The sequence below is a fragment of the Aulonocara stuartgranti genome, assembly GCF_965226115.1.
Source record: "Aulonocara stuartgranti genome assembly, chromosome: 7".
Taxonomy (NCBI): domain Eukaryota; kingdom Metazoa; phylum Chordata; class Actinopteri; order Cichliformes; family Cichlidae; genus Aulonocara; species Aulonocara stuartgranti.
The window spans coordinates 26,275,502-26,347,590 of record NC_138945.1 but is presented as its reverse complement, the minus strand read 5'-3'; the positions used below and the strand labels follow the sequence as shown (position 1 = coordinate 26,347,590).

Below are 72,089 nucleotides of genomic sequence, written 5' to 3'. Positions count from 1 at the left end.
TACGTACAGATTTGAACTGAGTACATCCGTCCCTTAGAGTCCAACGTTTTGAAATATGTAACATTAGAACTTTATTGAGTGTGTAGAAGAGAATGAGTTCTTCTTTTTCAGCCACTGCTGTTAGTATCTTCCCAATGAGCCCAAAAGAATGATTTGTTATTTTCATTCATGAAAATAATTTTCAGATGTGTTGTTTATTTACACTGCATTGTGTCATTCTTGGAAATCCTGGGAATTAGCCTGAACCTACTGCATAACCAGGCTAGACTGTGATGTAATACACCGCATGTGGTTAAGAAAGGAGTTTGAAGCTGGCTTTTCATGGTTTTATTCCACCAAATGTAAAGTGAACAGATCATTTCATTTCATTTCATTTTTATTTATTTCACACTTGGTACTACAAATCAAACAAAACAACCACATCTTCTGTCAACAAAACACAACAACCATGTGTGAAAAGGAGCAGGAAGAAGAAAATATTCTTATTAAACCCTGCCCCCTATCTACCATCGAACTTATATCACCGGTGGGCACCAAAAATCAGGAACAAACTAATATTGACATTTCTCTCCGGTCGAATCCCAAACCAACATCACATTCATTCGCATTCTTCATACTGAGTTATCGTTTTAAACATATAACACTTTTTAAAACATTGTAAATTTATACAATTCTTTAAATTATAATGAAGTGAATTCCACAGTCTTATACCCCTAACCGTTGTGCTCATTAATCTTTGTGTAGTCCTGGCTAACTGATGTTTAAAATAAAATTTCCTTCTATTCTCTTCTCCCCTTGAACACATCAAAAATACTCTTTGTAACTTAAAAGGCAAAATATTATTTTTAGCCTTAAACATAATTAATAATGTCCGTAATTTCACTAAATCTCCTAATTTTAATAATTTTGATTCTATAAATAATTTGTTTGTATGTTCTCTATATTTAACATTATGAATTATTCGTATAACTTTCTTCTGTAATAGGTTTAAAGGTTTTATGGTATTCTCATATGTATTCCCCCAAACTTCAACACAATAGTTGATATATGAAAAAAACAAAGAAAAATATAAAATACGCATTGTTTTATAATTTAATAAATCTCTTATACTACCCAAAATATAAATACTTTTGACCATTTTCTTTCTAATATGTTCAATATGAGATTTCCATGTCAAATTCTCATCCACTATTACACCCAAAAAACGAAATTCAGTAACTCTTTCAATCAATTCTTCCTCTATAAACATAATGACTTTATCCTCCTTTACACGATTGCCAAATATCATATATTTCGTTTTTGTCAGATTCAAAGATAATTTATTTACATCAAACCATTTTTTTATTCTTAACATCTCAGAAGTCATAATTTCAACCAAGTCTTTCAAATTCTCTCCAGAGCAATAAAAATTTGTGTCATCTGCAAATAAAATCGAATTTAACCTTTTAGATACGTCACAAATATCATTAATATATAAATTAAAGAGTTTAGGTCCCAAAATAGAACCTTGAGGAACACCACATACAATCTTCAGTCTTTCAGAAGTATTGCCAAAATAATAAACATATTGCAACCTATTCTCTAAATAACTCATTAACCAATTCAATGCTACTCCTCTCACTCCATAGTTATACAATTTAGAAATCAAAATAGAATGTTGTATCGTATCAAAAGCTTTTTTTAAATCAACAAATACTCCCACTGTGTATTTATTATTATGTGTTGCAGATGAAATATCTTCAATAAAAGTCAACAACGCTAATGCCGTTGACCTATTTTTACGAAATCCAAATTGGTTTTCATGTATTAGTTGATATTTTTCAATAAAACTATCAAGTCTTTGTGCAAAGAGTTTTTCTAGCAATTTTGAAAACTGTGATAAAAGAGACACTGGCCTATAATTGTTAAAACTATGCTTATCTCCTGATTTATATAATGGTATTACTTTTGCCACTTTCATTCTGTCAGGGAATACTCCTGACTGTAGCGAAAGATTAAAAATATAACAAAGAGGAGTACTTATACAATCTATTGTCTTTTTAATTATGACCATGTCTATACCATCACAATCAGTAGATTTTTTATTTTTACAATTTTTTACGATTGCTACTATTTCTTTTATGGTAGTATCGGCTAAGAATATGGAATTAACCATTCTATTATCACCTATCCAGGCTTCCTCATCTCCTGGATCATCATTTTTCCTGATTAGATTTGCTAAAGTAGGTCCAACATTTACAAAAAAAGAATTGAATTCGTTTGCTACTTCGGTCTTATCTTTAACAACTTGATTATTATTAATAAAATAATTAGGCCGAACTATGGGTGTGTTCTTATTACCCAATACCTCTTTAAAAATATTCCAAATGCCCTTAATATTATTTTTGTTTTCCTGAAAAACTTTATTATAGTAATCTTTCTTAGCTTTCCTCAATATTAATACCAACTTATTTTTATATAGTTTATATTTCATTTCCGCATTTTTCATTGCGCACTTTCTCGCCTGAAAATATGTTAAAAGTTTATTTTGTGACCCAGAAAGATTAGTATGAGTAATTTTAAAACTTAGTAGCGGCCGCCATTGTTGGAAACTGGAGTTTGGCTGGGCCGCGCTATGAATTCTGGGATATGGTAGTAATTTGGACAGCCTTCGGCGCGTCGCTGTGACGTAATCGGTCTACAAATGCGGCCTCAGGAGGATGCAGCCCATGAATTTGGACATGTCCAGAGTATAATCGCAGCCTTTGCGGTTAGAAAATTGCACTTGATCATGTCGCGATATTATCGCAAATGCGACATCAGGAGTAGTTCTTTAATTAGATACTTAAAACAATGCATTGTAGCAAGGCAATAAAAGTATGGAAAGATTCTGTAGCCTGAAGCCACACTTAAAAAATGAACATATCATCCTTAGTCAGCTTTTGCCTTTTTCTTCTCTCCCCGAGGTGCCTCATCTTCTACTTTTGAAGTCTTTCCTCAGTTCCTGACTCATATAGAGGGCCAGATTTTTAAAGCCAAGGTAAGATAAACTCTGAATATAGAGTACATCTGGCTGGAAGAGCATGCTAGTAAAACAACAGGAGACAGAAAGGAGGAGAGAGCCAGTAAGATGTCAGGGCAAGGGTAACTGCCAGCAGAGCAGGATGAGCAGCACAGGAAGCTGATTAGAAAAGTATAGAGTATACAAAAGATGACTAGAACATCGGCCTACGTAGAAACGGGGAAATGGAAAGGTACGTTTTTAAAACTTCCATCACATTTCTTTGAGATTGGATGCCTATTACAGTGGGGCAAAAAAGTATTTAGTCAGCCACCGATTGTGCAAGTTCCCCCACTTAAAATGATGACAGAGGTCAGTAATTTGCACCAGAGGTACACTTCAACTGTGAGAGACAGAATGTGAAAAAAAAACCATGAATCCACATGGTAGGATTTGTAAAGAATTTATTCGTAAATTAGGGTGGAAAATAAGTATTTGGTCACCTCAAACAAGGAAAATCTCTGGCTCTCACAGACCTGTAACGTCTTCTGTAAGAAGCTTTTCTGTCCCCCACTCGTTACCTGTATGAATGGCACCTGTTTGAACTCATCATCTGTATAAAAGACACCTGTCCACAGCCTCAAACAGTCAGAGCTTTCGAAGGACACCAGGAAAAGTATTGTAGACCTGCACCAGACTGGGAAGAGTGAATCTACAATAGGCAAGCAGCTTGGTGTGAAAAAATCAACTGTGGGAGCAATCATCAGAAAATGGAAGACGTACAAGACCACTGATAATCTCCCTCGATCTGGGGCTCCACGCAAGATCTCATCCCGTGGGGTCAAAATGATCACGAGAACGGTGAGCAAAGATCCCAGAACCACACGGGGGGACCTGGTGAATGACCTGCAGAGAGCTGGGACCAAAGTAACAAAGGTCACCATCAGTAACACACTACAACGGCAGGGAATCAAATCCCGCAGTGCCAGACGTGTTCCGCTGCTGAAGCCAGTGCATGTCCAGGCCCGTCTGAAGTTTGCCAGAGAGCACATGGATGATACAGCAGAGGATTGGGAGAATGTCATGTGGTCAGATGAAACCAAAGTAGAACTTTTTGGTATAAACTCAACTCGTCGTGTTTGGAGGAAGAAGAATACTGAGTTGCATCCCAAGAACACCATACCTACTGTGAAGCATGGGGGTGGAAACATCATGCTATGGGGCTGTTTTTCTGCCAAGGGGACAGGACGACTGATCCGTGTTAAGGACAGAATGAATGGGGCCATGTATCGTGAGATTTTGAGCCAAAACCTCCTTCCATCAGTGAGAACTTTGAAGATGAAACGAGGCTGGGTCTTCCAACATGACAATGATCCAAAACACACCGCCCGGGCAACAAAGGAGTGGCTCCGTAAGAAGCATTTGAAAGTCCTGGAGTGGCCTAGCCAGTCTCCAGACCTCAACCCCATAGAAAATCTGTGGCGGGAGTTGAAAGTCCGTGTTGCTCGGCGACAGCCCCAAAACATCACTGCTCTCGAGAAGATCTGCATGGAGGAATGGGCCAAAATACCAGCTACTGTGTGTGCAAACCTGGTAAAGACCTATAGTAAACGTTTGACCTCTGTTATTGCCAACAAAGGTTATGTTACAAAGTATTGAGTTGTATTTTTGTTATTGACCAAATACTTATTTTCCACCCTGATTTACGAATAAATTCTTTACAAATCCTACCATGTGGATTCATGGATTTTTTTTTCACATTCTGTCTCTCACAGTTGAAGTGTACCTCTGGTGCAAATTACTGACCTCTGTCATCATTTTAGGTGGGGGAACTTGCACAATCGGTGGCTGACTAAATACTTTTTTGCCCCACTGTATGTGTCATGTTTTATGTACAATCTTAGTCATGGTGCCATATATGAGCTAAAATGAAACCCAGTAATGGGGATATCTCTCCGTATTCACGGACAGACAGGCATCTGGTACAGCATATGAAACTGAAGCTTCGAACAAGCTGAACAACAATTTCCTCTGCATAAACCTTGCCAGCACATTTTTATTCGTTTATTTATTTAACTTTCCAGCTGTACTTTCAAAACTTCAGTAGCTTCTACCTTGTCCGTTTTTCTCTGTAACGTCATCATTACATACATCTCTGTACTAACTGTGACATTTGAAATCCTTTAATTACCAAATAATAATTCAAATGTGGCTTAGTACTTTGTGCCATGCATAAAATGGCAGATTACTTTCATTATAACCTGACAGTCCCAACACAGGCACCCTTCTTTCCTCACATGTCTGCACTCCTGCGGTTATGCATTGCAATGCATGCAATTCAGCTTAAGTTAAAGTAATGTAAAACATTTTAGCCTGTGCGCAAAGGCTAAAATGTCATAATGAAAGTGCCAGCTGTTTCAAAAATGCCTTTCTTATTATGGAGTCGGCCCATGTGTAGGTTTTCCCGTGCTTTTAGGTGTCCTCCTCCTTGTTTAGCATTTTAGGATAGGTAACACTTGTAGGTGTATGCTGCCTCCAGAGGAATTTTTACCTTAGTTCCTACAGTCTGTACAGTACGAAATAAAATCACGTTTTCATCAAATCTTGATTTCAAAAGTATCATTAGCTCTGTTTTATGTCCCGATTTCAGTTAAGCTGTACAAAAGTTGCAGTGGAATAGTTTATTTAATCTGTTAGCACTTTGGCCATGGGAAATGACAGAATACAATCAAAAACAGATAACAAGAGTGACTCATAACTGTTGAGTTGGGACAGACCTGCTTCCTCAAAGGCACATGGAAGTGGAACCTGCAAGCACCGCTTGTTAAATGTGTTTTTTTGACTATGTGCGAATAACCATTGCATGTGTGTTTTGAATGTTAATTATGTGTGTCATTTTCTTTTAGTTTCTTGTACATATACAAATATTTGATGGGATATTCTGCATTACAGTAAGTGTGTGTGACCAATCCGATGCATGCATCATGCAACAAAAAGCCCAACACTGTAGCGCATGCCATATGGAGGTTGTTATGATGAATGACGTTTTGTGTTGTTTTGTTTATCTAATAATACGAGCGCAGCCATCTTAATTATTAATTATATGTTATTCATGCTGATGTTTAAAGTTCAATTTTGTTGCTTGTTCATTTAGTTTTTATTTATTCTCCCTTTTCTGCCAGAGGATCAAATAAAGTCTTAGCGTAAAAGCCACATTTCTGGTACTCCTGCCACTTTGAATAGTTGCAGAAACAAAATGAACAAATCTCCTGGTTCACTTGAACAGGTTTTCCTTTCCAGTAAAGTTTCCAACCTTACTGAGACTTTCTGGTTAAATGTAGTTAAAATTACCAACAACAACTACAACAAAAAAACCTAAATAAAGATTCTGCAATAATGCATAACAATGAGTTTTAAGTATGTTCACGTTTTTGTTGTGGGTTTTTTTTAAGAGATAAATTGTTTTTCTATGACATACCAGCTGTGACGTTAAAAACTCTTCTGTTTATCTCAGTTTACTGTAGAGCCTTGCAGATGAAAGTCATTTCATTATAAACAGTTAGGGTGGCTGGATTAGCAGGGATACATCTGACGTCTTGAAGACAAATGGAAGTGGAACCTGAAAGTGCTGCTTGTTAAATGTCTCTGTGACTGTGCGCGAATGTCCGTTGCGTGTGTTTTTGTGTTTTGATTGTTAATTATGTGTGTCGGTATCTGCTTGTAGTTTCTCGTACATTTTCCTGCGTTTGAGGGGATATAACTGTTTGTGATATAACAACTGTGTGTGATGTAAGGTCAGGATGCGTTTCATGCTAGAAAAGAGCCCAACACTGTACCGCCTGCCATATGGAGGTTGTTATAATCGAAAGCAAAAGAGTCTGCTTGTGAATGCAAGTTGCGCAGACCGGACTCTGCAGAAGTAGAAGAAGCACACACAGACACACACACTGAGATACTAAGGATATTGGACAGTTACCAGAGAGAATCAGAGATAAGGAAATTGAAGAGTCTCTTTCCTCTGTCCCATTCGGGTTGTTTTCTCTCTAAGCAAACAGCCGGCAGCACCGCAGTATTTAGGAGCCCTTTATGAAATAGTCCTGCATCCTTTACGGGACACACAGACAAACACGCACAGGTTTCTGATAAAATCGACTCTGACACATGTGCAACAGAGGTTAACTAATTCCAGCAAAATGACACTTCCCGCCAAATTCAGCAGCTGCATACTCAAAACACTTTAAGCTGCTGGCGGTCCCCAGCGGACGCCACCAGAGTCACAAGCTATCTAGCATCTGGATCTGAAAGTGACCAGAGGGGATAGGCAAGAATGGCAGTCTAAATCACCACTGTTATTGCACCATGAAGTGGCAACAAAAGGTGGGTGGTTAGTCGTCCCATTGCAACTTGAGGTGATAGATAGATAGAGAAAAATGCACACATGCTGTAAATGCACATGCAGGACACAATTTTACAACACATGGGAATGTCTTTTTTGCATGCGTTCCCTCTTGTACCCACACGGAGTCTGGGCACAGTGCTGTGAGTGACATTGTGGTTGCCCCTCCTAGTCTTGTTCTGTCATAACCACCGTTTTGGCCTCAGGAAAAAAGTGTGAGCCCGACTGCACCAGACTCAGGCTGCAAAAGCCTGCGGTTCCTATTAGCTGGTCATCATTTTTGACAGACTAATAAAGCCAAGCCTTTCCGGAAGGGTTTTTCTTTTTGTTTTAGGCTTTAGTTTTGAAGTTCCTATTGTCCACAGTTCCTAGACAAATATGGGCAAGAATGTAGCGTGGAAGGGTTTTATTTGTTAAAGCTGTGGGAATAATGATTTGTGAATGAGGGTGCGAGATGAACCGGGACACCCAGAGGGCATTAGCCAGCCTAGAACACAATATAGCTGTCAGTGAACACACCAGCTATGGTGAAGTCACCCGAATTGCCGGCCTTTAAAAAGGTTAAGGTCCGACTGCAGTTAATATAAGAAAAGTGTTGTGACGAGGCAAGAATGTTTAAAAAATGGTATAAAAACTTCACAATAGTCATATCAAAACCAAAAAAACAAAACACTGAACTCATTACTGATATTACACTAAACTGTTACACATGACTTTGGTTAGGATTTCAAAATGTGTGATTAGCAGTGAATGATTGTGTCTCGTATAACCTCAAGGGCTGGAAAGCACCATACTAAATAATTAAATATTATAAATGTTTGTTGGACACTCATCGTTGCACGCCCTGTATGATGGCTGGGATTGGGGACATGGGGCCAGAAGCTGTTTATTGCTTTCATATGGAGCCAACATGTGTTTCACATTTGCCACAGGATTTTTTTTTACTGTGTACACTCACAGTACCATTGAGACATCATCGCAGTACCTCTACTGCACTGCTATCATTTGTCAGGAAAACTAATCATCAGTTGCACTATATTGTTTTCTCCATGTGTTTCTCCAGTATAAATGGATTACAGAGTTTTGTAACAAATGGGTGCAAATCAGCTTTTGATGCGTACAAAGGAAAAGCTGCAGCGAAGCCAAAGTGTAGAGTTCCAATACGATGTGTGTATCACCTACTCAGAGATGGCTGTGGTTCCTCCATGATTCATCGGGCTTCTTTTGATTATCCTTTGCGATTTATAATGCGTCGGTGGGATCTCTGCAATGCTAGTGATACACTGGCACGGAGCATGTGCAAACTCTGACATCAATGAGACATCTTCTACAGTGTTGAAAGGCTAAGCGCATCGCTGAAAACCTCATCAAGGTTCCTGTGTGCTCTGCACTGGCAAGGCCACATCATTCATATGCGCACATGTGTGCACTCAAACACACCACAATCAAACCATCACAGGGCTCATCTTCTCCATGATGAGCCTTCTGTGAGGCCCAGCAGGAATATTTTTGGTTGGCATTGTTTTATTCTCAAGCTGGAGGGAGATAAATGGATGAAATTATTTTCTCAGGGCCATGTTCCACTTACCCATGTGAGATTAGTGGGTTTACAAGTTAACTCAAGGCTTAACCCTGGCCATTTGGTCTCTTGGTGGTGGTTTGTGCTGTTACAGATCATATAATTATGGTCACTGCATAACTAATCTGATTCCAAGGAAGTCGTGTCAAGACTCTGTTCCTAAGCCTAACTTTGAAGAATTTTTAAAAAGTTCAGCATCAGATTGGAGCTGTGTCTGCAGTGATGCCAATTCTGTTCTGGTCTGTTGTGATGACGAGCGGAGCTAGCTCGATCTACGTCCCTCCCTGAGGCTCAGAAATAGGGTGAGGAGTCCAGTTTGGGATGGACTCTGAGTGAAGCCTTTACTCCTCCACAATGAAGGTGGCTGGGGAGAGGGAGGTCTCGACTTCTCTGCTTAGGCCTCTGTCGACGCAGCCTGAATAAGCAGAAGAGGATGGCTACACAGAGAGAAAATGTAATAATAATTTTAATATTAATTAAGATCTGAGTCTAATAAATTATAATTTGTCACAAAATCAAGATAAATGTTGGGTAAAGTTGTTCTTCAGTCTAGTTTAAAATGACAACAAACTGCCCTCACAAGTAATTTTACTGTATACACAGTTCATATAGTTCTGTTGATTATTCATGTTTGAGATGCAAAAGAGTAATGCCTTGCTTTCATTACAACCACTCTGTTTTTTCCCGATGGTTGACTTTTTTTGTTCCTGCTAGGTTTTTTTTTTTATTATTTCTGTTACTTCTTTCTTTTCTAAAAGAGGAAAATTGGACTGTTTCTTTTGAATTTCAACTTTAAAATTGACAAATAAAAGCTTTCCTCTCATCCTAGTGATTTAGTATAAACTATCTTTTCTGCCATCTGACTTATTGCTGCAGTCAACTGTAGTTCCGTTATTCAGATTGGCTTTTAATTAGATTTGTGCTGTATGTTTGATTTTTAATGTATTTTATGTATTTCTGTTTTTATATTACTGTGAAGCACTTTGTGGTTTTTATCCTGTGAAGAGTGCTATATAAATGAATTGAATTGAATAGTTTGAATAGTTTGTATGGAAAACAGCCACTTGTCTGCAAACACTCACTAACCGTTACATAAAGTAAATTTTGTGTCTTAGAGCTGCAACCAGTATGTTTAAAAAGGTGCAATCTGGCCTGAGTGACCAGGGCTTTAAATCTGGGGGGTCAGTTGGCAACTATCTTTAATTTGACATGAATTAACAACTGTTGGGGACATGTCTGTAAGTAAAGTTATCTTTGCTTCTGCCTTTCTCTAATATACTTATGCAATCCTTGCTCTACTCTGCCTCTTCTCACTAAGGACAGCAAAACTGTGTTGACATGAGATGAGGACACTTAGATTAGAGAACCCCAAAAGGTTGATTCTCTTAATCTGAACGGAGCATTTTCAGTGGAGAAATTTTTTGTCACTCATCCAAGTAACTTCTTCAGTCTCAGCTGACTGCAGGTTTCCCCAAACTTATAAACAGTACATTTACACAATGACAGAAACTAGCACCACTGAATGAACAATGGGCTGTAAGGTCAGTTCCTTGATCATTAATATGTTGTCATGACCACGGATCAACAACCACTGATCAAAGTCCAGCAAAATCAACGAAAACCCTTAGTGATCCCAATGTATCAGCAGCATCGGAACAGTTGAGACGCATTTTTTCTAAACACTGACTCTGTGGTTTTTAAACCCCAACACACGCTGTGCCAAAAAATGGTCTACCCCAGGTTTCCCGACACAAACAGAGTAATATAGTGTACGCAGTTAAGTGCCAGGCAGATTGCCTCGATTTATACATCATGATTTATACTCTGACGAAGCAGATGGCACAACACAGAAGAGCTACCTCGTCAGGCCTGGACTCTGCAATCTACTCACACCTACAGGCCAGTGGACACTCTTTCAGTGATGAGGATGTACACATCGCTGGTTTGAGCGGGAAGTCAAGGAAGCCATTTACGTGAAAAGGGAAAAACCATCTCTGAATCGAGGAGGGGGCCTAAGGGTACATCACCATCTTACAATGCTGTGATTGCAGCCGTTCCCCAACTCTCTCTGAATGGTACTCATGGCCATTGATCAGTGGTTGTTGATCAATGGTCATGACAATTTGGATATTAATCATCAAGGAACTGACCTCACAGCCCATTGTTCCTTCAGTGGGCTGGTTTCAGTCATTATGCAAATGTACTGTTTATAAGATTGGGGAAACCTGCAGTCAGCTGAGACTGAGGAAGCCACTTGGATGAGTGACGAAACGTTTCTCCCACAAAACGGACCGGTACCGGTCCGTGAGTCGTTTGGTACCGGGCCGCGAGAGTTGAGGCTCGGGTGTGAAATGTATGGTGTTCAGGGTTTTTATCGGTTTTCAGCGTTATTTTGTTGTCGTTTTTATCGTTAACTCGGTTTTCCTGGGTCTTTTCACGTGTGTTATGAATAAATCTTCTTTTTTTTCGGTACCGGTACTAGTTTTATTTTGTTGTATTTATCTGCGACACCTTAAAGGCCGGTCCGTGAAAATATTGTTGGGCATAAACCGGTCCGTGGCGCAAAAAAGGTTGGAGACCGCTGGATTAGAGAACTTTTTTATCTGTTCATTTTTCTGTAGGCTCAACAATCTGGCTTCACTATGCCATCCAAACACCTGAAACAGGGCATCCAAACATTCATATTAACAGTTCTTACTAATAAAGCATCCAACACTGTCACATCAAACTACTTTTATTCTCACTCTAAATCCAACTGAGGCAAACTATCAAACTTCATCCTGGTTCAAGGGGACACTTGGACCTAACAATATGTATAAATTATCACGCATGACAAGTTTCAAGAGTGTACCGGACTATCTCGTTTTTTTTTTTTCCCCAAATGTGTTGATTTTCTTGGCTTGTGTGCCGTGAAATAGTTCAGGAGCCTCCAAGAATGAGCTCAATTGTAGCAACAGCCAAAGTGAGCTTAGCTAAGGGGGGAGTAATTGAGAACAAACTAAAAAAAGAAAGCACTTAACTCCCACTTTCACAGTCACAGAGATTTTCAAGTACATGATGTCATTTTAGCACAGTTTGTGAGGAATAATATATATTGTGGGATTATATTACACAGGTGCCATTAGGTGACCTTATATTCACAATTCAAGCTTTTTGACTAGTGATGTTTGTGGCCAATGGAGGAAAACCAATAACATTAAGACAGAAGCATTTGCTCAGAATGCTGAGTAAAGGGTAGATATTGAACAGAGAAATCTTAAACTCACATGGGAAAAGAAAAAAAATGCCCCAGGTATATTTATAGTCCATCAAAGTACAAAATAATGTTGGAAATATTGGAGTATTGTACAAGTTCAAATTATTCAGATTAAAAGAAATAGATTTATGGAAACTAACTGATGGACCTTTTTGCATTTTACAGTAGGTCTTTGCTCATTTCACCGTCCTGTGCCAGCTTTCTGTTTTTGCTACATGCATGTCTGTCCCTCTCTTCTGTTCTGCAAGTGAAAGCGCGCTCTAAGAGTGGTGCATGTTGTGGTGGGTAGACGTAAGAGACGTGCTGTCGCTTCTGGCTATTTCTGAGTGATCATTTTACATATGGTGATTTTTTTCAACAAGGTTGTGGTTAAATACCTGTAATACCTGGAAATGCCAGACCTCAGAAATGGGATAGCCTTAATTTCTCCTTCTCTTTTGATTAGTCTGATTAGTGCATTTGTTTTCTACAGTCATTGTTTACAACTGGGGGCTTTATGTTATATTAAAACATATAATGGCAAAATGGAAGAGGTTAGGGTTAGGGTTATGGTGGACTTAGTGTAAAATTATTTGTTCACTTAAATGACAATCAGTTTCATTACCAAGTGAGATCTGTTTAGTTGTTATTTAATGACAAATGTAGTAAACAAAATATCAGAATTTGCCTTTCAATGTGATTTTAAGTAAAAGGCCCAACGAGACATCAGCGCAAGTGAGGGAGGCCGTCTTTGGGTGAAAACTTTATTGTAATCTGCTACATTCTTCAAAAGACTGACTGCTCTGGCGAACTCAGCAGCACTATATCATCTATCAACCATGGTGACAGGTGATGCTACAGCCAGAGGTGGGACCAAGTCATTGTTTTGCAAGTCTCAAGTAAGTCTCAAGTCTTTATCCTCAAGTCTCAAGTCAAGTCTCAAGTAATGTCAGGCAAGTCAGAGTCGAGTCTCAAGTCACTGGTGTAAAAGTCCAAGTAAAGTCACAAGTCTGAAATTTTGAATTTCAAGTCCTTTCGAGTCTTTAAAAAAAAACAACGAAAAAAGCATGTTGCAGTTATGCTAAATGTAAATATTAGACCATGTAATTTTTAAATCTGTGTTTTTCTCAACACATGACAAAATAGTGAACTTAGAAAATATACACAAATTGTGAAATTGCACCTCTTTAAAATGCAGCTCAATTAAACCTAGCTCCAAGAATAATTTTCACCGACAGTTCTGAGATAAGCTGCATGTTATTCTTGGATGCGGTTGTAGGACCGGCTTTAAAATCGCATGACAAAAATATCATACATAAATAAATGATATATTTTTTTAAAATATCATTTAAAAAAAAAACTGCATCACCAACGTAGCCTGGAAAACATTTGCTAGTTAGATGAAGTCAGCTATCTCATCGTAGCATATTTATATGCATATTTATAATCATACGCTTCTTGGAGTGAGTGCATACACTCATGAAGTTTAGTAACTTCCGGTCACTGCAACAAGCCCAGGTACAGTTTACCGACGGATGGGTGCAGGACCTTGAAATGCACCGTGTAGAACGAAAGACCATCGTACGTATCATAAGTTTACCAGTCTCACAAATCGTCGTCATGAATACACATTCGTTAACCGTTTATTAATAGGACCTTTGAGCTCAACGGTAATTAATTAGTAGTGGAAATAATTTCTGGTACCCATCACAGAAATGAGGCAGTGACAATAATATTGTATGCTGTAATCGTACTGGGCAATTAGTGATACAAAAAACCTGTTTTATCCTGTGAATAAAAGTATATGTTTTTGTCAATGTACCATAATAACAGAAGCGAAATGCAATATTGTGTCAGGACAATTCACTATTTATGCACAATAAATAAAGGAGCATAGCGCGACAATTTCTGTTCAGCGCCAGACTTGCTTGTAACCTATATCACCAGTTATGTTATGAAAGTGACGTATTAACTACTAAAAAACACTGACCTTCGTGTAAATGCTTGGAGCAGACTAACCTGTGAGCTGGAGTGTTCTGGGACGTTATATTTGGTCTTTGAATGGCTGCAATCCAGTCGCCTCTTTGTTACTTCGGAAACATGGCTCGAACAATTTCTCTTCAACGACGTAATCCGATAACAACCGATCTCTTTACCCGTCGGCTTCCCGTGGCTGTCATGCGACCGGCTATTGCAGTTAATAATACAACGGCTTCTTGACATTTTTGTGTTTCTTTTTATCGCTGTGTGACTGATTTCAATTGAAAGCCTGCGTGCGCTAGTACCGCTTGCCACGAGTTCCCAGAATCCTTTGCGGTTCTACCCGTGAATGACGTCACATTTTCAATCTCTATATAATATGCATGTTAAATTTTATATTTGGGGTAAAATATCAAGTCTTTTCAAGTAAACAGGTTCAAGTCCAATTCAAGTCCCAAGTCATTGGTGTAAAAGTCCAAGTCAAGTCACAAGTCTTAGAACATTTTTTCAAGTCAAGTCTAAAGTCATAAAATTAATGACTCGAGTCTGACTCGAGTCCAAGTCATGTGACTCGAGTCCACACCTCTGGCTACAGCATTACCTGCCAGTGGAATCAGGTCCCTAGTGTCTATTGATGATGTCACAGCTGATAGAAGTAGCAGGATGAACTGTGAAGTGTTCAGGGTCGTACTCTCTGCTCAGATACAATCAAATGCTGCGAAACTGATCAGACAGTGCTTCGTTGTGAAAATGGATAAAGCATACTGCAAGAGCATCGCAAGACTTTCTCAAGGCAAAGAAATGTCTTCAATGATCAAGTCAGTCACCTGTCTCAACTAAATAGAGCATATGTTCTTTTAAAAAAATACAAAAATGAAGACAAGTAGGCTCAACAAAGGCCTGGTACAGCATCTGAAATAAGGAAACATCTGGTGATGTCCATGTTTACTAGAGTTCAGGCATATCAGTCACTGCAAAGGATTTTCATCCAAGTATAAAAAAACCAATTATGTTTACTTACTTTTGAACATTTGAAAATGTTCAGGAGCCTCCAAGAAATATTCATTTCACGCACATCTTGATTGTCTGATTTTAAAATCCATTGTAGTGGTGCACAGAGGCAAAACTACAAAAATGTTGTCTTTGTCCAACGAATTACTGGCCAGTATTATGTTTAATACTGTGGTCCTTGATTCATGTAGTACATGATGAGGAACAGAGACAGCGTTACAAATACAGTGACCTTGTATATGTTTGCCATTATCTCTTTGTGAGTGTCTGGTATTGTGGTGTCAGAATGGATTAAATACATCAGCCAAATACAAACGTCTCTGTTCGAACTCTACTTTGGAGATCTGTGTGGTTAAAAAACAAAGTGAGAGTGATATTGTGATTTTAATCCTTTTGATGACACTTTTCTACATGTGAGTCCACTTGAATCGATAGCAGATGTTAAAAGCATTCTCTATCATAACAGCTTCAGATTCTATGTACCGCAATCTTTTCCCTGCAATCTAAACATGACATTCAACTAAATCCTTTTTAAATTAGCAAATGCTTCGGAGTAGGGTAAAAAAGTTTGGCAGTATTGTTGCTTTTAAATGAAACCAATATGATATTCACATAAAACACTTATGTTTCAGGTGTCGTGTAAGAGTTCCCTAATAGGTCGATGAGTTCTTTCACTGCTTTCTCTGAAGAGCAGTAATAAAAAGGCACAAAACTAAAATCTATATTTGTAATTTCACCCCTTTTTCATTTAATCGTGTCACTTAATAATTTCAACATATTAAAATATCAAAAATCAAAGCCAGCAAAGGCAATGGTTAATGTGGTTTTACCATATACAACCAACCAATAAATTAGTCTTTATTTGATCCCATGTTGGGGCCTAATGCCCTGCATGTTGACTCGGCTGTCAAGCAGCCAGTGATCAAGGACTAATAGAGCCTTTCTGCTGTCATAGCCGCTTCCAGCGACCCTGGGTCTCAGGCTGAATCGCGCCAGTGGAGTTTGAGGAGACAAGGCCAACAAAAACAACAAATATATTTTCATTTGGCTGCAGGCATATTCCTCTGGAGAGCAGGGGATGGGGGAGGGAAGGTGAGGAAAAGGGAGGAGAGGTAAAGCAGAGCAGAGAAAGCAGAAATAAAATGGATTAAGTGAGACTGATCTAGAGGATGAAAGAAGAGGACAGGAGAATAATTAGGGGCCTGTTCTGGCTCTAGCTCTGGAAAATGTTTCATTGGTTTATCAAAGACTTGACTATTAATACAAAATACATGTTTACATTCTTGATTTTATCTTCGTGTAGCAAATGCATTAAGATGAAACGCACTCTGCTTCGCGTGACTCATATATTAGGACTCTTGTGTTAAGATGATTTTTCCTAAATGTTTCTTGCTTCTGCCGACAGGCTTTAGGTTTATTTTTTAATTTTGTTTTTTAAATGTCTGTCTTTCCCTTCGTCTGCCTCTCCTCACGCTTTCCGATTTGATATACAGAGGCCTCACCTCAGTGCAGGCCAAGGCAAATGTTTGAGCCACCTGTTGCAGGAAACTTGAAGCCCTCTGGAGATGTTAAGACGCTGGAGCAGAGGCTGCGATCCAGGTACAGGTCACCTCTGAACCTGTGAGCTGGTGTGAAGAAGCAAGACAGGGGTAAATGAATGATGTGATGATGCAGATGAATCAGATTTACAAATATGATGAAATTACACTAGTTTGTTTCTTCTATAATTTGTTGTTCATGCAGTTAGCTTAAAATTTTGACATAATTGTCAACACAATCAAGTATCAATCAACAGTCTTCATCAAAAGACTAAAAAAAGTCTACAAATGTAGGCAAGGTGGAGTGTGGTGAAGGGTGACAGAAAGAGCAGTTGCTGCTGAGAGTATCCATAGCAGCACCTTTTTTTAAGTTTGTCTCTTGGTGCTTCTTTTTACTGTTGCCGTCTCCTGTAGGCAACACCCTAAGTGTGGATAAAAACCATACAGATCCCAGTTTCATAGAAAATCAGGAGTTTAAGGAAAACAGTTTTCTTTTAAACATCAAAAAGAAATTTGTAAAATGGTTGTGCCACAATTTTCTCCAGCTAAACAAAAACAAAACTGAGGTAATAGTCTTTGGCGCCAAAGAAAAACGATTACAGGTCACCAGAGAACTTCAATCTATACATCTAAAAACCACAAACCAGGCGAGAAATTTGGGTGTAGTGATGGATGCAGACCTAAACTTAGAAAAACACATTAAGACAATAACAAAGTCAGCTTACTATCACCTCAAGAATATATCAAGGATAAAAGATCTGATGTCTCAACAGGACCTGGAAAAACTAGTCCATGCATTCATCTTTAGTAGGCTTGATTACTGTAACAGCATCTTTACAGGTCTACCTAAAAAATCAGTCAGACAACTACAGCTCATTCAGAACTCTGCTGCTCGAGTCCTCACTAAGACCAAAAAAGTGGACCACATCAGTCCAGCTCTGAGGTCCTTACACTGGCTGCCTGTCCGTCAGAGGATAGACTTTAAAGTTCTGATGCTGGCCTATAAAGCTCTGAATGGTTTAGGACCAAAATACATCAATGACCTCCTGACCCAGTATGAACCATCCAGATCCCTCAGGTCATCTGGATCCGGTCTTTTATCAGTTCCCAGAGTCAGAACCAGACACGGAGAAGCTGCATTCAGCTTTTATGCTCCTTATATCTGGAACAAACTCCCAGAAAGCCTCAGATCAGCTGAAACACTCAGTTTATTTAAATCCAGGTTGAAGACTCACCTGTTCTCAGCTGCATTTGAATAAAGCACCAAATCCACACTTTTAAGCTTAAATTTCAAAACTTACATTTAACTACTGATTTTATCTACTGTTCTGATTTTATCTGTTTTGATTTTATATACTGTTGTTTGTTTGTTTGTTTGTTTGTTTGTTAATTAGTTAGTTAGTTTATTTGCTTGTTTTAATCAATTTTAAATCATGCTTTTTATTTGTTCTTGTTTCTAATGTCTCTGTAAAGCACTTTGAATCACCTTGTTGTTGAATTGTGCTATACAAATAAACTTGCCTTGCCTTGCCTTGCCTAGAAATTTTTTTTGATGCTTCAGTTTTCCTGTGACTGCCAAACTTTGATAAATATTGCGTTTCTCCAGACTAAAAACATCAATGTGACCAAGATATGTAGTCACTGCCCAGCCGTACTAGACAAAACCAAACTATCCAATGATCGTGATTATAATGAACTTTGATCAACTGGTGTCTACTATGGACACATACTATAAGAGACACTTATCCTTCAATCAGAGTCCTGTGTCTGGCAACTGATGAATTCTGCTTCTTTCTTTTCTACTTTGTTTTGGTCCCTATCAAATACTTAGACATGGAAAAAAATAAGAACAAAGAAAGATGTAATGACTCAGTCACACTACAGTAAAAATGGGACAGCAACCTCTTTGTGACTAGGAAAGACCAGTGGTTGCCAGGTGATTGCATTAAATCTTATTCAGGAATTGACTGTAGGTAGTAACTGGTCACCCGAAAGTTGAGCATGCAACCTCGACCTCTTGGCAACCACTTCAGTTTGCAAGATGATTGTACAGGTAGCCAGGTGGAAGGCAACCTGCCTCCAAATAGTCATGGTCTGACTTGAACTGACTGTACACATGAACCCAACCGTACTCATCTGAGATGCATCTCTTTATGAATGGGGAGTTGATTCAACTGGTTGACAACTTGTTGGGGTTGCATGGTGCCTATGCTGTTTTGCAGTTAAATTGCTGTTCTGTGTCACTTTTTGTGGAAGAATGTTAAATCTCTGACGATGGACTTTATATATATATAGACAACTGTCTCAGTGATTTATTTGTTGCTTAATTTATTGGCTATTTGTTGGATCTGGCCGATAGAATGACCACAGCAAACACAAGAGACCATAAACCGGTTGTTTGTGACGCTGCTGTCAAAGTCAAACAGTCATTTAAAACAACAACCAATGACCAAGGTGCTGTACAATTAAGATAATTACAAGAAATAAAAACATAGGGAGACATGATAAGAGTTAACAAAAAGAATCATAAAATTCGAAGATTTGAGTAAGAAATAAGATAAATAAAAGTAATACAAACTCATTCTGATTAAAAGCCAAGGAATAAAGATGGGTTTTTAAAAGTGTCCAATGTTGGGGAGGTCCTGATGTGAAGGGGCAGTTTGTTCCACAGTTTAGGAGCAGTAACAGCAAAGGCCCGATCTCCTCTGTGCTTTAATCTGGACCTCGGGACAGTCAGGAGCCACTGATCCGCAGACCTCAGTGATCTTGCAGGAGTGTACCAATTTAAAAGATCAGAAAGGTATGAGGGTGCTAACCCATGCAATGCCTTAAAAACAAATAATAAAATCTTAAAATTAATTCTAAAACTAACTGGCAGCCAATGTAATGATGCCAGTAATGGGGATATGTGGTCTCGCTTGTGTGTGCCAATTAGTAACCGTGCTGCAGCATTTTGGACCAACTGTAGATGGCTAACTGATGACAGAGTACTACCAGAGTAAAGACTATTACAGTAGTCGAGGTGAGATGAAATGAAGGCATGAAAAGCTCTCTCAAAGTCTCTAAAACAGAGAAATGGCTGCTGTGACAGTAAAAAGCTAAAGCATGTAGACCAAAGCCAAAGGATTATCGCAGAAGCAGGCTGGAGCTCTGACTCCCTCCTATTATCATCTTCATGCACCAAAGTTGTTTCGAAGACTGCAAGTGGTCGCAGACCTGGCCCCCATTTCAGAGTCAACCCAAGTTTACTGCACACAACTGTAATAATTTTGGTCATGTCATGGTCTCCAACTGCTGTTTTCCCAAGGGTGACTGTAGCACAAAACAGTGTCTGCTATTTGCTGCCAAGCAGCTGGTGCACCGTTTACACTACGTTTCTCAGTTTCTTTTCTCTTGAATAACTGTTTGTCTCAAACTGTATTGGTGCGAGTGAGACTTTAATGCTGGGTAAATTCTCAGTCGAATTAAAAAGAGGCTACGCAGTCTGTAGTGTTTTGGTTTTGATTGTTTTTTGTAATTACACAATAAGTCATCCATTTCACACATTTACGAGTAATTTAATTAATTAATTTGCAAAATATTGCTTTGAATCAGCCTGGATGCTAAGGACTGAGTAGCTGAGCTTCAGAGGACTCAAAGGTCGAAAGAAAGAAATAAAGTCAAACGAGCTGAACATAAGAGGTGGAGAATGACTGGTTTATCTTCTGGGTTCTAGGAACTCCCTTGGACTGCTTCCAGTGATTGCCCCTTTGCCCCCCTCTTGGTCCTCTTCGTGCCTGCAAATACCCCTTCAAGTCACCCCCCACTACTGCCCTACAGTTCCAAATTTTCTTGCAGCTCCTTCCTCTCACCCACTCACCCCCTCTCCTCTCACCCTTTGGCATCCCGTTCAAACTGCTGCCCTCTCAGCAAACATCTCCCCTCCTCCCCACAACTGGGCTGCTGTAAATGCCCCCAGGACTGAGGTTCTTTCAGTTATTCACCTCTGCTCCAAACCCACGTCTTTCTCCGATTCCGAGCTTGCAACCCCTCTCTTCCTCCCTCTTTCTCTCTCGGTCTCACCAGGATGTAAAATATTCACAGCTGCTGCTGCGGTCAGGTAGCACGGCCACAAGACTCTCTGAGCAAACAGAGGAGCTGTGAACGTGTGAAGCCGATGGTGTACGTTTCATTTGAGGTTCGACACAGGTCCGATAGATCCCGATGTAGTCAAAACAGAAACCGCATACTGAGCCTCGCCACATGCCTCAACAAACCAAGCTCTAACCAAACATACCCAAGTACAACACTGAAAAAATGACACTGCAAACAGCTTTTAGAAACATGTCAGGCGCACTGCAGAAATAGGAGAAACGATACGTGGCTTGGTGCCGCTGAACACAGTAACTGAGATATCACTGAGGTTTATAATCAGTGTGAAACATCTGTCTTGAATAAATGCCTCGCTTTTAAAGTCTAGCCTCGTTATGCATTACGGGCAAAGGCAAGAGCGCATTAAGTCATGTTAGAGTTGCAATAAAAATACATCAAGCTCTCTTCCAAGAAGTCTACACATGTTATATATGCGGACTCGATTCCAGGTTCTCTGAATGAAGAAGTGTACAAATTTGTGTCAGATATCCAAGTTCCAGTCCAGGTTTCCTTGTTCAAATATGGACTTAAATGAGATGTTTTACATCTCTGAAGCTGTCCCACCAAATAATAAAGACATCTTGGCCTGGGAATGCCAGCCCTTGAACTTTATGAGGGAGGGCGAAAGGGGGAAAAGAGGAGGGGTATCGGTGTCTTGAACACATTTCAAAGTAATTGTACTTGATATGTCGTTTAGAGAACACCCAAGTAATCATATAAACAAAAGACTAGATGCCCTGGGAGGATGAAAGGAAATCTGAATCTCCCACTGATGTATCATACTTACTCATTTTTTGACATGAGTGTGAGACGGCGAGGGATTCCTGAGCACAATAAGAGGATCGGGGACCTTTTTAGTGATAAACACAGTGGGATGGACGGACTCCGGTGGATTCCTTCATACTCACAAATTAACTTACACACACACACAAAAACAGATGGCAGAGGGCTGAAAGTGATGGATGCAATGTACAAATTAGAACTGCTGCAGGCCCGGGGACAAGGAGACTGCATGTGTGCATGTGTGTGTGTTTGTTCTATGTTTGATCCTGCACCTCAGCCTTACCGAGGCATGACTTACGTTTAAAAAACTTTCCAAAAAATAAAAAGATGAATTTGAGGGAAAATCGCAGGACCCAGACAGCAACAACACGAGAGAACAAGTTAAAGAAAAAGTGAGGGAAAGCAAAAGAAGAATAAAGAAAACATGAGATCATAGTTAATTAGAATCAGGTGATAAACAATGGCGTGATATTTACGTTATACCATATGCCCCGCTACATGTGTCTTTCTGTCTCGAGGGATACAGTAACAGGTTTCAGACACGTAAGGTCAAGAGGAGGCTTTTCCCAGCTGCTAGACCACACTGATGCACACACACGCCCCTGCTCAGCCGCCCAAGTGTGTCGTCCATTTCTAAAGCCTGTTTTGTCTTTGTTGTTATTACATAAAAGACAGTGTTTATCCTCCAGGAAGCCATGTTTGCCATATGAACTTGTAAGGCAGAAGATTTTGCAGCGAGAAATGAAAACCCCTGAGCCAATCAGGCAGGTTGTCTCCTGGGCTTCACTTCAAAATCCTAATCTCTTACAGATTCCCGATTCACGCCTTGGATTTAAAAGCCCTCCAGTGGCTTACTCTTGTTTGTTACAAACCCTCATTATTTTGGCAGACTCCAGTCAAGTATTGTCTCACTTAGTCATGAAATGCTGCGCTTCTTGATCTCTGAAATATTGACTTCAAAAAGCATCTCATGATGGATTCGTCAGCTGTGAAGCTTTCGACATCAAACTGTTTAATCACTGAAAGCTCCAGCCATGTAAAGTCCACAGAGCACCATGTTTATCTTACTATGATACACCAAAACTCTCTGCCCAGAAACTCCTCCTACACTCACACAGGAAGCTCAGAAACCAACCCTGGCATAAACACTTTATTGCCAAAAGTACTCAATCACCCATCCAAATGATTGAATTCAGGTGTACCAATCACTTCCACAGAACAGGTGTATAAAATAAAGCACCTGGGCATGCTGACTGCTTCTACAGACATTTGTGAAAGACTGGGCCGCTCTAAGGAGCTCGGTGAATTCCAGTGTGACACCTGTGCAACAAGTCCTGTCATAAAGTTTCCTCACTACTAAATATTCCACAGTCAACTGTAAGTGGTGTTATAACAAAGAGTAAGCAGTTGGGAACAACAGCAACTCAGTCACAAAGCAGGGTCAGCACATAGCATGCAGAGGTCACACATTTCTGCAGAGTCAATCTCTAAAGACCTCCAAACTTCATGTGGCCTTCAGATTATCTTAAGAACAGTGCATAGAGAGCTTCATGGAATGGGTTATCATGGCAGAGGTGCTGCATCCAAGCCTAACATCACTAATCGTAATGGAAAGCATTGGATGTAGTGGTGTAAAGCACACCTCCACTGGAGTCTAGCGTGGTGGAGATGTGTTCTCTGGTGTGACAAATCACTTTTCTCTGTCAGGCAATCTGATGGAGGAGTCTGCGTTTGGCCATTGCCAGCAAAACAGTACTTGTCTGACTGCATTGTGCCAAGTGTCAAGTTTGGTGGAGGGGGGATTATGGTGGGGGGTTGGTTTTCAGGAGTTGGACTCGCCTCCTTAGATCCAGTAAAATGAATTCTTAATGCTTTTACATATCAAGATATTTTGGACATAAAAACATGCATGGGCAAGTTTGGTGTGGAAGGACTTGACTGGCCTGCACAGAGTCCTGAGCTCAACCTGATAGAACTACTTTGGGATGAATTAGAGCAGAGACTACGAGCCAGGCGTTCTCGTCCAAAATAGCTTTTGGAAGAATCAAAAGATCCCATAAATGCACTCCTGAACCTTTTGGAACAGCCCGTTCTCACTCCCGAGGCGTAACATGTCGACGTTTTGTCACGTCCCGCGGCGTTCCTGAGGAACGCGAAAGGAGACCTTCAGCGTTCTTATGGTACGCGGCGGGTTATGGCTGGAATCCAGTGCAATGACGCTCCTGCGGTAATAGACATTCCAGCCCTGTATTCCAGCCCTAAACCTAACCTTATTCCTGATCTTAACCAGGACTATAATGATGTTAAATAGCGTGTTTCTAAGCAATTTGAAGAAAAAGAGCGAACATGTGTAGATTCAGTCCAGACGGTTCTCATATTTCCTCTTTTTTCCGAGGTCGTCATTTAGGAACGTGGTGGGTAGCCGAAAACGTAATATGTTGACGATTTGTCGCCTAGCGTAAAATGTTACGCTTTGGGAGTGAGAACGTTGATTGGAAAGAATAGTTGAAATGATGCAATGTTCACATGTGTGAATAAAGACTTTCGCAAAATAACGTAGGTACTGAACACCTGAAAGCCATTATGTTGCCTGGTAATCACCTTGCAACAGCTGAAAATCCCAAGATTTTAGGATTTATGCACCTCAGAAAACATTATAGCATCTATTTAAATTACACAATAATATCTAATTTATATAAAAACTGTTGAATATTAAGATATCTGTGATATGACACCACCATGTGACTGACTGATTAAAATCCAATTATATAGTAGCTAGTATATGAGAAGCTTACTGTCTGATAAATAGCTGTGGAAATGAAAGTGGGATTTGTAGTTAATTAATTCAGCCTACAAAATCACCCTTTTTCCCTAGCATATCATTATATAAACGTTTTTTTAGGTACATGTTTTTAAAATATGCAGGTAGCCCATAAGGCACGTATGGAAACATAATATAATTAAAAAGTTATTACATCTTCTTGTGTTATATGGGTATAAAATTAATAGAACAATATCAAGCATACCAATTATTTTTTATTAATGAGAGTGGACAGTGAATGGTTTAATAATCCCTTAATTATATATAGAAGTAATTTGATTTTGCTGTATAGAAATATGCAAACAACAGCTACCCAATCTAGTTTTTGGAATTTTCTCAGTGTTATGAAGTATATCAGTTATCCAATAGCATGGGCAGGCCAAATAATACTCTAGCATGGGCGTGCACTGGTTTATAAAATGCATAATTTATTTGAACTCACTGACTTTCATCTATAAAATTTGTTTCAGTCTTGCAAAAGTACATAAAAGTCTCTGTCTGCAAACACAATCATGGGTTCAGAAAACATATTAGGCCCCAGAAGTGTCTTAATTGTATCAGCCATTATCATGTCTAAGAAACCTCCCACCAATGGGCTAAAATCACCTACTTGTACCCTTTATACACCTAGAACATTGTATCATTTTGATAACTATACAATTGAATTTATATTCCCACAACTTCAATTTTACGTTCTTATCTGTATCACAAACTGTATTGTGACGTCATCCTGTTGCCTATCAGCCACTTATTAACTCACTAAAATGACCTAATTGTAATGTTTATGTGCCTAGAATATCTTATAAAAGCATTGTACCATGTGTTTTTACAGCAATAACAATTTATAGAAACAAAACTTGATTATGATTTATGACTCCGTCATGTTGCCTGGCAAAAATCCAACTAAAGACATTTATGTGTTATTTATTGTGTTATATTAGAGCTGAACCTGAGCTTTGCAGACCTAAAAACGTATTATTTACTATTCAAACAGTGCCACTTAAACTTAAACACTCAAAGTGATTAATTATATAGGCTTGCTAACAACATGAACAGACCAAATGATATTGTAGCTTTCATGGTTAGTAATAATGAGCTAATATATATGTTACAGCAATGGGCTGCATCAGTCAAAATTCAATCATATCCTTTACGTTTGCATTTATTTTTATGTTTTGTTGTGTATTTTGCAAAAGAACAAACAATAATCACACGCTGAAAATAAAAATAACCAAAGTCAGTCAGACAGGTTAAAGACAAATATATTCTTTGTATTTATTCAGGTTTAAATGTATAGTATTCAAAGAGAAGCATACATGGTAAAAAAAAAAAAAAAGACTTTCTTTTTTGTATTTTTGTAGGGTTTTTTTGTTAAATATTACACAAAATAAATAAATTCAAAGAAGAAACATGATAGTTTTAGACTTGCTGCTGTGTTGGTACTTGACTAAACACAACACAACCTTTTTTCATTTTCCTCCACCCATCTCATCTTTTCTTCTTCTTCTATCAGTCAGCTTTCTGCTAATACTTCCTCTGCCTTCCCCTGTTTTCCTCCATGTTTTCTCTTTTGCCATTTCTTCCCCAGTCACTGACTTCACACGTACACAAATCTAAAAATGTGAGTTACCGTTTCACATTTTGGCACAGAAGTCATTTCTTTTCATAATTTTACCGTGCCAGTGTACTTTATAACTTAAAACAGAAAATAATATGTACATTGTATAGCGATATATCTTATTTCTTTCTTTAAAAATAGAAATGTCTTTATCCAACTGTGATAAAATGTCTGTTTGTTTCCTTTCTTTTCCTCCTCAGTGCATCATACTGTTCAGACTTGAATCTGTCCAATGAAGCCATCACTTCAACTCCAAAAAACATCCAATAGCCTTTAATCTGCAGAGCTCTCCCTTTGCTGATTTGTCCAGTCATCGCTGTTCTGACAAAATAGGCAGGAAGTGAGTGGCTGGGTTTTTCCTTCGTGTCTTCCTTCCTTTCATTGGCTTTCCCTTGGGGTTCAGTGCAACAAACATGCGCTTGTCCTTGTTGAGCCACTGAGCTGAAGCGTAGGTGTTATACTTGTTTTCCTCGATGCGTTCAATTAGACGGCAGTCTGGGCCGTACTCTCTCTGTGGAGGAGAAGCAAAGAGTTTAAAAGAGCTGAAGAAAAAGATAATAATTTATATTTAAAGTAAATTAGTACAGGTTGCCTTTTTAAGATTTTCTCCATTGATGAAAACCACCTCTAGCAGGTAGCCAGTGACTTGAAACTTCCCACTGTACCACATGTGTAAGCTCTCAGTCATGGTTAGTTTTTACTCAAAAATAGTAACTGTTTTTTTGTTACCTGGAGATAGTTCTTGTGACAACATCCAATAACAAATGGTCAGCCATTGCTTAAGAACAATCCCCAGCGTAATTTTAAAAAGTCAGACGTAAAACTTGAATAGTTGTCAGTGTTGTTTGTGTGTCAGTAGTTTGGATGGCTGTGTGGTGGTGGGATGAGGGCAGAGAAGTTATTGTGACTTCTCGATGGCTCGGGCTTAGTGCCGAGCAAAGAGCATTGTGACACAAAGTTTGTGGCTTACATTACCGCAATGGCCACCCACTGGTAAATGAAGAGAAAATGATCTGAGAGAGCTGCATTTGTCAGTTTACTGGAAGCTGCCCTTGTGCTTAAAGCTAACAGCACTTAAACAGCCAGTTAAATGGATGCAATTGATATTCGCAAGCAAAAATGTACTTGCTACACACACACACACAAACACACTCTCCTTCACGCGCTCTCTCTCTCTCCACCACAGCTGTCCAAATTGGTTCCAGAAGTAAAGCTGAGTGTTCCCAGAGCAAAATGAAAATATTTTACGAACGCTATGCAGCTTTTTAAATTACGCTGGTACAAGGTACAATTAAATATCGCGTGAGTGCATGATGTAGGAATATAAGCCTGTTCATGGTCAAATGGTTAAAAAACGTAAGTAGTAAATCGGTAAGCTTTAAGATGAAGACATGTTCAAAGGCTAAGGTTAGAGTTAGGCAAGTAGCAGCTATAGTTAAGGATCGATTGAGTCTCAAAATAATGGTGTTAATAGGCAAAAGAATCGTTATAGTAAGTACAGAAATGAACGTAAAAGTAGTAAAAGTTAAAGGTGATCATAACCTGCGGTGTCACCTATGTGCTTTAATCTGCCAATACAATGAAACAATGAATTCAATTGATTAGCACCAGATAAAGAAGTCACTGTGTAAAACCATCAAGTGTAATCGAATGCCGGCCCTTCGCCGCTCCGCTACTAGGGCTTGTGTTGTGCTGTGGAGAAGACGTCATGGGAATTCAGTTGGAGGCCATGCAACAAAATGCCTCTTTTTATTTTCTGTCTTTTCTACCGTGTGTCATTTCATCTGTTGTGTGGCTCCTCAGAGACATGCTGAAAATCAGGTCTTTCAAAGTAGGGAAAAGAGGGGGGTGGGGGAGGCAGAATCGAATGAAGGAAAGAAGGGTGAGTGAGAGAGGACAGATAAAACGAGGGCTGCTCTACCCAGAGAGACTGAAGCAGAACAGAGAAACTGAAGGATTGTGTTTCCTGTTTCTTAATGGAGTGGAGAGGAGAGGTAGGCAGAGGAGAGTAACTGTGGTTCCTATTTCTGGAACAGTGAGTCGTACAGCCTTGTCCATTGTTTTATAAAGAATTCAAGAAACTTCAAAGCCACAGAACCACCACTTTAGAGGGAAAACGTCCTTTTACCAATTTTTTTTTCACTATCATCATCAGTCAAATTTAGCAATCGCAAAAGTGCAGAAGTGCGTTTGCAAAGAGTGGAGAAGATTTTGAACTAACAAGCTGCAAATCTCTTAAAGTGGACCTTATTTTCTGTCATAGACTAAGGGTGACCAAAAATTTCAATTAATAAATTTGATGTTTGTGCAAGTAATCTGTTCAACAAGTTTATTATTTAAGCTCTCAAGCTTAAATAGGTTAAAGTGATTGAGTTCTTGAGAAACTGTGGTTAAGAATTTAATCCAAACCAAGATATTAGCTTCATTATTCAAAGAAGAATGCGGAGCTTCTCTGAAAAGAGAGGCACCCACTGGACTACAGAGCTGCATAGGACTCTTTGTACAATACTCAGTTTCAGAGGGTATATTAAAAGGGTCTTCTCACCCATCTCCACCCACCTGCTGTTTAAACCCTCTGTTTGTTAGGAACAATCAATCACCAAGGCCTAGTATAAGATAAATAGGGATGTTTTTGGACTGAGAATAAAGCTATCCTCTTAGACTTAGAGAATAATGCATATTAAATAAAAATGACAGGTCAGAGAGTTAAACAGCGTTAAAACTTACCGCTCCATACAGAACGCCATTCTTCTTGATTGCCAGGTAGTGGTTACTTTTGAGGCCCTTGATGGCCACCACACCCACATCCACTGATTTGATCTCCAAAACACCTGGTGGAGCAGGGACAGGGAGACAAATAGGGAGTCAACTTTTGTGTGGGTCATTTACTCAGATAGAGTTACATTCTTACAACCACATATTTTTCTATTTATAGTCTGGAACAGGACCCTGAACAGGTTCCAGTTTCCTTTGATGATTTATTTACTTTTTATTCTGTCTGTCTCTAAAAGTAAAAGTTTTTCATTACATTACATTTACATGCATATGTATGTCTGACAACTTAAATGACTTTAATGATAAAGTAATTACTTTGGAATATAGCTCAAAGTTTCCCGTCACTCTTCATGCAAGTGTTAATGTTGTAATGGAGAGACTGCATCAAAAAGCAGAAAAATAGGTGTTTGACACGATTACTATCACTTTAAAGTGTGGGGAGATGCATTTTTATCTGCACGCCTCTTAATGCTGCTATAACATATCTATATTTTTGTTAATTTCAGGGTCTCCTGCACTGTTTTTTTTTTATTTCATATTTTCCCACAAGTGAACCCCAGTCTTGTCCCCCTCCCTTTCTTTTTCCTTCACTGTGTGACAGTCAGCCCGGCCTCTTACCCCTGGTTAGCTTGTGGGCTGTATGCTCTGGGACCAAGGTGTTAGCCAGGAAAAAACATTTCTGCGCTCTATGTTTGTTTTTCTGACCAGAGGAGCACAGGCAGGCTGGACGGAGCAAGGCTTTCTGCCTGCCAGACTGGCAAGAGGTCAACGCGTTTGTATCAGTTTTCAAGCCTGAACCAATTACTGATTTAAGCTGTGGTTACCAGCCCTTCCTTCTCTCATCCTAAAGCCAGTTACAGCGGGCCATAAAGTAATCAGGAGATGAGGTGATTAGCTGAGGGGGGTAGTAGGAAGTGGAGGCTGGTTGCAGGAATGCTTTAGACAGAAAAGAGACTTGGATATTCACCTGATCTTTAGTGGTAAATGAACAAAAAATTTAAATGCAAATTTTCACGTGTCCCCAAAATCTGGTTGTGAGACACTTAAAAAATATTCAGTGTATCTCAACTGCCTCGAACAGTAGCTGCCTTTTTACCAGACGACCCTTCACTGCCCTTAACCCTCTTCTCTTGTACTCAGACGGAGATTTGCAACTTCCTGCAGGCTTTTGAGTTTTATGAAGGTCAGGCCTGAGGAGATTAAGGGGATATGTGAGTCTCCAGCTCAGAATGATACAAAATCTATATAAAGAATATGTCTTTCACTGACTACGCTGCGTCGCCTAGTTTGTCTTTGTTGTCACTGGACAAGGATTTGGAGAATGTTTGTGATTTTTTTAATGACTTGTGGCCTCGTGTTAAATGTTGTGGCTGATGCATTTATCCCTCATGTGGTCGATTTCAAGAACTTTGAGAAGAGTTTCGCAGCTCCACGGTGCGTCATGCAGGCTTGCTGTGGGAAGTCCATTACTCACACAGGCATGTGCTGCAACACAGCGCTGATCTATCAGGTTCAAAATGTTCCAGCTGACATTTCTGAGCTGTGATCCATTAAAAAAAAAGGGATCTGTCTGTGCTGCGCTACAGGCTGGTCCACCTGTTCAAACCTTCCTCCTTCCATTTGATGTGGTTTGTCTAAACCAAAAGCACAGGGCTCTTTTATGGCCCCTGCGCCAGTTACCAGAAGCAGCCCGCCTGCCTGTGAGTGAAAAAGCCTGGCTGCAACAAAAGGCTTAAATTGCAGCAACAACAGTTGGCAGTAATGCAGGGAGATGGAGAAAAACAGGACCTGAGCTTGTGTCAGGCTAACGTTAACCTGCTGCCCTTAAAGCTGCATTTTATTATTTTACTCTCTCACTCAACACCTTGTCTTTTTTGGTGTCTTGTTAATGTGTAATTTTTATTTTTTCTGCTTTTCCCCCCCTCTCTGCTGTTTCCCTCCCTGTGTCCCTTGGATTTCAGCCCAACATCTTTATGAATTATGTTTTAAGTGCAAAGGGGGAGTTTTATGATCTGGCACTGAAAGCAAAAAAAGAAGGGAAAAAAAGCACAAAGTTTACTTAATTTAAAAGGCATGGTCATTTGCTGCTATCAACATTATTTAAAGAACTACCAAAGGCAAACACGTGTGTGTAACAGGGCAACATTTCAACTTTCATAAGAGCGAGCCAAAATGGTCTCTGCTTGTCAAGCTGTAACTGACAGAGCTGGAAGTTCAAATAAACACAGCCCAGCCGTCTAACAAGGAAGAAACTGTTCATTAACGACTCCATAATGACCTTAACGATATTTAATTATCAGATTTTTATTTTTTTTAAAGCCAAATCTGAGCTCACGAGAGCAGGTTTCGTGCATTTTAAGACTTAATGATTGCTATTCATAGTAGCGGTTTGGATCGTAACTGATTGAGATTTTTGGTGTAATCGATTGTTATACTTGATCTACGCAGTCTCTCTGACTTACAGGCAAGAGAATTTCTCAACCAGATTTCTATTTAAATTTGGCACCAATTTCAACCGGATTTACAAAGCAAAAGAAAAACCCTAGTGGACCGGCTATAAATCAGCCACCAACCGACTGATGATAAAGGTGCTATGACATAATTAGAACAGGAACGAGCAAAGAATTAATTCAAAGCTTAATTTAGCTTTTGCATTATTTCACATACAGGTCAGCAGTCACACCGAGCTTGTCTGTTTGCCAGTTAAGCGAAAACTGTAATAACGTACTGACGTCACAGGATAAAGTCACTGGATGTATGACGGTGTTTACTTTTTAAGGCAAAATACTTTTGAAATCAACCAATTTAAAAACAACTTCTTTGCAGAGAGACCTATGAAACCTGAACTCTGCTAAATACTTAGTACTTATATGTTAATACTTACTTACTGACTAAGCAGCACAACAGGACTCACTCTTGCATTACAAAGTCAACATTCCAGTGAGCAGTGTAACCAAGTGCAATAAAACTCAGCTGTTTTATTTTATAATTGTACTGAATTATATCATAGTCATGTGTGTTAATTATGCAGGAACCACCAGGACTGCTACAAATTTCATTGTAATTTGTTCAACAGATGTGAAAATAAATGTACTCTAATGTAAAGATTAAGCATCAGCCTGGGATGTACACTCTTCTATGATCATTCTAGCTCATGCAAATCAGCACAGTCACACAAATATTAAAAAGACACACTCTCACACAGGAGCGCGCACATTCGCAGACCTCACACCGACCCCTGTTAGGCCCCTTTCTGGAAACGTGGTCAGTTAGACTCCAGCTGATCCCAAAGGTTAGAGGAGGTTGTGAAAATGTTTCCACTGTTTATCCAGGGGCTTTTTGAAGATTATACTGCAGTTGTTCACATTGTGACCTCGACACGGTGACCAGCTGTGAGTGGGTCTACTGCGTGTCTACAGCTCGGAGAGGTCTTGCTCCTCGTTGTGAAATATCATCACTTGCGGAGCAGTTTGTGTCGTGAACTCCACTCCGCGAGCAGAGTGAAAACGGTTTTTGTTCTTTTATTCTGCGTCCAGTGCTCTGCTATGAACCTCTGACTTCACTATTTTTATTTCAGCAGTGACTGATTTCTCTCACCCTTTTTGAGATAAATGTGACATCCAAGAAACAAAATTCTCATGAAGACAAAAAGGACCCTATTATGTATTTCTCTTAAAAAAATTTTAATAGGAACCTTTCATGCGTTGAGGTCTAAACAGTAAGATCATTTTTCTCTTTGAAACAAGCAGCATAGTGACTGACGACATTTCATATTCACAGTGACATGAGAGTTTATATCCAGGCAACCACCAAAGACTCCAAAGTAAAGAAAATCCAGTGGGAACACATGCAAAGGAATAGAAGAATTCAACAAGGGGGGAAATGGACCACCAAATCAGATACGAATTGCTCTATCTGGTCACATAAATAGAGAAAATGTCTTTTTAATTTGTCTCGGCCTTTGAGGCCACAGTTTTATCAGGATTAAACAATTTTGTTAGCGTTATTTATTTCTCGGAGTTTGAGCGGACTATTTCCGTTTCTTTATGAAGTCCAAAAGAGAACAAACATCTCTCGGTTGTGCAGATTGCTTGGTGAGAGCTTGTGGAGATGTTGGGCTTGAACAGAAACTGCTGCATGCTGTGTATTTTGGGGAGCACTGAGGTATTTGTTTAGACTGATGTGGCTGACAGCAGTATCTTCTTGTGCTAAGTGGCCACATCAAAGCACGCCTAGCTGATGGATTACATGAAAGAGGGAACAGAGGGCTGTTTCTGATTTCCAATATGGCCAGAATTTTTCTACAAATACAAGTTTTTTTTGTAAATTGATTTCTTTTCATATTGTGTTCTGCACATATTTGATTTGCTGTGTAAAAATCATATTAAATAAATTGTGTTTGGCCTTTGTGAATTACATTTAATGTGTTTTTTCTCAGTTCATTTCATTTTCTTTTTAGCCCGCACTCACCATATCAGCTTACTCTTGCCCGGGCAATGGTTTTATGTCCTTTCCTGACTGATGCACTCACATCAAAATACAGAAATGAGCAAAACTGCACGCTGTTAAACCTTCATCTGATGTCATTGGCCTTGGGGTGATCGCGTGGGAGAAAAAAAATTAGAAAGCCAACAGTCTAGGTGAGAGATAACATGAAATTTGCAATCACTTGCAATCACTCACGCTTAAGAGCAGCCAGGAGGAATTTGCAGTGGTGTTAACCGGGATTTGATTGAGTGGAGAAACACCGGAGAAATTGTGATTCCTTAAACGTGGTTTACTTTGTAACATGATAGAGCGCGCGTGCTGCCAGCTTCTGTCAAAAACCATTCACAAGCCTGACACAGCAGGAGTCGTGTTTTCAGGCAGAGCGCTGTGATGGTCGTCTGCATTTCACACATTTTTCATTTACAGTTCAGCTGTCAGTGCGGTGTTGCCCAACTGTTGTGGCTAGAGTTGTTGCTGAGGGACTCTTAGCTTTTAGAGATCTTCTTATATTAAACCACAAGTATTACCCACAATATCATTCAGCTTGTCACATCCTCTCTCTGCTTTGCTCTGTGTTGTGTTTGTTTGCACATGTATTAATTTTGTACGCATTCAACACGCACACACTTAACACACACAGAGTAATGAGCCGGCATTCCTGACGGCTCAGTTCAAACAGCCAGACTGTCCAGATGCCTCTCTGGTCTCAACTCACAGCACTACCTTTGATGACTCCATTAAGAGGCTCAATTTTATGCAGTGTGTGTGCAGCAGGGTTAGGGGTGAGGTGTGCGTGCATGTGTGTTTGGTTGGGGGCTTCTCCTAAAGCACGTGGTGTCTATATGGCAGCAGCCCTGGATGTTATCTGTCACAGATGCTATTCTCCATCTCCCACTGCTTTACTGGCCATGAATTCAGCCTGTTCACAGGCACCAAAATGACACTTTGTGCATTCGGCTTCATCTGGACATTTTACAGCAGCGCTGCAGGTAGAAAGAGTCTTGTAAAAAATACACTATAAGGCAGTTGTGGCATTTTACAATTTCTCAAAGAAGTTTTCAGAGGAAAGGAAACAAAATTTGCTTCACATCTTCAAATCTAAAACCCGATGATGTTCAAGGAGATACTGCATGACAAACAAAAGCCCCAAATCCTCATCTAACCCAAAACCTGGCACTAATTAACTCATTTTTTTTTTGTCAATTGATGACTCACATGTCTAACAGTTTTACCTCTTTTCTGCTACAAGAGGTCGCATGTAATGGCTCAATCATACAAAATAGGACAATAAGCTCCTTAAAGCTTTGAAAAATTTAATTGTCTTGTGATTCCACTGAATTTGTTTACATTCAGTCACCAATTCCAGTTTGTTGCTGTAATCATTTTCATTTGCAAGGCGATTGCATTGGTTTCCTGATAGGAAGCAACCTCTGTCTAAACAGTGGCGATCCAACTCAGAGTGATTGCAAAGACTGGCAGGGTTGCAAGTAATTGCCACGTCGCAACAAGTTTGAGTCATTCTGCAACAATGAACACAACTCCTCTGTTACGTGTCTTTGTGCAGGAGGGGACTCGAGTCAACTGGTTGGCATCTGGTTGTATTCTGGTTATATTCCTATATAAATACAAGATTGCTGAGCACCTGTGTCATTTTACAGTTAAATCCTTGTCCTGCAGCAACTGCATACGTCACTATTTGTGGCGGGATTTCAGAATTTGTTTCAGATACATGAGGTTCTAACTGGACTCTGAATGAAAGAAGTTAATCTGAATTTCTGTGTATGGAGACGACAGCAGATTGGAAACAAACAGTAACAGATTGGCAGCAATTTTTGATTTTGATTTCATAACAGTTCAACAGTACCACACATGGCATAGTAGAATTGTCAACTTGACTTAATTGATATAATTGCAAACTGATGGCAGGCTGATTCAGACGGACTTATGTTCCAAAGGTGCTTTGAAGACCCCGAATAATTGTGTTCATGCCACAGTCTCCAACCACTGTTTTTACTAATATGACTGTTTGTGACTGAATTGATTCTGGGTTATCTTATAAAAAGAAATAATAATTTTCCTGCAGTTTTTGGGCATTTGTACAATTTTATGATGTTAAGCTCTCAGCATGAGTTTGTTGCTCTTACTTTTCTCCATAAATGGCATTAGCAACTTTTCCATTGTTGTGATTTGTTATTTAAACAACAATAAACTGTTTGCTGCTACAGCATCACTGAGATGACTTCTCAGATGCTGTCAGTTCTTCCATGTTAATAATATGAAACTCTGCATGCTGGTAAAACTTAATGACCCATGGATACTTCCAAAACTTCTACCTAATCATTAAATAAGTCCGCCTGCATCGCAGACTATCATTAGTTCAGCGTTTTTGTAAACCTTTTGTCAAATGCATGAAAATAAATAATTCACCCCGAAGCTTTTTATAGAAGTACAGAAGTATGAAAGGTTATCAGAGAATCTCCTCCTGCTTTTCTCTCTCCCAGTCTCAAGTATATGTCAGAGTATTCTTCAGCAATCGTTCACAAAATATACACAATGAAAAAGGTTTTGCGGATAGTAATGGACTCTCGATGTTTGGCCCTCTCTTCACTGAGCTGGAGTGCTCCAAAGGAGCGGAAGATCTTACAAAAACATAATTTGTTGCTGAAAGACTTTTGTTTAAGGTGGTGCCCAACTGGGTTTGTGGTGGGACTGCCTCAGTCTGCCTTCGGAAATCTGGCTCTTCCATCTTGTTGTAGCTGACACATTAATCGACAAGGGAGCAAATTTATGGGAAGATATCAAGTGGTGATGACAGGAAGTGTGTAAATAGTGATGGAAGACAGATCCTGTCATTGTCCTCAGTGACTTTTTGCAAAGAAAAAAAAGAAAAAGTTAAACAAAGACAGCACTGAAGTAAAAGGGCCATCTTAACGAGAAAATTATAATAAAAGTGGAGGTGTTACTGTCAGTATGCATGCGTTTCTATTCCTGAGGCATCCAAACATCAGTGAATGCGTTAAAGGACACTTGTAGGCTTATCCCTGTGTATGAGAGACCCCTGAAGAGTTTGCACGAAAGACTCAAACATTCAACTCTTAAATTTTAAGAGGTTTTAAATTCTCTAAATTCTCTAAATCAGTGAGTCTCAAAAGAGGGACCTGGAGCTCCCGGGGCGGGGGGCGTATTCTGCACCAAGGAGTCTAAATATTTTACTATAAGCTATAAAAAATGTGCTGATTTGGGACATGTATCCTATTAAAGACATCACTGTTACCCACATTGTCTCTGAGCAAACACAAACTCTGATATGACTGTGTCACATAAAACTGCTCTGAAAGGAACCCTTTGCTGTTGCTGTGGTGTGGCTTGGATTATTAGCGAGCTAGCTGGCAAGCTTAAAGAAGTATTAGAGCGAGTTTCCATCATCAAGTGACGATAAAAGGCTAAATGAGCTAAATTGATAAAATATGCAGATGGTTACATTCAGCTTGATTTTTTTGATGACAGCAACAGAGAACCAAAATGCGTCATGTGTCTCCAGGTGCTGGCACATGATGCCAGGCCGCAAAGCAAGCACTGAGCGTGCAGATTGAAATACTTCTTTCAGTTACTATGAAACAGGTCTGAAGCCTTTAAGGTGAAAGGTTTTAGAATACAAACAGCTCTAATTGCATCTGAGAGTATGAATGGTAGTAAGGATATGCTTAATGAAGATTATCAGGGGGCCTTGGAAATGTCTCGCCCTTGTAAGAGATCCCAAAACGTTTATTTTATGGCCTCGCTTGCTCCGCAGATTAGAGTAAAATTAGTCATAATTCAAAAGTGACATGATTTGATCCAGACTCCCGCTGCAACAACATCACAGGGAAGATGTGCAGTATGAAACCAAAATAATTTATCGCAGTTACACACCCACAGGAAGACTAATTTCACTGATTACCACGAATGGTTTTTCCATTATTTTTGTGTATAGCCAATCAGGGGCACCCTTAATGGCATCCTGCATGTAAACAACATGAAAGTTGTAGCTGAATTAAAGGTCAGAAAGAGGAAGGTGTGTTTATTGTATGTTTTCAGAGTACAGCCGAATGTAATTGTTGATGTTGGCTCTTAAGAGCACCCGTTTAGTTTTTCCTGAACGAGCTCCTTCAGTGATGTTTGCGTGCCCGTTTTATTTACAGCCGCTAGGGAGAAGAGTCCGTGCAGAGTAACTTTAAATGAAAACCAATGCTGACACTAACCTCTGGTACTTCCAGTACCTCCTCATAACTCTCTTTTATGGGCCACACTGTTACCTTTTCCCATGAGAACCCTAAATACGCTCATCGAGCATCCCATCGAAGGCAGCAACATAGAGGCGACCAAAAGTAGAAGAGCAGAAGACGGGGACTGATGTCAGGACTTGTTACTTTTGTTTTTGGCTCTCACCTTGCTGAGTCATTCAAGCTTTATGGATGCAAAGTACGGAGATGAAGAAGTGCATGTGGTTTTAAATATGTGCACATTTATTCCACAGCAACAATCTGCAATGTTGCATTTCTAATTGCATTTTTTTTTCCTTTACAATACACAGTGCAGCCTACAGCGCTTTGATGGAGTTTCAATAGTCTAGTTTTGCTAAAGTGTAGTAAAATATATTTTAACATTTTCCTGTAATTTCTTCTTAAAATTGCCCTAAAATAATTCTAAAAGTTGAAGAGGACTCTGGATCCCAACGGCTAAACAAAGTTATTTTGGCTGAAAGAAGATTTTAGCTTTGGCACCGACTCCACAACATACACAAAAATAATATTTGGATACAAATGCATCATTCCAAATACAATTCTGTCTCTTGCAGACTTGTTAATATAAAATTTGGCTCTTTGAGTTGCAAAAAATCTGGCATTTGCAGAGTACAACCAAAAGTGATACAATACTTGTAGTGCTGACCTTTCCATTAGCAGTGCTTCCTGACTCAGGTCAATAGGTAGAGGTCAAACAAGAGGGGGCAGACCCGTGTAATTATCCAGGACAGGGAAATCCTGGTCTAAATCAGAATGATGTCCAGAGAATTAAGAGTCTAAAATTGTGGTTTGCTTGATTCTCCCATGACAGCTCAGTGATTAATGCATGATAAATGTTTGAAGTGTGTGTGTGGCAGCTTTTACAATGAGAATCAAACCTCCAACTGCTGTCACCTTGGCACCGTTTAGTAGTAACTGAGCTACTCACAAGCGCAAGTCTGCAGTCCAACTGCAAGCGCACGTCCATTTATTACACTGTGTTATTCGTTTGTTTGTAAACAAGATGTGACAGTCTGTGGACAAAATGGAGGGAAGGAAACAAGGACAGTCTTGTTTCTTACAGTCAGTGTGAGGATGGATGCTAATCACATGGCAGCCCCAAAAGATTTCCAAACTGAGACCAGAACCTCTCATTTCAAAAGGCCTTATGAGGTGAGATGGATAGATGGGCGTTTAGAACAAAACACATCAGAACGCACGATTCGCTAAAGCCTGAGTGATGTGCCGGCCTCGGCTCTGACAAGATCATTAGAAAGGTTCCGCTGCGGAGGAGAGCAGCGACCCGGGACCAGCAGCTAAAACTTCTCCGTCACCTCTGACACTGTCTAATGACACTCATTTGCAATCTGACTTCCTGAACATTAGCAGACGATTAGACTACGATAACCACTGCAATTAACCTCCGCGGTAGTTTTTCAATCTAATGCTTTCCTGAAGAACTGTCGCATCGGGTAGTTCCACACCTGAGTTTACACTCTGGAGAAACTTGAGTGCACTGTTTCTGTGCAGTTGTATTATATAAGATGCTGCATATAGAGAAAGTTTGCGACATTATTTCACATAGGCCATATGTTTCTAATAGCCAGAAACCAGCATCAGAGAAGTAATCTGTCTAAAAGTCTGTGTTTAGCTTCAAAAGTATACCAGTGTAAATGAGCAATGTTATAATCTGAGGTATAAAAATAAACAAAAAGTGTGTTCAAAACTTGTGCACAAACACACCAGAGCAGTTTTGAGTAGGACCAGTCATACGCTGTCTAGTATGTGAAAAACCACATCCATGATCACCATTAGGGGAACGGAATTGAAATATATTCTGTTTGGTTTAGTTTGAAGGGTACAATTTGTTCTTTGCTTATTTCAGAGTGCATAAAAAATGTCAGTAAGTGGGAGTGTTAGCATAAGCATAAACGCTGCTCTGCTCGCGAGCCTGTACGCAGTCATGCTATATGAGCACAAGCACCTGGACGTGGAGTATAGTTTGATGCTGGGCAGACACACGCATTATTTAATCACCAAACTTTCAGTCTGAAGCATGTCGAACATCTGCACTTACCATCAGGTGGATACAGATTGATGAAATGCTTTTTCTAAATATGCCGCCAAGACAAAATATGGCCTGAAAGGTTTAGCCTTCACGACCGAGTTCCCATATTAAGATTCGCTTTTCTCCCTGGAAGGTTCTTACCTATTTCCTAAAACAATCAAGTGGCAAGAGCTGCTGAAATTGATGGATTGTGCCTCTAATGCCATGACCTGATGCCATTATAGTTAGTGACACGTTGCAGCCTAATGGCTGAGCTCTTTCTGTGCATGTGAGTAAAAAAAAAGTGTGTACATGTGTGTGTGTGTGTGTGTGTGTGTGTGTGTGTGTGTGTGTGTGTCAAAGAGGACTGCAGGCGAGGGGAGGGAGGAAGAGACGCTAATTGAAATTCCTTCAGCCATGTCTGGCAGAGCCTTGGTGTCTGAGTGGCACACACACGCACACATATTCACACTGGCCCTAATAAAAGTGGGCTTTGCCATATGGAGGCCATGTGCAAGACTGGCCTCTCTGTGCTCAAGCGTGTGTCTGCATCTGTGTGTGTGTGCACATGTACTCAGCAGGCGAGCCTTGTACAGCACCAGAGCGTCGAGTACAGATGCATGCAACCCTATGACATGTGTATGAAGGTGTGCGAGTGATAAAGACCAGTTTAGAACAAGTACACAGACACTTGACATCATACATTTAGAAGAAAACTATTCAGTAATGCAGCGAACGCCTGTTTTCTAATAATAAAGATATTAGCTTGAGTTTTGGACATCACCCATCTAATTCAGTGAACTGGCAGGCAGACTGTGGGCAGGTAAATGTGGGAGCAATGTTCTGTTCTCACTCAACAACTACTGTCAGTATGTCCTTAGGCCATGCAGTTATTCTGTGCTGCTCACAGGCCAAAAGACTGTGGCAGACTTGGAGAACTTCCAGATGTGTTCAACTAGAAGATAAAGCCGCACACCACAAAATGATAACAGCTGATTTTCTGTTCTGAATCAGTCATAACTGATTATGATGAGCCTTGCAAGTCGTTAAAACTATTTAGATTTGCTGCAGTACAGATCTGGGGGGCAAGGGTTTTTTCCTGCTGTAACTGTGGATTTTGAACTCATCCTTGCATTTGTACTATTTTCCTTCAGAAACTTAAGGTGCTTTTAATATACTGGCGGAGTTTCTGAGTTCCCAGCAGCAGAGGAACTGTGAGTGTGAAAGAGAAACTGTGTGAATGTGAGGCTGAGTGATGCTGACAAATAAGCATGTGTGCTCAGTGACCCTTCTCAGGATAAATAAAGGTTAAAATCATATTTCCCTGCCCGCAAAATGCACAACCAGGAAAACAAAAAAAGGGGGAGCAGGAAGTGTTTGGTTATTACTTTATATCTGAGTCAGTACAACCTCATAGTTAGCATATGCCCAACACTATTATAGCAAGAGCACAATAGCAGCAAGGAATAAGAGTACTTGTCATTCTCCCCTGGGGTTTGGTAATAGCTGTGTTTTAGATATTTCCTCAAACAGGAAGAACTTTCTCTGGGCAATTTCTAATTGGTTCCAGTGGATCATCGCTCTTTTTTTATCTGCCTGGTTTACTTTTTTTTTTCTTCTTCTCTCCTGCTCTTCTACTGTCATGCTTTTCTTTCCCAAACTCTTTGTAGTCAGGCAATATGCCTGCCTCTGCACATGGTGAAAAGGCTGCAGGCACACAGCTCTGTTACTTGTTCTATTGCCCAGCTACCTGTCTGGAAGTGCATGGGTGCTCACAGAACGGAAACAAGGAAACATCAGTGGCCACAGATAAACATGTGAGATGAAGTGGAGGACAAGCAGTGCTGCATTTGCCACATTTGTGCCACTGACAGATACTAAGGTTGCGTTTGGCTCTCTTTAAAAAGTCTAAAAAGAAAGATCTCATATCAGGATCTTGAATATGAAATTGATTTCTGACTTTCATAAACTGCTGTGTGTGTGGTTAAAAGCTGTTTGCACCAGAAAGGATCAGCTGACACATTAAAGGCAGATGACTTACTGTATGGATCGTCCTTGTTTCCGGTGCCGTTAACCTTTCCCTCCTCGCCAATGCGAAGGTAGAATTTCTGGGAGGAGAACAGTTTCCGCCAGCGCACGTCCCCTTGTAGATGCTTGTAGCTGCTTCGCACGTGCCGGCCAACGACCGTCGCAGACGACGATGACACATTGGTCGCCCTTGGCAACCTTGCAGAGGATGCGTGAAGCGGTGTGGGTGATGAGGAGGGTGGTGGGTATGAGATGAGGAAGTGAGGAGAAGTCCCTGCTGGTGCATTGCGGCCGTGTTCGGACGAAGCGGACAGCGGGGAGGATGAGGACGGTCTAAGCAGGAGAAGCAAGAGCAGCAAGGTGAGGGAGAGGTGTGAAGGAGGTCTACGGCAGGGGCAGGAGGAGAACCAGGCGGCCGGTGCACCTTGTGTCACTGTCCATCTACACATGGTAGTGGAGCTGGGAGAGCTGTGGATGTGCTCAGGGGCTGGGGCATGCTGAGCTGGTGCAGGGAAAGGGAATGAGAGTGGGAGAAACTCCCCCCAACTAAACCTCCTCTGTTTGGGAAACCCCAGCCTCACTGGGACTGTAGGTGTTAAAACCTGTAGAACAGCTGGGATGAAGATGGTGCGACTTGCTGTGGCAGATGTAGGTTGATCAGGAATATAAACGTTGATGTAGCGGGGGGTAATGGTGAAGCCCGCAGCGCTGTGGCTGACGCCGCTGTAGTCCCCCGGTGCTGTTTATTCCTCACAATCGTCACAGGAATGCGTCAACAACCATAACTCAGATCACCTCACAATGAGAACTACTAGGCGCGCTCCTCGGGGACCTCTCGCCTCCTCCTCCTACCTCTCCTCCTGACACTGCCACTCTCTGCTCCTGGTTTCTCAAAATCACTCAAAATCCCATTTTAAAGTTCACATCCAAAGACAAAAACACACATCATCAGTTCATTCACACAAACACACACACGAACACACGCGTCCCAGACGATTTATCCCCCCTCAGTCCTGGTTGGAGGAGAAGCAGGTTAGGAAAAAAAGATGGCAAAGTGCTCAGTAAAAAAAAATAATAATAAAATAAATAAATAAAACAAGCAAGAAAAAAATAAAATAAAAATGCTGTTTCTTATGAAGTGTCCAGGCCACCAAAAAAAGGAAAAAAAGAAGGCGTCACAGAATCCAGACTTTCTTCTTTTCTTTCTTTGTTTCTCTTGTTTTGTCTGAGCTGGTTTGAAGTTACTTGAGTGTGTATCTGACCCCCGCGAGCTCTCGTCTTTCTCCCCTCTCTTGTAGTGCGTCTGTCAGTGGGCTGAGCTCCCTGTCTGTCCTCTGTCCTTGCCTCTCAGAGTCTGAATGCTGGAGCGGTGCGTTGCCTCTCTTCTTTCCTCCCGTGTGTGGCTCCCTCTCCTTTGGCCCCCTCCCTCTTTCCGTTGCCTCTCCCTCTCTCTCCTATCTGTCTATCAGTGGTTCGCTGGTTATTTGGAGTTTGTCTGAGGTGACTGAATCTTGTCTTTTCTTTCACCTTATTTATCTGCTGTAGTTCCCCAGATGTCATCTCTTAGTGTAATTGGACGTCTATTAAAACCACTCGGCTTTGAAGGGCTGTGTGTATTTATGTGTTTGTGCGGGAGAGGGGAGCAGGGGGTGGGGTGTTCTGTTCCACCCTGTTTTCGCCTTCCCTCCCTCTCCCCCATTTCTCTTTCTCCTCCCCTTCCCAGACCACTAGCTGAGCGGAGCAGGTCAGAAAGAAGGAAAGAGAGCCGTTCATCTCTCCCTCTCCCAGGTTTTTGGGAGTGTCATCCATCTTTCTGATCTTACTTTCCTCTTGATTAGAGGCACTTTTTTTTAATTTACCAAACCGTCTGAAATACTAAACGCTGGCCAAACTTCACTCCAGGTTTGCCTGAAAAGAGCCGTCAAATCTGTTTAACAATTCATTGATGTATTTCTGACTGACTTGAAGCCAAATAATGACATCCGTGTCTTCTTTTAAATCGGCTGAAAAACTTGTGATAAACAGCTAATTTTCCCTTATTGCATCTTCTTTACTGGCACTTAAAAACTCTCCTCCCTCTATGACACGTGATTTCCTGACAGTGTCACAGACTTTCTCTTTCTGATTTAAAAATGCAAAAAATAGTTATGAAATGAGTCATCGTTCCTCAGCTGTTTTGACTAGCATTTAGCAATTTCTCAGCCTCAGTCACTTAAGCCCCTGAACCTTCTGAACACCTCTCTCTGTTTGGGTAATCGCTGTACCTGACGTGTGTTGCTGCATTTCACCTTTCAAGAATCTAGGTCTGCTGTCTGGCTTCAGCACTGTTTAATTTCCTATTCACATTGTCAGACAACAACCATATCTCCTCCTCTTCTTCTCTTCTTCTTAGTTTATCTAGTATTATTGCTGTAACAGCTCACGCCTGTCAATGGTATGCTGCAGACATATTTGACTTTTAAACAATTCCATTTGGGGATGGATCAGTTGCACAGAAATAACCGTGTAAAGACAACCTGTACACTTTCAGTCAGCCAGTGTTTCCCTCTGCGGTGGTAACTCCAGCTGAGAATGGACAGATGTTGGGCGCTGCCAGCAATCTGTCGTTCATGTCAGCTTTACAGCCTTGTCTTTCCCGCTGAGGTCCCGACTTCACAGATGGTGAAGATTGATTTGATGAAGGCCAACCACTGTGCAGAATGTCATGATGAAATGACGATCAATCACTGCATAAGTTTAGTGTGTATTCTTAAGTGATAGGCAACAGAAAAAATCCTGCACGTGCCGATGTTGTTTCTACTTTTTTCTTTTATGGACTTTACAAAGTAAGAGCGCAACTAATTATTTTAATCCATGAGTTCGCGGGCTAATTGTTTTCTCAAATTAATAAATGATTTCATATATTAAATGGCAAAAAACGTTACTAATTGTTTTGAAGCTCAGTGCAGCTGCATGTGAACTCCAGACAATGTTGGGAAATTTCCTTAGGGACTAATAAAGTATTCTGATTCTGAAAATCAAATTGGGGTATTGTTCACAGTTGGTCGTCTGTCTGGACATACTTTGCTGAAGATGCTGGTTGGGTGAAATGTGCAGTAAGAAGCATTACATGCCCTCATGGTTGAAAACCTAGCAGACTACCCGCTGACCCCCTGACTGAATACAAAGTAATCAATAGCTGCAGCCCTAGTACACATCATTCTCTTGCAACTAGTTGTCAGATGGTCATCAACTGGTCTCTAGGTCTGTGTGACTGAGGCTTACGAGGGACCCTCCAGGGTCAGTTCTATCTAAAATAACAAAATCAACCAACTGTTAAACTCCTTACTTGGACTTTTTCCACATGTATGCTGTTGGCATCGTTCAGCACCGCGGACAGCACTTGACAGTGTGCTATTCCAATATGTTAATGCTTTAATTGAAGCATGTCACCTTTGAAATCACAACAGTTCTTGCCTCCGTTTAACTTTTTATTCTGTTCAGTAGAGATTGAGGTGACTCTCTTAGGAAGATGGAGAACAAAAAGATATCCCGCTGATGGAGAAAACGGAAGAGTCCCAGAAATATGGTCTTAGTTGATGTGACGTAGCGTGCCAAGTTATATAACTTGTTCTTTCATTTAGGGTCTATAAGTCTCTAATGGTGATACAGTTATAAGTTATAAACAACACATATTTAAAAAAAAATGTAACTTGCACTAATAATGCTTAACTGCACGAAAATAGCAAAGTAATTAAGTGTAACTGAATCCTGTTAAATCAGTAATACAACTCTACTTTTATCTAGTTGTAAAAACAACACCATTAAAGTATTTTATGTCAGTAATAATCTTTTTACCTGGATGCCTTTTGTAAAGATACTGTGCACTTGTAATTGGCTTTAGGTGCAGCTATGAACGCAGAAGACCTTACTGTAAGCTAAGCATGCTTGATGTGAGCCAAACTACTGCAAAAATGAATTAATTTGGACTTCTGCAGCAAGTGTGGGAAAACTCTGAGGGAAAATAATGAGGGAAAAGAGAGAAAGATGCCAAGAGATGGAGCAAGAGAGGGAGAAAAGGACAGAAAACATCTGGTCAGTGGCTCTGTGGTTTGATGTTGGGGTCTAGATTGACAACACACAATGCGCACATTCCACACACACACACACACACACACACACACACACACACACACACACACACACACAGTGTATGTTTCTGAACCCTCTGTCACTGCACTGATGTTTTTTAAGCTGTATAATCATTGGTCTGTGGTAACTGTATGCACATTGCACTAATGAACTAATAATGAGTTACCGATCAGTTTCCGACTGATCTCTTCATTGCATTGCCCTGCAGTCTCGTTGTTTTGTGTAACCGTCCTAACAAGACTCAGATGTTGGAAGTCAGTTGTCCGTGAGGGAAAAAAAAAAGCTTCATCACACCAGAAAACAATTTTCTGGATTGAGTGAAGCACCACATATTGGATTTTTTTTTTCTAAACTATTTAGGAAAGCTGCAGGGGTTTCCCTCTCTGGAGCTGCTGTCGTTCAAATGTTGTTTACTCTACTTCAAGCGACATGTGATCCCAAGATTGTTTTCATTCAGCGCAATGAATTTTATAGTAACGGCAAATATATATTTCCAAATACTGCGCAATACATAGCATGATCCCGCTGAAAAAATAACTATCTGTCGTCACCACAGTTGCAGTAAGTCTTGTATATTTTAGTCATGTTGTAAAAGCAGTGCTGTGCTAATGATGAAGTGTTTTAGATGTGGCCACGTTTCTCAAAAATCTTTTTCTTCTCTTGTAGGAAAGGAATTAGTTTCATTGTCTCGTGGTTTTGGCTAAAATTTGCGTTGCAATCTGAGGCCAAGCTTCAAAGTCCCAGAGAGCTGAAGAGCAGATCTGGGATCAGCACCCAAAGCTAATGGCTGTAATCGTATTTATTCCCAAAGAGCTGTGTGGATTTTAGAACAGCTAATTTGAATGGCTTTGCAGACTCTCGCCCACATGAGCTGACGCTGGTCCCCTCCGGCTCCGTTGGTCATGCCTTGGATAAGTCCTGATTGCTCATGCCTAGGAGGAGAAAGCCATTACGGACCAGAAGTTTGGCGCGCTGATTCTAATTGTTTCATTGCGGTTGAGCTGGTGGCTTTGAACTCATTATGGTCTTCAAACTAACTCTGCAGAAATGACCCTGGCATTTAACTTTAATTACAAGAACATTAAAGCTGTTACAGATAAAAGGAGCTCCTGCGATAAGCTAACTTACAGATAAACTATGGTTGCGACCAAGCTGCGGAACAGATAATTCTCAGCGAATGCAAACCATCAGTGACAACTTTAATAATCCCAAGCACTTTGATTACAATCTGTTTCAAGCAATGGTTTGAATGGTTTAAGCAAATCGGAGTCCACTTTAAAGGTAGTTTTACTGCCCCTCCCACTGAGCGAATTATTTTTGCCATTTAGTTGCAATGAAATGCAAACAAACATGGATCAGCAGGTTAACTGCAGCAACGAGAAAAACATGAGTAAACACTTATTTGTCAGTCAGTTTGAGAAGGTATGCTAGACTCTTGAGCAAAGACACACGATGTTCAGATCGCATAAACAAAGAAGTTCTGAGACGGTGACCTGGAACAATAAGGGTGATTTATGGTTCACACACCACAGTATTTCCGATGGTCTCTTGATACTAAAAAAGCTAAAACAAAAAACAAAAAAAAGCACATACAGACAACACTGTCTTCAAGTAATAATTCCCTTCAGATAACGACACACTTTAAAGTTCTGATGATCTGGTTTCTGTCATTGACTGGAATGTTTTATTGTTTAGAAATTAAAACATACAACATCATATGAGCCACACATGAGGATTTTCTTGTGAAGGGAGAACCTTTGCCTTGGAGGCCTGATTCAGCTCACTATTGGATAACACTATTGGATTCTCTAAAGGATTCTTGAAAGAGATTCTACAGCCTATTTCACACTGGACTGAAAAGCTTTCGAACACCCATTAACATCTGGCTTTTGTCTTCTTTATGAACGAGAACAATTTGCAGTTAACAATCAGGTCAAATGGCTTTGCAGTATTTATTATCTTGCAAAAATAGAAACATATGATGATGCTGTCACCTCTACTGGTAACTTCAGCGACTCTGTGATTTCAGCCAAAAATGTCATAAAAAAGACAGAAAGGAGAAAACATACCCCAGAAACCTCGTGGTGGTGGGATGCACTACCATGAGGGTTAAGAATTTTTGAAAAAACTGACACTGATCAGACAAAAAGGGTAACAACACTAAGCTGTGAGGCTCTAACAGCAGAGCGAATGGTGGGACCCTGACACCTGCTCCAATCACATGGCAGCAGCTCAGTACATTTAGGCATGTACAGGTGGTAGAAAAGGACATGCTGAAATACAAACTGAGCATCAGAATTAGTGGCGTGCAGGTCGATACTAATACTGAAAAATCGATTCTTCCAATACCAGATAGTTATATTCTGCAATCGATTCTCATATTAAAATATCAATATTTTAGTAAATTGTGGTAAATTTGTAGGTTGTCTAACAGTAACATGGTGGACAGTAACATTCATATTGGGGTCGTCTAAATGGTGGTAAGAACTACTTCTTCTTCCGCCTGTCAAAGCCACATGCCAAATATGGCTTTAAAAATGCGTCATGGCTCACGTGTTCTCGGTCACACAGTTTACAATAATGGCTGATCACAAACGGAGCCAAGACGCGGTTTGTGACACGTGTCAAAACCACAAACCTCGTCAAACACAAACAAAAGTAAATCATAACACGGAATTTGATGATGAGATTATGATGAGGCAAACTGAAGGCGAGGAGAGCGAAGGTCAGGGACAGGGAAGGTCTTTAGTGGTGTAATTTTGAAAGGTGGCTTAGGCTTATGTTGATGTTTAAACAGTGGGTATTCCCTGCATCCTTAAAACTACAGAATTACATTTTTTTCAAAGTGACATTAATAAATATGGTTCCAAAATATGTAATGAAATAAATACATGCCACAAAAAATACCTGTGCGAGCTAGGTGTCATTAAAATATGCAGTAAAAACAGCTATTATTGGCTTTAAAAAATAAAAATACATATAAATATACACACAACTCAAAAACATTTCATACATATACAAATGTTTTCAGCCAGCTTAGATATTTTGTTAGCATTTCAGTCAAATTGTGTGGCAACTACTCAGTATTTTCCTTCTAAAAAACTAATCTGAAATGAGAGCCTTTATCGCCTTTTTTGACAAAAGAAATTGTTTTTGTAACAATTTTACCATTTACTTTTGTTTTTAGGCTTCCAACTGGCTAACATTTCTGTCTGGCTCAGCAACTGTTTTCACATCACTTGACCTAATTTTCAGCATTTCCATGTGGACAGAAAGTGGAAAATCCCTGTTTTGCAAAATACCCATGCAGGTGTGGACATAAAACACCCACATTATAAAAGTGACAACGTCTTCAGGTGGCAGACTTATGATTCGTATAAACAACTGAGAAGTGATCTGACACAGGACTTCTGTTCTTCGTCCACAACTGTCCACTAATAGTAAAAAGGTGATATTTGATTTCTTAGGGGCAGAAAAGTATGACTCAATATGAAGTCAGCTAATTATAGAGCTAATTATATATTTGAAGGAAAGTGATGCCATATTTTAGTTTTCAGACACCAAACATCCCATCTGTGAAACAGACATAGCCCTCTGACATCTGCCTTACAGATAACATCCATACACCAGCAGCACTGATGCCATAATGAGCCCCACAGTCAAAAGAAGAGCACTGACAAATATTAACTTCACAGAGCACGGAGCAAGTGTGCGCAGTAGGTGTTGGGTGTTCCTCCTCAATCGGAAGTATCTGTTGCTTCATTTGTGTGCTGGCTCGCTAATGTCTTCATTATTTAACAAACTTCATTATTTAGCATTGTCATTAATGTTTAATGAGGTTAATGTTTAATGAGCATGAAGAATTGCTGTCAGTGGAAATGAGTCAGTCGAACTTTAGACAGATGAAACTGGTCCTGGTTTGTTATGATACAACCTCTACGAGTGAAGAAGCATTAACAGTTTAGGAAAAAGCGGACTCCGCTTTGGAGCACTTTCAGGTTTTGAATGTGACGTCACAAAATCTCATCAGATACGTCTGCAGCCAGTTTCACACTTAATTTATCACGTATTGGTTAAATTATAAACTGTTATTCTGTATATCAGCTGGTGCCGGGTCTGGGATTAAGTTTACATTTTGAAATGTAAACCCAAAGTTTGAAATGCTGCCCAAAGCACTGCTGACAGCTTCTTCGTCTTGTGGGATGGCTTCCATATTTTAATAATGTTACCTACATGGAAGTAATTATTGTGTGGCCCACGCAGGAGACTGAAAGCAGTCTGAAAGCAGGAATGTTAAACACAACTGCCACTGGAATTGTAAATCTCATGATGCATTTGCTTTGGTAGCGATGCTCATTTCCATGGCTTGACCGGCTGTTCACTTACTGGCAGCCAACTCAGTCGATGAAATGCATTTTGTGATATGACGCCTCATTTATAATTGTTGCACACGCACGAAAACACGGCTTGAAAGAAGTGTGTGCCATTTCCGATGGAAAAGAGAAGAATTGTAAAAACATACTTGATGGGGCCATATGCCCACCTTTGTGGAAACTTTGATCGATGTATACAGACAACACAGATGCTGAGGCAGTGAACGCGAGGCTGATATTTTCCTTTTTTTAATTTCATTTCATTTCCAAGGGAGAATCCGTGAAGCTGGAACAGGGGAGCTTAATTTAAATATTTTAAAGAATGGCACTGAAAGATAAAAACTGACAAAGAAAACATCGGCATTCAAAAAAAATGCTGATTTTTGTTAAAAAGCAATTAAAACGAACTGTTCTTTTACATTTACAGGTTTGTCTGTTTGATTTTTACACTCAAAGTTTCTTTTTACATTTTTGCTATTCAGTTTCAATTCTGTGGCACTCTTTTAGCATGTGTGAGAGGAGCAGAGTGTTGTACGTCTTGTATGCCATTTTCATATAATTTGCATCCTGCCTTTTACACTTAAGTTTTTGTCTTTCAATCCCATTTTTGTTTTGTTTTTTTGTTTTTGAAAGCATCCTATGGCACTGTTCTGGCTCCATAGAGCACCAGATGTTGGCACATCGTCTAATCCTGGAAATCCTGGAAAATGAATTCAATAGTTTATAGAAGAGAACTTTTCTAGGTGCCTCATAGAGACCGTGATTCATTTTACAGGTAACCAAGAACACTGAGCTTTATAACGCAGTATTTTAATGCAACAATAATCTTTTTGATACCCAATCAATCAGCTGGTAGAAATGTAAATACAGAAGTAATATGGGAGAAAATGCAAAGATAATCAGCCTGCAGGGGATTTAAACTAAAAGTCCTCACTAGTTAGTTGGTCTTGGTCCATAGTGACATGGCAACACATTCAAAGTTGCTGCAGATTTTTCAGTTGCACATCCATGATCTGAATCTGCTGTTCCACCACAACCAAATGTGCTCTATTGGATTCAAATCTCTTGACTCTCGGGGTCATTTGAGTACAGTGAACTCATTGTCAAGTTCAAACATTACCCTGTTGGAAGCAGCCATCAGAAGATGGGTACACTGGGGTTATAATAGGACGGACATAGCTGTGGCATTTAAACAATGCTCAGTTGAACTAAGAGGCTTAAAGTATGCCAAGAATATATCCCCACACCATTACATTACCCCACAACATGCAGGGTGGATCCAAACTTTCTTGGTGTTCATGCCAAATTCCATCCCAACCATCTGAATGTCACAGCAGAAACTGAGACTCATCACACAAGGCAAGAACTGGTCTTTTTAAAATTTTCTGTTGTCTGATTTTGGTGAGCCCATGTGAATTTTAGCCTCTTTTTTCTGTTTTTAGCTGACATGACTGGCATGCAATACAGGTCTGCAGCTGTAGACCATCTGCTCCAAAGTCCAACGTGTAATGCATCCAGAGATGCTCTTCTGCATACCTTGGTTGTAAAGAGTTGCTGAGTTACTACTACTCAATGCAGTCTGGTTGTATACTGCTGACCACTGGCATCTACAAAATACAATACAACATTTTAGACCATTCTCTGTAAACCCTAGAGATATTAACCTGTCAACCCTCAAACCTACCTGTCTACCACAACCCTGCCACATTCAAAGTTACTTCAGTCCCTTTTCTTCCCCACTCTGATGATGCACAGTTTGAACTTTAGCAAGTCAATTTGGGTTTTTTGTGGTAGAGGATTTTCAAGCAGTGCCTCTGATCTGATTAAAACAAATCTACCTGCCTCTCTTTTGGTCATTTTGGCAAGATTTGTCAAACATGCATCGTTTAACTTCATCTCTCCTGTTATGATGTTTGAGCTAAGTCCAGTGGCGGGTGATGGGTCTTCACTAAAATATTAATGCGGGGACAGGAAATGTTGGTTCTGGGTGAATAATGCAACAGGTGGATTAGTTCTGGTTTCAGAGAAAGCGAGTGGGGGGATAAATTAATAATTATAGATGCTTCCATCAAGGTTTTTAAAATTAAATGAATTCAATTCAATTCAATTCAATTATGATGGTAAAAAAGGTTTTTTACTCACCCCTTTAAGCATTTTAGTTGTAACTTTGAGGAAAGTAACTGGTTTTGTTGTTGTTATCCTGTTCCTCAATGTAAGCTATTCCTTTTAAACTTTAGGGATACGTTGTTTATTTGAAACAAGTTAACAGAGCACTTTTTATGTAACTGTAATGAAGTTTGACATTTAGCATAAACTAGCACATCTGTCACAGTCCAGACACGTATGTAGTTAAAGAGAAACGACAGGAAAGAGGCTTACAAGAGTGAGAAGGAGAGAAGGTTTAGGGACACTGGGAAGTGGAACGTGTAGTGGGGGGGGGAGAGGGAGGTAATTGTCTTTGATGACTGATGATTCTCATGGCTTTTTGTTTATTTCACCAGCCAGGAAGTTCAAAACAGAGGAGCCCTGTGGCCAATCAGTGGTTATCATTAAAAGGCGTGATGAGTGCCAGAACCAATCAAATGCCGGATGAAGGAGAAACAAGTACAAGATAAAATCCAGTGTATCATTATTCATTACTGCTTAAAAGCTTGGGCTCCTTAAAAAATGTCATTCTTTCCAAGGAAACATTTTTTTTTGTACTGCAAAGGAAAGTAAAACCGAGACATTAGTAAGGTTTAAGACAATTATTTTTCCTTAGAATAATTATTTTATTTTTTAAGCTTATTCATCACGTCCCTGCAGACCACAAATGACAGTACTGATACTGTTCACATATGGACACGACAGTCATGAAAATTACACTACACTACATTAGGGCAATTATTGTGACAGGTGGAATGTAGGTTTCCACCTAGAAACAATTTCTAAGCAGCAGCAGTTGAAAGGTCCTTGGTTACCACTTAAACGTTTTGGAAGGGCAACCGTCTATAGGGAGGATTCTGGTGGTTCCATTTAAGAATAATGGATGCTAACGTGGTCCTGGGCACTGTTTGCCTAGACAAACCTTAGGCTACAGTCCCACACATCAACACGAATCTGAATCGTAATGAGGACACATATACAGGATTTCTTCTAGTATTTATGTAGCAAAACAAAGCAAAGATAAAAACCAGCTCAAAGAGACTTCACAGTGATCACCAAGGCGATTTTAAGGTAGAAATATTAACGTAAAAAGGAAAAGACTATCTCTCAAGTGCAGAGTGTGTCCTTGGGCAAGACGCTTCACCCGTTGCCTACTGGTGGTGGTCAGAGGGCCAGGTGGCGCCAGTGTCCGGCAGCCTCGCCTCTGTCAGCGCGCCCCAGGGTGGCTGTGGCTACAATGTAGCTTACCATCACCAGTGTGTGAATGGGTGGATGACTGAATGTAGTGTAAAGCGCTTTGGGGTCCATATGGACTAAGTAAAGCGTTATACAAATACAGGCCATTTACCATTGATCGATGGTCTACTGACCTCACAGCCCATTGTTCGTCTGTGGTGCTAGTTTCATTCATTGTGCAAAGGTACTGTTTATAAGGTTGGGAAAACCTGCATCAACTGAGACTGAAGAAGTCACATGTATGAGTGACGAACCATCCAGATGAACAGAATCAACTTTTTGGGATTTCCGTATCTGGATGATTGAGCATGCATCAGACATACGTTATGTAACTTTTTCTTCCTTTTCTTTCTTTCTGATGATCAAATAGTTCCAAGTGAATATTGAGTAATATGTTTACTCGAAATGTCTGCCACTAAAACACACAGTCAAACACATCCAGTTCCACAAGCTTTTTTCCTTCTTGGCCACCACCAAAGTTCACACGAGAAATCCTCTGTAGGGGACATCTGAGTAACTCCCATGACATGCAGGACTGTATCAGGCAGGAGGTAAAATGGAGGCCAGGTGTGTGTGTGTGTGTGTGTGTGTGTGTGTGTGTGTGTGTGTGTGTGTGTGTGTGTGTGTGTGTGTGTGTGTGTGTGTGTGTGTGTGTGTGTGTGTGTGTGTGTGCATGAGCAAGCACTCAGGGTTTATTTGGCTAAAATGCTCCCAGACCTTTCAAACATGAACACACCTGCTTTTGACAGAACAGCACAACACCTTTTCTTCATTTTAAGGAACACCCTCTGTGTTCTCTTGACCTTGTTGCTTCCGCAAATGCACCCACCTACAAGCTTGCACACTTACTGACACATAAACACACACACGGAAACGGTATTATATACACAAACTTTTGTATAAAGGTCAGATGAGGGTGAGTCATCAAGGGAAAAAGTTCATCATCTCTTTCCTAATGTTACACTGGATTTTTGTAACCTCCAACCACACAGTAACAAACACACACCAACACACTTGCCCATTACGTTGTTCATTTGGAAGAGGACACCTGTCTTGTTCCATGTACTAAGGTAGGGTTTCAGGTGTCGGTTTCAAGTGAGCCATCAGCACCTCCACCCACCTGCACACACTCAGTCAGCACACGACTAGCATACAACTTTATCTTTATCTTCTACATATATGAACGTATGGCAGGTGGAGACATCCCACCTCCCCCACAAAACATGCTAGTGAGGGGAGAAAGAGGGTGACACCAGTTGAAAGGATGAAATTATGTCTGGTCTCAGATGAGAGAACAAACTGAGGCAGACAAAGCGCTGTGATGTGGTGAAGCCATCCAGCCATCCCCGGGTACACAGGTAGACAAAAGAGAGTCAATTCAAAGCCCTGCAAACTGTATTCTGTCTAGACATGCGAAAAACCAAAGCAAAAAAGAAAAAAGTCCATACAGAGCAGAGGACATTCCTCTGTAGGTAAGACGAGAACAAAAAACTATAAAGCTCAAAATGTTTTAAAAGCACTTTGAGCACTTGAATTAACCTGTTAAGTATTTGTCTCTATAGTGGGCACTTTAAAGATCAAACATGTGGGATTGTTTTACAGTTTTTTCTATGATTTGAGGTATTTAAAAGTATAGCTCCTGTTTTTCTAAGACATCTTAAGGGTTTTTTTCTTTTCACTTAATTCGGCTAAGATATTGCATATGTGTAGGTCTTAAAAGTTCTTTCATAGGTCCTGAGAATATATTAAGGTCTAATTTATAATTGTTTGTGCCAGAGATAGTGATTGCCATCTGTCAAATTACAGTCACATATTGTTAGCTAGATTTACAAGTAAATCATGAACTGCTCTCTAGAATATGTTTTCAAGTATAATATAGCCATTTTCTTGCCTTTTTGTTATGTTAGTGTTGCTACTGTAAGCATTTTTTTCTTACATCCATCCATCCATTCGCTTCTGCTTATCCTTTTCAGGGTCACGGGGGGTGCTGGAGCCTATCCCAGTTGTCATAGGGCGAGAGGCGGGGTACACCCTGGACAGGTCACCAGTCAGGCTAACACACAGAGACATACAATCATTCGTACTCACACTCACTTCCGCATTCACACCTATGGGCAATTTAGAATAATCAATTAACCTATCCCCACAAACTGCATGTCTTTGGACAGTGGGAGGAAGCCAGAGTACCCAGAGGGAACCCACGCAAACATGGGGAGAATATGCAAACTCCACACAGAAAGACCCCGGCCTGATGGTTGAATTGAACTTTTTTTTGCTGTGCGGCAACAGTGCTAACCTGCGCCTTGATTTGTCACACCCTTTTGTAACCCCAACATATCTTATCACAGCAGTGCAAGAGTTTTGGGGTGTTGTCTGGGCTCAGTTTCTGATTGACTGAACCTGAAAAGGTTTGCATTTAAGCAAGCCTGAGGTTTGCCTTTAATGAGAACTACTACTTGCTTGACCTCATTACGCTCCCCTTGCTGTTGTTTTAGCTTAGGGTCGAGTGAAAAGGTCCAGAGTCCAATCAGCAACCCCCTGGCAACCAACAGTCACATTTCCCAGCCAGTTTGCAAGTGGTTGTTGGAGTTTGTGGGCATTTGTTAATCGGTCATAAAGAGGACGTTGCAGCAAAAAAAACCTTGCTTTGGCTACTAGCAGATGGCCATCATCGTCTGTATTTTGCATAGAAGATGCCACCTTGTCTGCAGACACTCACCAACTACTCACTGAGCTATAGTAAAATTATGAAACATGTGATGCAAACTAAGAAAAATTGGAAAATACACATTTTTCACTAGTGATCAGAGGTTGACAAGGGGTTGTCAAGTAATGTCTAGGTCTATGTAACTAAAATTGCTCAGTAATTTTTTAAAAAGCCTGAAGTCTTGGCATAACATAAATGGGGGGTTATCCGGGATCTTTTGGACTCTCTGGACTGTTTTTGATAGGGTAAACGATAGTTAACCTAAGATGTTCGCTATTATTGAGAAAACACTCTTAGCATTTACTTAGAAGTGATCACCTGGCCCGTGCTTCTCTGATACTCACTATTTTCTGCAAATTTTCCCAGCAAATTTCTGCTGAATATAGGCAGATGTTTCACAGGGCTGATTTCCAACCCTAGACACTATAAGTCTAGTTTAAAACATAATCTAATTAGCATCACTGCACTGAATTTAAATTCATGTCTTCTATTCTTGATATAACTTGACATTGTCAATGAACACCACAGTCTGCTTTGCACCAACATAATGCTAACAAATTTATCCTTCCAAGTTTTTTCATGCAATAATTTAAATGATAAAATACTTAAAGTTACTTAAAGAAATTACATAAAAAGCACGACTTCAGAAATCAAAGATCCAATAGTCTGTCTGATTAAAACTTAAATGAATTTATTACATATAAGCTTTCATTTTCAAGTATATTAAATGTCACCTAATGAAAAGTTTATCTTCCTCTCTTGTCTTGTCTTTGTTTAATCGTTCTCCATCACTATGTTGCACATTAATTTTTTTCCTCATCTCTCTGAAATCGGTGACTGTATGTTTAGCTAACTAGACACACTGATACAAACTATAGGATGAAGATGAAAGAGTTTTTGTTTGTTGCACTGTTTGAAAAGTTGTATTTGCAATTACCTACCACTTTAAAACGTGTTATTCCATTGATATTAACCCTTCTTTATTTACTTTATTTACTTTATTACTTTATTTACATCGCAACATGAACACTTTACAGAGATGAGAAGAAATAGCAGATGTTTAGAGGGCGCAAACAAGTCTGCGGAGTGTAATTATTTTCTTATCACTGAAAACTAATCTTCAACACCAGGCAACACTATTGCCTGGTGTTGCTTCCAACACCAGGCAACAGAGCACAAAAATTTAACTCATTCAGCAGTAATATGCATTAACCTGCCAATCAAATTTAATTCTCATTAAATAAAGATGCCAGAATGCTATTCTGGATCCAATCCAATTCCCTTTAATCTTGTTTGTTTGTTATTTGTCTTTGTTTTTTTAGTTTATGGTGTTTCATTGTTATTCTGTATGTTTCAAAGTTTGGCAATGTACTACATTTCTGGACTGCTGCCTGCTCACAAGTTTAGCCTTTAAAGCTGCCTTTGTGTTACAACCCGGCTTGTAAGTTTGAACAACGACTCACTCGAGAGTTTTTGGACACAAGTTTTAATTTTAAAAAAAGAAAAACACCAAAAAACCAAGACTAACAAAAGGAGTGTCCCTTGCACGCAAACCTCTGGTATGCTTTTATCCACACTTCATCAGGTGCAGAAAATAAGCAGTTAAGACCAGACAACACCCTAAAACACTAGCACTGCTACCCCAAGGCAACTAGGGCTTAGATAAATATGACAGCAGTCCGTTGTTGATCTAATAGGTAATTGTTAACATAGTACTCACACATGCAAACACTGGAAACCAGATCACAACAACATATAAACAAAAATAACTAAAATAACCATCACAGAACTACTAAATTAACAATTTTAATGATTCCAAGGAGTCTTTAATATTTTATCCCTTTCTTTGTGCTTACTGCAAACTAAATGCTTTTTTAATCATAAAGATATCACCATTTACACTGTTCAGAAATCAGTTGAACAGTGTAATTGTAGCTATAATTGAAGCACTGCCAATAGCCACAGCTGCTACTAATAGGAAGTTGATCTAATAAACACACATTGTACAGTGAAGTTGCAGAGCCATTTCTTTCCATACCATGAATCAAATCACAAAGTGAAAATACAGAGATTAGGGTGTCCTAGTAATCCTGTGGATTTGGATAGTGCCTCCCCCTTTTTTTTCCTTTTTTTTTTTTTGCTGCTTTCCTGAATGTTCTATACTGTCACTATCAAATACAGACTGAAAAAGCTCAACATGCTTCAAAAGGTAGAGAAACTCGATTCAGGGCTTCATACGTTGAGTGGTGGATACTGAAGATTCGCAGGAGTGTATTAATTCCAGTATTATGTTCTCACATTTTGAAGTTTTACAGCATGTTATAAACTTACAGAAGTTTGTAACACTAGTTACCGAACTGCTGTTGCGCTTGTGGCAGTGTGCAAAATGTCTACAACAAGCTCTACACTTTTCTCTCTTTTGTCGAGAAATGATGTTTTGACATTTATATGCACACATCATGCGGCATTCTCCTTCTAGTCCTAATTTGTTTGTGACGGTTGATTGATGATGTAAGTTGTCACTTTACAATAATAACAGACTTGCGAGCTTTTACAAGGCTAACACGAGCACCTTTGATCATGTTCTGTGAGCCACTTTGATTCCATGCTGGGCCTCACAACAACAAATGCATCTGCAGCATCAGAAGAAGCGCTGCTACCAGAGATAGCACACACTTCCAGACGCACGGGAACCTGCGGCTTTCAAAACCACAACAAACACTTGCTCCAGAACTAATCCCATGTCTGTATGCAGTGTTTTCTCCTGTTTACACTCAGTAATGATAGGGCCATTAGACATGAGACTTGGTCTCACATAAAAGGAGTCATCACGCTTCATCATCACAGTGGTCTGTTGCGTGTAATGAACACAGTGAGGCTGGGCTTCCCCTCCTCTGCTAACTTGAGTCATGGATTCCCTCCACTGTTGCTCCTCACGTATCCTGGTTGCAGGTGAATCCACATATGTAGATGCTTTAGTCCTCAGTGGACCACTGCAAAGAGGAAAATAATAAATTAAGTTTGCAAAACAGAAGAAACATGTTATGTAAACCATCAAGGATAGGCAGGCAGTCTATACAGACAGATAGATAAAACAACGTCAGTGCTGCCTTGTATTGATGATGATAGAGTTCATCTCCCAGAGCTACTCTATGTTGATTGGAGTGGGCAGGAAAAAGTGGAGTTTGGAAATCACAGGACTAAGCATTTGACTTGATTTCAACATCCAAAGAGATGTTTTACTAAGTAGAAAGTGGAATGTTACTGCGTTGTTTGCCAGAGTGGATTACATCAGTGCCCCACTCGTCATAGCAATGTAATTGCACTTCAATTTCCATCTGTGTGCTGAAAAAGAAAAATAAGGAAACTCATCAGTCACAGAACACAACATATGCTTTGCAATCCATAGATGGTTGGCTAGGATTAGTTGCTCCTAACCCAGTCTGTCCCACAGGTAGGAAATGCCTGCTGGTTCGGGCATGACCACTTGTATGCTGCAGACCTCCATCTGCAGTACACAGACAGAAATTTAGAGGTATATCTTATAAAGTTTAACCAATATGCTCAGCCTTTTAGCACAGCGGGGACTCCTTTACACATTACTTTGCTACTGAGTGGGCATGCCCTTTTAGACTTAACAATACTCAAAGAGTAACATAACAGTACTATTCCCTCTTGTCAGGGGCCAAGAGGCCTGTACGTAGGAGTGGAGCCAAAAGCAGGCCCCATGGACAGTTAGATTGCAAATTTAAGAAAGCCGATTGAACACAGTGACATTAATTGTAGGCGTGGGAATGTAGCGAGAGTCTTTGGTGTGAAGGCAACTGAAACAGAGGGAGAGGGTGGTTAATTCCAGGTTGGTTTGAAGGATGAAGGCTTACTTGCAGGTGGAAGATGAAAAGCTCTGTGGACGGTGACTAAGTGAGCGTCCAGCTAAATGGTGAGGTGAGTGAGGTTCTCACCTTGTATTTCCAGAGTTCCAGAGGAGGAGTCAAGCAGGTGAGAGTGGTGAGTAGTTGAGTTTCTAATGAAGGAGCTTACAGGCATACACACAGACTTTAGCACGAGTGACCAGCATCTAGGGGATTGTACTGCAGGTATGTCCAATCTGAGTCTTGGAGAAAGGAAACTGGAGGCGCAAAGAGACATAAATAAGTAATTCAATTCAAATCAATTCAATTTTATTTATATAGCGCCAAATCACAACAATAGTTGCCTCAAGGCACTTTATATTGTAAGCTAGACCCTACAGTAATACATTCAGAGAAAAAAAACCAACAATCATAAGATCCCCTATGAGCAAACACTTTGGCGACAGTGGGAAGGAAACACTCCCTTTTAACAGGGAGAAACCTCCAGTGGAACCAGGCTCAGGGAGGGGCGGGGCCATCTGCTGCGACCGGTTGGGGTGAGAGAAGGAAGACAGGATGAAGTACATGCTGTGGAAGAGAGACAGAGGTTAATAACAGATATGATTCAATGCAGAGAGGTCTATTAACACATACTGAGTTATAGTTATAAAGGTGACTGGAAAGGAAATACTCAGTGCATCATGGGAATCCCTCAGCAGTCTACAGCTATTGCAGCATAACTAAGGGAGGATTCAGGGTCACCTGATCCAGCCCTAACTATATGCTTTAGCAAAAAGGCTAATCTTAAAAGTAGAGGGAGTGTCTGTCTCCCGAATCCAAACTGGAAGCTGGTTCCACAGAAGAGAGGCCTGAAAACTGAAGGCGCTCCCTCCCATTCTACTTTTAAATACTCTAGGAACAACAAGTAGGCCTGCAGAGCGAGAGCGAAGTGCTCTAATAGGGTGATATGGTACTACAAGGTCATTAAGATAAGATGGGGTCTGATTATTTAAGACCTTGTATGTGAGGAGCAGGATTTTGAATTCAATTCTGGATTTAACAGGAAGCCAATGAAGGGAAGCCAAAACAGGAGAAATATGCTCTCTTTGTAGTCCCTGTCAGCACTTTTGCTGCAGCATTTTGGATTAGCTGAAGGCTTTTCAGGGAGTTTTTAGGATATCCTGATAATAATGAATTATAGTAGTCCAGCCTGGAAGTAATAAATGCATGAACTAGTTTTTCAGCATCACTCTGAGACAGGATATGTCTAGTTTTAGAGATGTTGCGCAAATGGAAGAAAGCTGTTGTTTAATATGTACATTGAAGAGCATATCCTGGTCAAAACAACTCCAAGGTTCCTCACAGCGTTACTGGAGGCCAAGGTAATGCCATCCAGAGTAAGAATCTGGTTAGATACCATATTTCCAAGATTTTCAGGGCTGAGTACAATAACCTCAGTTTTATCTGAACTAAGAAGCAGAAAGTTAGCGGCCATCCAGGTCTTTATGTCTTTAAGACATTCCTGCAGTTTAACTAATTGGTGTGTGTTATCTGGCTTCATGGATATAGAGTTGGGTGTCATCTGCATAGGTGTGGAAATGTATGCTATGTCTTCTGATGATGCTGCCTAAGGGAAGCATGTATAATGTAAACAGAATTGGTCCTAGCACTCAACCCTGTGGATGCAGGTCTAGACTGCTGGGAAAATTCTCTTAAGTGTTTCTTGTTCAGTCACCTTTTTCACTCGATGTGTGTTTATACACCTCTCTGCATTTAACTATTAGTTATTATTAATCTCTGGCTCTCTTCCACAGCATGTCTTTGTTCTGTCTTCCTCCCCTTACCAATATCCATTTTTGGCTGATGGCCTCACCTCCCTGAGCCTGGTTCTGCTGGAGGTTTCTTCCTGTTATTAGGGAGTTTTTCCTTCCCACTGTCACCAAAGTGCTTGGCCATAGGGGGTCATATGATTGCTGGGGTTTCTTTGTGTTATTGTAGGGTCCTACAGTGTAAAGCACCTTGAGGCAACAGTTGTTCTTGTATACTGCTATATAAATAAAATCTAACTGAATATAACTTGAAAAATATTGTTTTTTCTGAGAGAATTTAGCATTACCAAATTATCAATAGTAGATTCAGTGACAGAGACACCAAGTCCCCTCACTGACTGGATCAAGGCTTTTGGGTTTTTATCATTTTAATCACTGGTCTGTACAGTACTTTGCAAAGTGGTTTATAGAAATGTGCAAACAAACATAGATATCAGCTTTAAACACACTGGTTCAGATTTCCAAGATAACTTTTCACCCATGAAAATGATAGTAGGCAACACCTACCTCCAGACATATGTTTTGTTTTTTGTTTTATAATCATTCATGATCAACAGTGTCAAAGGCCTTTTTTAAGACAATAGCCCCGTTGCTTAGCCTATATTACTGTTGTTTTTAATCAACAAACTATTAGTGCATATGCTGCAGTTCTGTTGGGTCTAAACTCATATTGCTGTTAGTGTAGCACATTATTTGTGACAAATACATTATACAGTCTCCTGCAGAATATTTTTTAATTTTCTGAGAGAGTAATGAAATAGATCTCTAGCCTTATAAATTGGTACAATCTGTGTAGCTGTTTTCATTTTTTTTAGCAAAAACACCACTATCTAAAAACATGTTACAGATGTAAGTAGATTCAAACCAAGTCCAATTATTTCTTGGCCTTAAATAAGTTTACTCTATCAATGATTTTCTTTTCATCGGTATCCCTCATAAAAACAACCCAATTACTTGTTAGTGTTATTCCTTTTTTTTTTTTTCCTTTTTTGCTTCAGTGATCTTCCCTCAGTTTTGCAGCTTCTCTGGCCAAACCGGGACCAACACTGACAATGGAGCCATTAAAACGATTTATAATTTCATGTGTCATTGGTAGCTGTGTCTTTTATTAGGAAATTATTTTCGCATTCTAGTTTTGTTTTTTTGGTTCTGTTGTTAAAAGTGTCAATTAATACTTCCCATGTGTTCATATTATTTTGTTATCCTTTAGTAGTAGTAAAATAAATTGATAGTAATCTATTTTAAAATTTCTCACAGTTTTTCAATTTACATTTTAATTTTTATTGGTTTGATCAGGTTTTTTTAATTCTTTACACAGCAGAATTGTTTTTCTTACATTCATGTTGCATTCTCTTAGTCAGCCATGGTTTCTTGACATTATCAGTATAAGTTGCATTGTTATCTGTAGACAATATCGACACCTATGTGTTTGCATAAACTGCAAAAGGCAACCTCCTTCTTCCGCAAGGTCTTTAACCTGGTCATACCTGGAGTATATAAAGAAATCTAACCAGTGAATGTAAAAGACAGTTAACCTGGAACATCAGCTAACAACAGCTAATGAGGGGGGGGGACTATCACTGTCACTGGTCAGTATCAGGCTCTTTTCAAAACGTTTTACAGCCTCTTCCAGAATAATGGATGCTTCTCATCGTGCATTGACAGCTGAGGTAAACAGTGAACTGACAGCCTTCGACAGATAGCGAAAAACTCTGGGACACATCCATTTATCTCCCATGGCTGACTAAAACACGACTAAACATGACTAAACATGACTAAAAATTTGGAGGTCTAAGAAAGCAGATCTCAGCTGACTGCAATCTGCAATCTACATCTAACAGTGAAAATGTTACACTGTAACTTTAAATATTAAAAACATGCACTTCTTGAGTAAAAAGTTCATGGTTCTGTGTCACTTTGGTTCCAGTCCACATAAATGCACAGTGCTGCTGCTTTAAGTCTTACTAGAGTGACAGTTGTCAAAGTGTGGCCCACAGCTTTTTCATATCTACAGAACGGAAGGAATTGCATCTGCAAGACAACCATATTGTGTCGTTTACTGCAAATAATGTTATTTTGGGTCTGTGAGAAACTATTATTATAGCAGATCACACTGCAGTAATCTATTAGTACTATAAGGGGAACTTTTGTTCTCCCTAAAGCAGATTTGGGTAATTAATTTTCCCAAGGGGCTACATTAAAAACTAGTTCTGTTGTGGAGGACCTGCATATATTAATTGTATCACTTTATAAGCTTATTGGTGTGGCCCTTCACAACAGTCCCAGGTTCTTATGTGACACCCTTGGGAAAATTAATTGGCCACCCCCACTCTAAAGGATACACGGCTTTAAAAGGAGGATCAAATTGGGATTGTGCTGATTTGGTGTGTAGTCTTTCTGTTGACTTTACTTTATGTAGGCTTTAAATGGAGCTGACTATAGTTTATAGTTTTCTGCTTCACACTGTACAGCAGCTGTAATCTATTCTGCGCTATACAAGATAATGGTATAAAAAATATTTCTTGAATAATACTATCAGTATGCCATAAGCTGTTTCATGTCTGGATGCTCTTTTACAAATATGACAGTGACATACAGTATTTGGAGCTCTGACATATCTGTGTAAATATCAAAGGGGCTCTTCATATGGCGGCCAGTGCAACTGGCAAGTTGACTTCTCAGTCCTAAACATCAGTATGTGTCAAGTTTGTCCAAGTCACTCATATGGAGGCAACAAAATAGAAACGACGGCATGAGGTGGACTGCCAGTTTCTGTCCGTCTCTCATACACACTGAGTGAGTCGGCAATATCCTTTTGCAGCTTGTAAAAAAAGTGTCCAATGAAGCCAAATCCCTCATATGGAGGCAACGACAGAGAAGAGACGAGATCTTTGATGTCTTAGATGCAGACCCAACTGAGGCCACATGTTTCCCAAAGAGATGATTAATGTCTGATAGAACCAAAGAAGGATTAACACAAATGACTTGTCGTGAACTTTCTGCACAACAAACAAACATGTCGTGTGACATTTGTTTGCATAGTGGTTTGTTTGTCGGTCTCCTCTGAGCTGCTGATGAGTGATGAGGTAACAGGAGCATGTACAGGGAGAAATGTTGTAGTGATTGTCTGTGGTTGTGTGTTACTTCAGAATTAGCTAAGTAATGCACTACCTCTAGTCTAAAATACATACAGAAATCCTTGTTTGGTAAAAACCAGAGAGGTTATATAATAAATAATCAGGTTCAGGTTGTTTCCTTACCAGTTTTTTGGTTCTTTGTACTCAAAGTGCACTACAGTGGTGCCATTGCAAATAAAATATTTAAACTCCACCCATATTATTTTCTAGTTGCAGTTTTTACACCTAACAATGAGTAAATATGACTTAATTTTACACCAAGTCCATTGATGTTTGCAGATTTTGTCCATTTGTTTATAGCTTGATATTCTCTCTTTAGCTTTGTGGGTGAGCAGCAAAACACAAAGTACTTTCCAGACCTCACAAACACAGATAGTTTCCTACATCAGCTCAACACATTCTCTAAAAACGTGGCATGATGATAATAAAACAACAAAAAGACTGGATGCTGTCAGCACTGTCTTTGATGTGATCTGTCAAGCATCTGTAGTAAGTAAGGCATATCATCAGCAGACCAATAAGCCAGCGTTAGCATTGTGTGTTTTTTAGCCATGTGGGCTGAATGACTGAGACAGCTGAGTAAGCTACTAAGTTAAACCTCTCTTGTCATTAACCACCTGCTGCTCTTATGGACAGGGCTTTTCTTCAGAAACAATCTCTGCAGAGGTTGTATCCTTCATTTCATGCTGTAAGTGTTGTGTAATTTTCCCTCAGCTCAGTTGACTCACCGGGAACACGTGCATTACTGCTGCCTGGAGACATTTTCACACTTACAGCAGGCCTCGAGGGAAACAAGTGTATCCTGCAAATGTACAGGCAAGCTGTAGACTGGTGGAAAATGCTCATTGAGGGTAGAATGCTGTGTGCATTTTTAACAGTTTATTGACAGTATAAAAATGAAAAAATGACTAGTTTTCCCTTGTATGTTAAATATGGACCTGCGAGGCAAGACCACAGAGATTATTTACAGATGCAGTGAAAGAAGGGATGTAGAGGGTTGGTGAGACAGAGTAACCAAGGGATAGGGTAATGTGGTCCAAAAGAAGAAGGGGGAGATGTAATTGCCATTGTTCATTTTTAAATGATAGTTACATACAGAAGTTCAAACACTGATGTCAGCTGGGAAGATGTTATGTAATTTGTCATAACTGTACACTCAAATTTCTAAAAATGACTGCACTAGTGTTAAGACAGTGTGAGCTTGTGTACTTAAAGCAATGAATTTAATTGTCGGCAGCATTTCTGGGAGAGTTAATCGACTCATCCAATGTCAAGTCAGCAATTTACATTGAATTAAGTAACATTGAAGACTTAATTTGGATTAGATGACATAGCATGAATATACAGTTAGCAGACACTTCATTAGTTGCACCTTCATATGCCCAGTTGGACAGTTTTTTGCCTTCATGGCTGATTTAATTGTTCATGGCACAGATTCAATAAAGTGCTGGAAACATTCCTCTGAGATTTTGCTTCATATTGAGATAATATTGCAGCTGTTGTTGCAGCTTTGTGACATTCTGCATTCTCCTACTCAAAGCAACCAGTAGAAGATGGGTACACTGTGGTCATAAATGGTCACTAACAATAATCAGGTGTTCCCTGTTAGCTTGTAGCTGTCTGGCCATTCTCCTCTGACCTCTGACCAAGGCGTTACTGTGCAATTGAACACGTCCTGATGAATTTATGCCTCAAGTAACCTAAAGGCATTAGCTTTCAAGTCACGGGCATTGCAGACAATTCCCATGAGCCAACACTACTTCAGGATAATGGTCATCTGAAACAATCGTGTTTTTGCACATAGCACCTTGAACTGACAGCCTGACAACCACTCAGCCATTCTCCAATTGTGGACTTTATAGCTCTGTTGAGTTTGTTCCAATATTTCATATATATTGGAACAAACAACCAATGTGACCGTTTACACAGAAATATCATATATATATATATATATATATATATATATATATATATATATCATATATATCATTTCATACTTTGGATTCTTTTTTACATATTTGATGTATACATGTGAGATTTACTTGTTTAAAGGGCAACAGGGTAATCATAGAAAGTACATTATTGGAGTCCTTAGTCGCTCTCCCACTGAGCCTAAAACAAACACACGTGATTTCATGACTACTCAACCTTTCAGTGGTGGAGACTACAGTGCGCTGTCCCAGTGGGCTGCTGGTTTGAAACCTCATTATATTGTGTCTGGTTATGGATTTAATCTCAGACCTGACATTGACTGGTCCACTGCACCGAGACAAGACTTCCGCTGTCTCAACAGGAGGGGCATGAATATTAGTCTCACATTCAGACATTTTTTCACCTCTTTCCACCAGATGATAGGCAGCTGTTCTTCTGATTTATTAAAGTAACACTTTTACCTAACAAGGACATGTAAAAAATTTTAATGGCATAGTTTAAAAAAAGAAAAAAGAAATTAAATTTATTATAAAAACGATGCCCATGTCTGTTTAGAAAGTCAAATGCCAAGGAGGTTTGCAGTGAACCCAAGTGTGACATTGGTAAATCAGGCATTCATGGAAGGAGGTTAAAGCAGAACAGTAGAGTCAGTGGAGGAGGAGAAAATGTTCAGAGCTTTTCCTCTGCAGAAAAAACTTTCACATAAACACAAAAAAGTAACAAAATGCATCTAAAAGCCTTGATGGGCATCTCTTGGTGTTTTAAAGAATATGGCCATCATATGTTTTCTCCTGAGTCTAAACTGTGCAATGCTCTTAAAGCAAGGATTGTTACTGAAAGTTTGATTGCTAATCCTGAAAAGTCACCTGAGCTCTCAATGGCAGCATCAGTTGTGAATTTTTTGTTTCCACCCAAAGGACTCAGCCTACTAATGCCTGCATCACATGTCATACATCATCTCTCTACTGAATAATTAGTAATCAGTGAAAAAAAGGAAAGACTGAGAAAATACTGTATTTTGCAAGAAAGATATGCAACACAATCAAAGTCATGGACAAATCATTTTGTCTGGCTTGTCTTGAACATGAAGTCATATGGGTCCTCTATACAAATAATGGAATTCTTTGGTTAACTAACAAACAGTGCAGGTGTTTCTTTGCTCAGATCGAATGCATACACACAATTTCACATTACCAAACTTGTATTGTGAGACTGAGACTGAGCTTTTTTTCATCTTACTGTCACTCTCCAGTTTTCCATCCTCCCTAAAAGGGTCTGTTTTTCCACTCTTAAGAACTTTTTGTTTTCCTTGCTGGCAGTGAATTTTATCCATTTTTCTGTATTACTCTAGCAGACAGAATTGAAAATGCTTGTCAGGGGCAAGTCATGAATTATGTTCCCCTCTGGTGAGTGGTTGAGGTAAATTTCTGTCTATGTGCACGTGTTTACCAATCAGGATTGTTGTGGGTCTTCAGTGATTTGGTCACGTCTCTGCAACCTGCAGACAGAGGGAGCCCGGACCCTGTGTTTTGTGGACATCTGTGGCACAGGGCTGGAAATGCTCATTTGGAAAGATGCAAAATAAGTTAGATAACGCTTTTTGACTGAAATCAGACTTATCGCTCAGATGCATTGTTATACAGCTGCACCCCATTTATTTTGATACTAAAATGTAAAACAGCAAGTGCATATTTGAAATGAGCTTCAAAGTTATCTGGATTAATAATAGTTTAACAGCTTTGTTTGGCTGTGTGCAGCCTATTAATGGCTTCTAAGAGCTGCTGTCACTTCAGCATGTGAGGACCAGCAGGTCATGCCAGTTAACTCGGTAAGAAAGAATGACCCAAATTCTTTTTACATTGCCTGGATTTCAGGCCCTCTCCAGCCTAGTATGTTGCTTTTGTTTCTTTTCTATATACATATTTTTCATGTCCCTAAAAGGTTACAACAGCATTGTTTGGAAGTGGTGTCAAACTGCCAGCCTTAGTGAATTCAAAGATACTGGCGTACACACCTGTTCCACTGTAACCCCAGCAGATGCGGTGGCCAGTGTGGTGGTAAATCTGTCAGTGCGTCTGGCATCATATATGTCTGTCCAAAACTTCTAGCATATCCAGCCACTAGCGTGAAATCAAGAGGAGTCTGCTTGATTTGGGGAAGTGGGAAAATGATGCAGATGATAGAGAATTCGCAATCTTGTGAATTTTTATTTTAATCTACAAAGTTACCGTTAGTGAACTCAGATCCAAAAGTAGGAAGCAACTGTTTGATCTCAGGTGTAAGTGAATACAATGGGTTATTCATGCTGAAACATGGCATTATTATTATAATCATTACTATTATTTCTCATTTAATCACTTGATTGACACTGCAACCTTTATACAGTGTTTACAGATGCATCTATGAGCATATAAGGATCTACAGGCAATTTTTTATGGAGTTCCCCAGTTTCAGAGGTTGGAATTCACAATTGCCTGACAAACCAAATGCAGCCTGGTGAGGCTAGTTCCCCAATGACTGTGGGGAAATAATTATTTGATCCCATGCTGAATTTGTAAGTTTGCTGACTTGCAAAAAAATAAACTAGACTAAGTCTGTTGTTATAGGGTAGTTTCATTTTAATGGCAAGAGAGCAAAAAAAAAGATTACATAAAAGTTATAAATTGGTTCATTTCTTTGTAAGTGAGGAAACTTGGAAATTCAGTGGGAGATCAAATACTTTATCCGTCCACTGTATTCCATGACAAATTAAGAAGATAAAAAGATCTGGAGCTGATTCCAAGTACTGAACTTGCATTTGGTTTCTGTTCACTGGAAATCTCAGTATGAGGTCCACATAGATGTTGATGCAAGTGAAGGAGGCAATCATTAGGCTGAAAAAATAAACCTATCTGAGAGATAACAAAAATGTTAAGAGTGGCCAAATCAACAATCTGGTACATTCTTAAAAAGAAGTAAGGCACTGGCGAGCTCAACAACACCAAAAAGATCTGCAAGTGTGATCACACAGTGCAGTTTATAGCAAGATGTGAAGACACTACTGAGGGTTGTACTCTCTGGTCAGATTTAGTCAAATGCTGCAAAACTGACCTCACAGTGAAAATGAGTAGCGAGCCAAAAGCAACCCAAGAGTTCCTCAAGTTAAGTCAGTCACAACTCAACAGAGCATGCTTTTGAGTTACTGAGGAGAAATGACCAGTCACAGTCACATTTATGGGTAATTTACAATCTCAAATTAATCTAACCCCACTAACTGCATGTCTTTGGAGGAAGTAAGAGTACTCAGAAGTACAGGGTCAAAACTATAAGAACTGTATTTCTGCACATAACACATGTGCACATCTGGCTTGCCCTTTTCTGTGCCAGATCATTGTATTTGACACCACACACAGAGAATGTCATTTGAAAACAACTTATTTGTGTAATAATACTGTAGTAGTCTCTTTTCTTATTTGAAAGGTAGAGGCTGAATATTGTTTTGGCAATATGTGGCATTTGATGTAGACGGTGATGTCACATTTCATCACATACTGACCATAAATACAGGTGTATGGTCCCTTCTTTACCTGCTAGGAAGATGAAGTCACCCTGCTGCTATTTTTCTTTCTTTCATCTTTTACTTTAGTCACTCAACAAGATACGTTTGTGCTCAGGTAGCTATTTGATGAGTGCTTTTTAGTTGTGACTGCGCACATATTTTCACAAACACGAACTAACAAGGATGAGAAGTGATACTGGGCAATGAGCTGAAGCTTTGGGGATGTCAGCTCTCGGGGCTATTTGTGCTAAGAGGGGGAGTATCGAGATGAGTGGGTGGGCTGTGATATATGAAACAGCGAATGATGTCATGGCAGCAATTTGTCTGGGAGATAAAGACAAGTGGTGAAGCTGTTACCAAAGAAAGATGGGGGAAGAGAGAGAGAGAGGTTAAATGACAAATACATCACCACTGAGATACATTGTAAGAAAACCTCAAGTCAATACTTTATGGGCCGAGAGGAAAAATCCATGTTTTAGAAAACCCGATACAAAGATGGTTTTGGTTTTCTGGGTTAATTTTTCTGCTTATAATCCATGTGTTTGTTAATAACGTCATCGCTATTAATAACTTTTGTCCTCCAGTGTTGTATATGGAGACATGTCATCAGTGCTCTGCAGATAATGCCGCTGCCCAAGTGCTTTTCAAACTGTTGCAACACTACAGCACGCTCCTGCATTTCTTCGTTTGCAGAGCAGAGAGTTCTTGTAAAAGTCCAGCTGTGAAGACAAATTCCAAAGCTTCCAGGAAAAATGCTATCAGACAGCATAAGCCGAAATAACACTGCTGATTAATCATTTACTAACACACTCTGACGTCGCCTCATAAGAGAGACATCCAAAGGCTAAGGCATTACTCACACCGCCTGGTGTTTCTGGTAACACACACATACACGCACACATACATGCATGACATCCATGAAGGAGCGCACAGAGCAACAATAACACCACTTTCGAGCTTGTAGGTGTGTGCGCGCCGCTCTCAGGCTCTTTTGGCCTGTTACCTGACTGCAGCTCGCACACCAAGTTTGGTTTGTAATTCAAACCTAAGCAAATCTCCAGCAGGTGACAGAGACAGAGAGCGCAACGTGGACAAGACGCTGATTTGAGGTGGGCTTTTGTTTTTTTCCCCCGGTGAGAAATAAACTTCAGCCAGATAAACGGTGATTAATTTAACTGATCAGAAACACATGCTTAAGCTGCTGTAAGCCTCTGATGAGAAGTGAAACTAAGGGCCAGATACTCTAGATCCAATTCATTACTGTATATACATCTAAATTCATTCCCTCATTGACATGAGCGGATCAAAGCAGCGCCGTATCTGCAGATTGGATTACCTGATTTACATTAATGATGATTGTTTTTTACAGCAAGACAAAGGGGAAAAGGTAGGAGCTAATAAACAGCAGAATTTGATATCTCTGCCTCAGTAATCCTTTGTCTGATGACATTATTTTCATGCTGGTGTTTCCCACATTACAGTAAACCAGAACATATGTACGTGGTGTCGTTTGTTTGTGCTTGTAATTAAAGACCTGT

The 72,089-nt window shown here is 39.8% G+C and overlaps 1 protein-coding gene across 1 annotated transcript; it reads right to left on the bottom strand.

Moving 5' to 3' along the window:
- Positions 1-25,737: 25,737 nt before the first annotated feature.
- fgf10a (fibroblast growth factor 10a) lies at positions 25,738-43,238 on the bottom strand. Its single transcript, XM_082542748.1, has 3 exons — positions 41,686-43,238; positions 28,800-28,903; positions 25,738-26,583 (listed from the first exon to the last, which is right to left on the bottom strand). Exons 1-3 carry the CDS (start codon positions 42,119-42,121, stop codon positions 26,383-26,385), a joined length of 741 nt encoding a protein of 246 aa, XP_082398874.1. The 5' UTR covers positions 42,122-43,238; the 3' UTR covers positions 25,738-26,382.
- Positions 43,239-72,089: the final 28,851 nt, after the last annotated feature.

Excerpts from the sequence above, each read along its gene's own strand:
- fgf10a (XM_082542748.1), bottom strand. The coding sequence starts at position 42,121 with ATGTGTAGATGGACAGTGACACAAGGTGCACCGGCCGCCTGGTTCTCC. Across the intron at positions 28,904-41,685 it reads AAACAAGGACGATCCATACA|GTGTTTTGGAGATCAAATCA; the intron begins GTAAGTCATCTG and ends CTGCTCCACCAG. Across the intron at positions 26,584-28,799 it reads ATGGCGTTCTGTATGGAGCG|AGAGAGTACGGCCCAGACTG; the intron begins GTAAGTTTTAAC and ends TCTCCTCCACAG.